Source organism: Sarcophilus harrisii, chromosome 6 (assembly GCF_902635505.1).
Source record: "Sarcophilus harrisii chromosome 6, mSarHar1.11, whole genome shotgun sequence".
Lineage (NCBI taxonomy): Eukaryota > Metazoa > Chordata > Mammalia > Dasyuromorphia > Dasyuridae > Sarcophilus > Sarcophilus harrisii.
The window spans coordinates 239774904-239845501 of NC_045431.1; the positions used below are offsets into that span (position 1 = coordinate 239774904).

Below are 70598 nucleotides of genomic sequence, written 5' to 3' on the forward strand. Positions count from 1 at the left end.
AAGAACAACTCGAAGTATGCCACAAGAAATGATGACGTATGGACAGACACAGGAAATAAAGCCAAGTGAAGTAAACAGAACCAGGACAATGATATATACAATGATTGTGACAATTTCCAGGATGAAGAGCAACAACCACAAAGCAATCAAAATGCTATGAGATTATAATGACGAAGCTTGGTCCCAAAGAAGAGATGAGAATCTACCTTTCTCCCTTCTTTGGAGAAGGTGGAGGAGTAGGAGTGGAACACTCTTTGTAATGTAGGAAGACTTAACACGTTAAGTCGGGCAGTTTTTTTTTTCTATTTTATTCTTCTTTATAAAGCATGACTTCTCGGAGGGGATAAAGAATACTCTGGGGAACGTGGGTGATGTAAAGAATAAAAATATCAACTTTTTAAAGGGAAACGAAATGCAAACCAAAACAGAGACGTGACTTCACACCCACCAAACTGGCAAAGAAGGTAAGAGACAGCACTAAAAGACCATAAAAAGAAGAAAGGGCCCAAAATATGTAGAAGTTTTTTTTTGTGGTGGCAAAGAATCGGGAACTGAAGGGATGCCCCCATTGGGGAAGGGCTGAACAAGCCCCGACGGAGGGCTGTGGCAGTGCTAAAGAAATGACGAGGGAGACGCAGTCGGAAAAACCTGGGAAGACTTTTGGGGGCTGATGCAAACGCCCGGCTTGTGCCTCCAGTCAGGGATGCTCTTCTCGCCGCCCCTTGTTTCCGTCAAGGCGGCCCGCAAGTGCAGGACCCCCCACCCCCACCCCGGCCCCGCGGGTCATTCTCCCGGGCCGGCGGCCTTTCCCTGGGCTTTTGTATTTGTGCCTGACCCCTGGAAGCCCGGGCCGGTGCTCGCGCAAGCCCCTTCCCCGTTCTAGATGAGACACGGGGAGCCCCAGGCTGTAAAACGGCCCCGCGCCGCGTGCGCTTCCCGCGGGGGGTGCCCAGCCCGCCTTGCGAAGCCCGCCTGGCCGGGGACCTGCCCGGCACAGGGCGCACGACGGCCGGGGACTGGGGGGCATCAGTCTGTGCGTGAGTAAACGTGGGGCACCTCCCATGTGCCGGGCCCCGCCCTGGGATACAAGGCCGGACGTCCGGGGGGCAAATGGGGGGGGAGGGAGGAGCGGGAAGAAGCCATCTCTGATTATCCCCATTCTGCAGATGGGGAAGTGGAGGCGAACGGAGGAAGTGGCTTATCCACCGGGAGCGCAGGACTCCGGGGCCCAGTCATTTCGGAGCGTGGGCCTTTCCTTGGCATTCCAAGAGCAAAGGAGCCGGTCTCAGGGCATCCGGGGCGCCAGGGGGCGCTGTGGGGCTCGTTACTGGGGGGCGTTCGCCAGGACAGCAGGGGGCGCTGTGGGGGCCCCCACCCCGGGGCACCAGGGGGCGCTGTAGGAGCTCCTTACTGAGGGGTTGTGGGTCTCCCCTACTCCCGGGCCTCGGGGGCGCTGTGGCCCCCAGTTTCCCAGGCTAGCAGAGCCTAGCTAGTCTCAAGGAAGCGCCTGCCGTCAGCGCCAGAGGGCGCTGCAGGACTGTCCTCCCATCCGACGCGCGCTCCCTGGAAGGGGGGGGACGCCCTACGGGGGGGCGGCGCCGTGGAGCCTCCGCCCGCCATTTAAAGGGCAGCCGTCAAGGCGGAGGGATCCCTTGCTTCCGCACCCCCACCCTCCCGTATTGGGAGAACTTCCCCGGGATCCCTCCGCCGCGAGGTCGGCGTGCAGGGATAGTGGGGGCCGGCTCTCGTTTTTTAAAACATAACTTTTCTCCTTCCGCCGCGGGCGCCGGGCCGGGCTTCGGGACTCCTTTCCGTGCCCCTCCGCCGCCGCCGCCGCCGCCGCCGCCCCGGGTGGGTCCGGGCCGGGGCTATGAGGTGAGCGGCCGCGCACGGCGAGGCGAGGCGCCAGCCCCGGGACGCGGAGCGCCGCCCGGTCCATGCCTCTCCGGCCCTGCGGCCGCTCCGGAGGCGGAGGTGAGCGCGGAGGCCCGGGCCCGAGGGCCGAGGCCGGGGGCCGAGCCACGGCCGCGGCCCCGAGGGTGGGGGGTGGTGAAAGGCGGGGGGGGGGCTACGCGCGCACGACGTCGAGGCCCCGGGAGCGCGCCCGCCGGCCCTCACGGCCAGGTCCGGGGGCGCGCGCGCTGCCCCCCACGTCCGGGGCCGAGGAGGCGTGAGCCGGGGACGCGCACGCGCTCAAGAGGAGGACGGCCCGCCGGGGGCGCGCGGGGGGGGAGGGAAGGTGCCGGGAGCGCGCGGGGCGGGCGGAGGGAGGGGGCGGGAGCCGGGCCCGCAGCTGGGACTCCTTTCTCTGCCGGCGGCGGCGGAGGGAGCGGGCGGTGCTGCGGCGACGCCGCCGCCATCTTGGATTTTACTCTCCATTTTTTCTCTGGAATTATTTTTTGGTGATTAATTTTCTTTGGGGGCGGAAAGGGCCGCGGGCAGCGCGTGCCCCGCACGGAGCCGCGGGGCAGCCGGGCCTCCGACCCCGGCCCCGTCCTCCTCCTGAGGGGGAGCGGGCGGCGCTCGGGCGGTGAGTAACGCCGGGGAGGGAGCCGGGCTAGGAGCCGGGGTGGGGGGGGCGGTGAGGGGCAAACATCTGGGCCCGGCAGCAGGGGGAGCACATCTGGGCGGGGGCCTAACATCTGGGTAGGAGGACACCGAGCGCCCCGCGGGGGGGCGGAGGAGGCGGGGACGAATGGGTGCCCCCACAGCCTCCGACCGGCCGACGGGAGGGGGGGGGTAGCCGGTGCCGGGGGAGGCAGGGCCGGGCCGGGCCGTGTCGTGGGGGCCGGCCGCCGGAAGGGAGCGGTGGGAGCCGGAGCACGGGGCGTGCGGGGGAGGCGCCCGCGCCGGGTCTCCCTGGATTGGGGGGCCGGGCCCTCCTCTGCTCCAATGGGCAGCGCCGGGTGGCCTCGCCCAATCGGCAGCCGCCGTGGTGCCGAAGCCCCACCCCCTGGTCGGTTTCCGTGGCCGCCGCCCCCTTGGCTTAGCCGGCCGCTTCGAGCTCTGCGCCTGCGCGAGGCCTCCACCTGCCTTTCCCTCCTCCCCCTCCCTCCGTGGCCTTCCTGGTCCTGGGAAGCCGGGGGGAGGGGAAAGGGAGGGGAGGGGAGGGGAGGGGAGGGGCGGAGGGCTCCGGGAGGCTGCCGGGCCGGGGCTCTGGGTTCAGGTGCTGACTTTCCCACTGGCCAAGTCCCTATGTACGGGAGGGGGCGGGGAGGCCCGACCCCACCTCTCCAAGGCCTTCCAGTTCCAAGCCTGGGGTCCTTTGTTTGGAAACAAAGTGCTGTTCCATCCCCCGACGTCCCCGGAATTTCGGAGCCGGGGCGCCCAGTGCTCCGGGGGCGGGGGAGGGTCCGTGACGGCCCCGCCCCCACCCCCGGGGCCGGCCACCAGGCTGTCCGGGCTGTTTCCAGCCTCGGCCCGGCTCGCCCCCTGGGACAGCTGGGCCGGGACGGGCTGACCCGCGCACCCCTCCCCCACTCAGCTTCTCGCGCTGCCGGAGGGCGCAGCGGTTCGCAGGGACTCGGCTTGGGAGGGGGGGGGGGGCCGGGGTTAAAGGTCTGTCCCGATCCAGGTGCTCGCGGGCTAAGTGCTCAGCGCACCGGGAAGCGCTTTCCGCCCCGGCGGGCCCCGGTTACTCCCCGGGAGCCGCGGGGAAGCTCCTTGGGCTGTGTGACAGCCCCGTTTCTCCCCCCCGGGTGCCGGCGCCTCCAGTTATTGAGTTGTTTCACCCAGAGACCCTAGTGTGACTGTCAGGGGCCTTGGGCTGTGTTCGCACCGTCCCGGCTTCACCAGAAGCTTTTCACTTTGTCCTTAGACTGCAGGGGAGGGATGAGGATGTGATTTTTTTTCCTATTAGCAACTACTATATTACCCTTCTAAGAAAAAAATGGAAGCGTTTCAGATTCATCCTGTTAAAATAAAATATTTGATTCCTCCAGGAGCCAGTTTGGCTTAACCTTTGAGGGAAGTGGCTGGGGGGGGGGGGGGGCATGTTGAGAAATGCCTGATAAATAAACTCTGAACATCGAGCTTATGAAATTGCTTAACCTTGGCCAGCCTGGGAGAAAGGAGTGACCGCTGCCCTGGGGGAAGAGGCCGAATGAGGAGATCCCTAATTTGCCAGCTAGCTCTGGTTGAGGATTGTGGGCGCTTTGATTTTACTCCCAGCAAAGCAAATGTGTGATGAGGGATTTGGTTTTTTTAAAGTCCAATTGTATCGTTTCAGCGGGGAATCTTCAGCTGTAAAAAAGGTTACAGAATACAGGGAGCCATGGTCTGCGGGAGGAGACCGAGCCCTCCTCTTACTCCCCTCTCTGCTCTTGCTGATTGAATCCACCTGGCTACTATCCTCTCAGATCTAATTTGAGTTCTCACCACCTACTTACCTATTTATGTTCGATCATTCTCTTTCATCCAGCAAACTAGCTGCGTCTTAAATTGCGTCCTCCTACAGCCTGTAAGTGGGTATCTTGGGGGTTGGGGTCTGTATGTGGGAGGAGAGGCTGGGTAGAGGGGGACGTTCACAGGTAGGTGGAAGGTTCTGATGTGCCTGAGGAAAGGGGCTGCTCTGAACTTTTGTGGGAGTGGGGAGGAGGCAGGCTTGTGTGTCTGGCTGGAGTTGTGCGGTGTGCAAAGTGCAGAGGCAGCTGGGTTTGCTTCAGGGTAAAAGTTAGAGATCATTAGAGCTAGAGAGGAACCTGCTTCCTCAGCTTGTTGGCAGCCCGGGAGGACTGGAAGCAAAGCCCAGCTCTGGTTGGGGACGATCCGGATGGGATAAAATGGTCTCAGGTTCGGAGATGGGATGACCAGGGATATGGGGGCTGGGAAGGGGACACAGGATGCCTTTCATTCTCTTTGTGGACGTGGAAAGCGGTCTGGGCGTCTCTTGGACGTGTTTCTGTGGCCAGGAAGAGCTCGTGTTGGGAAGGGGCCAGGTTTTGTGTCCCTGGTGTGTGTTGTGCCAGCTGTGTTTCCTGATGTGGTGGCTGGCAGGAGGAGTCCTTCAGAAGGAAGATTATTTTTATAGAAAGAGTCCGGGTGGCATTTTGTTGGCCAGCAGAGCTCGGAGAGGGTGGAAGGCTCCTTCCCCCCCCCCCACCCCCCCATGGAGGTGGTGGGAAGAGAAGGTGTAGAAAGGCAGCTCTGAGTGGGAATCTTTCACTTTGCAGTCAGAGCTTTATCTGAACCTGTGAGTTGGACGTGTCTTTATGTAAAAACTGATTTTAATTAGTCAGAAAGTGACAGCCCCCATTTAATTAAAAACCAGCCACTATGAATTTGAGATCTGACGTATTTAGGGAATGCTGGAAGCTGCAGTTTGGTAAATTAATCTCTGCCAACTTTAAAGCCCGGACTTTCTCTTAAGAAACCTGACTGATGTAAGGAATCCTAGCACAGGATCTCATGACTTTCGTCCCATTGAAAGTAATGACCAGAAGTTTACAGGGACCCTGGGATTATCTTGGTTAAGATGAACTTGCCATTGGGGAGAAATTGGATAAGTCTTTCTTTAAAAAACAAAACAAAACCACAAAACACTCCTTCACATAGAAACCAGGTGTTCTGCTAGGGATTGAATGCCCTTGTTTGGTCTCCTTGGCCCCCATGACATCTCCTGCAGGTGCATTTGACCCTGTTGCCCACCTGAGCCCACACCTGGCTGAGATCCCCTTCCCTTTCTCTTTCACTGGCTCCTGTCCCAAGACTCTCGGAATTGCATGGGTATAACAGATCTGGACCTGGATATAACAGCCCTGAGCCCCCTCTGGGCCAGTCCTTTGCTTGCAGAGCTCCAGGGAGGGACCCCAACACCTCCTAGTGTAGCCCCTTCAAGGCCCTGAAGTTCCACCCTCATGGAATCGGCCCAGGGTCTTGTCTAAAGTTTCTAGTTTCTCTTTTTCCTGGCTGCACTTTAGTTTGAGGGTCTTGTTGCCTCCACACAGAGCCCTGGGCACTGTCCCTTCCCTCTGTCATTGACCCTCGCCCTTGCTCTTTGGCTGCTTGTGATCTGGACTCCGGGAATCATCCCCAAAGCCGGCTCTTCCCCTTCCTCCCCCGAGCCAGGCCTCCTTCCTTGTGCCAGGAACGTCACGGGCTTGCTGTGTGGCCAGTGCCCCGAGCCCTGAGCCTATACGGAGGCCAGGCCCGCTGGAGGCCTTGCTTAATAAACCTTTGTTAGTTTTTGTTTGAGAATCTTTGTGTATCATAGATGAACTGACAGAGCACAGAGTGACCCTGTGACTCTTAAATGGGCCGGGTAGGGGGGGGGGGGTGTTTTCCCTTCCCCTCTTGCTGCATTGATTCCAATGCCCCAGTTCACTGTGTTCTTCCCCTCCCTTTTTGTGCCCTAGGCCCACTCTGGCTCTCTGGGGGTCAGCTCAACCTTATCTGCCTCAGTTCCCATCGCTGTTAGATGGGAATAATGGCAGCCCCTTCTTAAAGGGTTGCTGTGAGGCTCAATGAGCTCATGTTCTTAATGCAAGGGCTGCAGTTGGCACATGAGAAAAGCTTGCTCCTCCTCTGGGCCCAAGTCTTTTTTCTGCCCTTTGCTGTTTTGTTTTGATTTTTATGCTTCACCCATTTGGGGTCCTGCCAGCTCCTGAATGGAGAGTCACTCACAAGCCTTTATTAGGCAGCACGTGGTACCAGTACTCTGGTTCGGCTCCCTTGGCCGCTGGGACTCACTGAGGTGGTGTCCGGCAGGTCGTGGCCAGGAACCCTCGCAGAGTCCGGCCAGCACGGTGGAGCCCAGGGGCCTTTCCGAAAGCCTTGTCAGAGAGGTCCCCATCACTTCTACATAAAATGTATCCATCAGTGACGTGTGAGAAAATATCATCCTGACGGGTTGTTGGGAATGGGCTCCTTCACCCAGAGCACCAACAATAAACTGCAGCCCCCAAAGCCCAATACCCTATGGCAAGAGTGGAAGGCTCCGGCCCCCCTCCTCCGGAGGAAGTCACTGCCCACAGGAGGGGCTTCTTCCCTCTGCTTCTCTGAGGTTGTAATGGCCAGAATGTCCATCTCATATGTACCCGTAGGACCTGGTTTTCTCAGGTTGCTGTATTTAGAAGAATTGTGGGGCTTTTGAGGAGGAGAATGAGGTTAGGGGTTGCTGAGAGATTGCTTCTTGATGACAGAACACAAAATCTGCCGTTCAGATTCATGGGGCCCGGCCCTTAGTGTTCAGGCAGAGCCCGCTTAGGGGCTGTGGGCCTCAGAAGGCTGCAGGTGTGGGAAGCCAAAGGTCCTCCCCGTCCCCATCAAATGGAACTCCTGACCGAATGGGTCCTCAACGGAAAGGAGAAACAAGCAGTGAGAGAGGCCCCTGCTCGGCCGGGACGGAGCTTCATTGGGCCACCACTTCCCTCGGGTTCCGGGCTTGGGCCAAAGGACAGAATTTGAGGGAAGCAGGAAAAGTACTTTGTAAAATGATGTGTCCCTTAGGCGGAGGTCGTGGGGTTCCTTCTGGAAGCCAGTTCCAGTCACCGCTTTGTTTGCTCTGCCCTTGTTCGTCAGAGGAGAGGCGATGCTTATTGGCTAAACACAGGACCTAGTAGCAGTTACTAATTTGAATCAACAAGCATTTATTAAGTGCCTGCTGTGTGTCAGCTGCTGTGCTGGAGTCAGGAGAGACAAATAGAAAAAGGAGAAAGTCTGTTCTGAAGAGCTTCCTGTGTGGTCGGAGCTACACTGACAAAGTAGATACAGGAAAGTTTGGAAAGGTGCCTGGCCTGCTTGGGAGGGGTCAGAGATAAGCGGGGGGGGGGGGGGGGGGCAGTTCCAGGAGGCGGGAGCTGGGAATCCGAGGGACGCCCATCAGTTGGCAAATGGCCAGAGAAACTTGTGCCGCCCAAGAAATGACCGGCAGGATGATTTCAGAACAGCCCGGAAGGATGGTGTGAGCTGACGCAAAGTGAAGGGGGCAGAACGAGGGGAAGGTTGTGTATGCCTTTGGTGAAGAATTGTGAATGACGGCCACGCAGTGGTCCAAGAGGTCTCAGTGGACCCGTGGTCAAGTCTGATGTCCGCCTCCAGAGGAAGAACGGGAGTGTGTGAACACAGCTGTGTGAACACACAGCTCTCATCCACTGCCCTTTTATTCACCTCTTCTTGTACCTCAGTGCATGGTGTGACCTAGGTCTGATTGCTCACCTCTGAAGGAGCGGGGAGAGGAGGAAGGGATAGGATTAGAGCTCAAAACTTGAAACATTTAAAAAATGGAGGAGGAAAAATAAACAAGAAAAAGAAGCACCTTCCAGTGGGTACATATGTATGCAGAGGTTTGGTGCAGGAGAGCCTCCGGTGGCAGCTCTTTGTGGGCGTGCTTCCTGTCTCTTGTGAGGGGCCAGAGTCCAATGGCAGCTCTTTGTGGGTGCGTGTTCTGTCCTTTATAGTGCTGAATACCTGGTCAGATGGGCTAAGGGAGGCCTGTGCCCTGTGAAGGGCCAGAGTCTGATGGTGGCTCTTTGTGGGCGTGCCTCACAGCGCTGAGCACCTTGTGTGCAGACTCTGGCCTCCCTGCAGCCAGCGGCCTTCCCTTGTCGGAGGATGTTTCCTTTGCTCCTTTCCTCCAGGACAGACCTGGGAGGCCGGGGCCTAGAACCCGGGCCGGCTGGACTCTTCCTTCCCCTGCCCCGTTGTACTTTGAGGCCGGAGGGATGTTCTGGTTACGGTGCATTCAGCAGTCGGTGTGAATTAGAAAGGGACGGCAGAGGCTGTGAGAAGATGGGGAGAGAGGGAACCCCACAACGAGGAAAGGCTCATGATCTGGCCTCTGACACCAGCTGGGTCTACCCGGTCGACCTCGGCTTCTTCATCTGTGAAATGGCCAACCACTCCAGTGTCTTTGCCAAAAAAATCCCAAATGGGGCCATGGAGAGTCACCCTGGTGAAAATGACTCAACAGCACAATTTGAACCAGGGTCCTCCGGGGAGGGCCAGTCGCTGGGAGCAGGAAATGTTGGCTTCTGACCCCCATGAAAGGGGCGACTGAGGCTGGCGGGTCATTGTGGCCCGGAGTTGAAACTGTTACAGGGTCGGCGCATTAATCCAGCCCTGGTGTGGTATAGGGAGGAAGCGGGGACCCCAGCCTGTCCCCCAAGGAAGGCCAAAGCTTCTGAACCATGTGCCGGCACGCCGTGGGATCGGGCCTCCCAGAAGGCACCTTGGTGTGGAGCAGAGTGCCCGGGAGCTTGGGCAGGAGGTTGGGCGAGAGTCTTGGCTCCGGATAACTGAGCACATCAATAAAATGGGACTAACATTTGCATTGTCTGCTTCCCAGGTTTGGTGTGAAGGTCACAGGAGAGAAGACCTGAAATAATTTATAAGGCTCAGGTGTTTGAGAAACAACCGTTAGTGATTCCGACAGCATCCCCTTCTGCTCTTTTTATTGCCCCCATTTAGAAAGATGAGGAAGCCGAGTCTGTTCTTTAATATTTAAATTAAAAACAGTTTTTGAAAGGCACTAGTTGAAAGAAAAAATTCAAATAACTCAAATTCAAGGGCCCAAATTTACGTCATTTTCAAGATAGTTCCAATTGGCATTTTTATTAATTTGGTATGTGATTCAGTGGAAATCTTCAGGGAGAATTTGTATTATAGTTTGATCTTCAAGAGTAATCTGCCCGGTGTCTCACTGCCAGTTTTTCCACTTTGTGGGTGCCAAGTTTCTGGCCATTCTCTGACCTGTTTTTGTCCCTTGGAATTTCGTTTTTCAAAGATTATGAAAATCACACGCATTTAAATGAGCAAAAGAGTGGGAACTAGTGGCCAAAATGGGCTTGGAAATCATCTGGATTTCATTTCTTTGGCTTGATTTTTTTCCACGTTTCTTAATATAGGCTTAATATATTCTTAATATAGGCTCATCCTTCAAGCTTTTTATCCAGAAGCACTTTTGTTTGTTTAGTTTATTGAGTTAGTTTGCAAAAGATGGTGGGATAGGAAATGGGTGGCCTGTCCTAACTTTCCTGGGACAGATTGTATTTAAAATGGGGTCGGGACTGTTTTGAAAGTTGTTTTTCCCCCGGTTTGTCTGGGCAGACAAGGAATTCTGTGCTCCTGGCAGCCAAGGGGCTGTGGGCACCCATTGGCCATTTCCTCTTATACGTCCCTTCTTTCTCCTCCTGCCATCAGAGAAAACTTTGAGCCCAAAGGGGAGATAGGAAGGGTAGGGGATGATGGGGAACCCTGAGCTATGGGTAGGGAGTGGGATGCTGCCAGGGCCTCTGCCTCTAGTCTTGGCGGCCTAGTTGGGTGTGGGACAAGGCCAGGGCTTGGGGAGAGGGGTTGGAGGCCTTGCCAGGAGGAGGTTGGCAGTGCCCTAGGCGATTGTTGCTCGAATACACCGCTGGGCCCAGAGCCTGGCACCTTCATGGGGCCTTAACCAAGGCTTGTTGGCCCAGGTTTGCTCAGTAAGGCCATAATACCTTAGAAAAAAAGTGGTTCCTCCAGGGCCATCGCCGGCCTACTTTTTGTAGGGAAGCCACCAAAGGAGGCCCTTCAGCCTCACCCACGGCGTCTGGCCACGGGGGTCTCCTCCGCAGAGCCATGGGCCAGTGTGTGGAGCCAGCGCCAGCCAAGCTCAGGGAGTTGGGTTTTTCTACGGGCGGCAGTCCTGGAGAGCCCTGTGAAGGAGCCCAGGACTTTTGGGTTGGAGCCCAGGACCTTTAGGTCACAGGTCGGGGTCATGACTTGGCTGTGGAACTTCTTGGTCCAGAAGTGTTCCGTAGAATTCTAGGGTTGAAGCCCAGCCAGGCTTCAGGCCGGTGCCAGGCCCGAGGGGCAGAAGGCAGGCTTCTGTAGTGGTGGGCTGTCGGCCCTCCCCATTGCAGGGGGTGTAGAACCCGGCAGAGCGCCCTAGAAATCCTTGTCCCAAATTATTCCCCCCTCCTGTGCCCCCGGGGGCCTGCTCTGGAGCCAGAAGCTTGGCCCATATCTGGGGTCTTCTCCTTCCCTGGCTTCCTCTTGGTGATCCTGCCCCCTTTCCCTCAGTGACCCTGTTTTCTCTACTTCTTTCTGGATCCTGCTCTCCGGGGGGGCTTGGACCCTTTTGGCCCTCCCACACACGCAGTTTTCCCCTCGGGTTTTCCGTTACCTTTGTAACCACCTTTGTCTCTGAGGTTCATGCGGGTCCCAACAGCGGGGGTCCTGATCTTCAGGACACTCCCTTTCTCTCCTCAGCTTCTGCCTTCATACTAGGGGGCTCTCTCTGAGACAGCCCAGCCTCCCACCACCCGCTCCCTCACTTGTACCCTCTGCCTTGTGGCCCCCAAACCCTCTTCTTTGTCCCCCTCTCCCCCAACTCTCTCCCGGGCCGTCTCCCTTCGAGTGGCTGCATTCTCCCCATCTTCACTCCTTGGAGAATCCCATCAGTTCTGCCCCCCCCAAATGTGTATCATTCTGAACCCGGAATTTGTCACCCTCTGCCAAGAGTGGGGGGCACCTGTGGGGAGAAGCCTTGAGGGGTGTGAGAACTGCGGATCAGCATAATGACCCAGAGGGTGAAGCGGTGAGTTAGTGGGGGATGGCCCGATCCGGCCGGGCATCTGTTTTTGAGGTGCATTGTGGGGGCAGGGGGTGGGAAGTGCGTTTATTGGCACCGGAGAGCGGTCTTCCACTTGGGGATTGTTTTATTTGGGGGGCGAGGTGGGGTGGGGGAGGAGAGAGCAAGCTTGGCATTGTGCCAAGTTAATGGGGTGGGTTTTTCTTGATACAACGTGAATTTCCTGATGGGGAGAGCTGTCTGTCCCTGCCTCCCGACCCTGCGGGTAGTTTATCCCCTTGGAACAAAAAGACCGCCGCTGTGTGGGCGAGTGCCATCTCTGCAGGGAAGTTGGGGCTTGAGGACTTTCGGAGCCGGCTCAGTCTTTCTCTTTTGAGAGTAATTGTGCTGTTTTACCACCGTCAAGAGGAAGCAGGTAGAGCCAAGATGGCAGAGCAGAAGCGGCAACGCAGCCGAGCTCCCCTGCCTGACACCCTGCCTTGTACAATGAAAGTGATGTCTCAGGTTGAATTCTGTGCTTCCGTGGCCAAGGCAAGGTGAGGACAGGGATGTTTTACAGCCCAGGACACCTTGGGAGGCTGGAAGGAGAGGTCTGTGACATTCGGGTCGGGCCGACCCGCAGGTTCTGGCTGCAGCAGCTTCTGAGACTCGGCCCACTTCTGACTGGGGGTCAGGACTCCTGGTCACAGGTCAGGGACCACACCTTGGAAGCCCCAAAACTTACTATCCCCAAAACCATCCGAGAACAGCCTTGTAGGAAAAGGCCGAAGCTTAGGGCAGTGCCTCCCAGCCCTCAGGGCAGCAGGGGCCAAGTTTATAGAGTTCAAAGTTAAGAAATAGACTGGAAAGATGAGCAAGCAACGACATCTACCCAAAAAACAAAACAGAGCAAAACCCTGACATTTAAAAAAAAACACCTTACTATAGAGACTGGGAAGATCCAAGACAAATTCGAAAGATAACACCATTGTGAAAACAGTGAAAAGGAAAGCCTCAAAGAAAAATGCATGTTGAATACAAGCCCAGTAAGAATTCCTGAAAGTGCTAAAGAGTTAAGAGTGATAAAGAAAAAATTCAGAAAAGAAATGAGTGATACAAGAAAATTGTGAAAAATAAATTAACAGCTTAGTAGAAGAGGCGCACAGAAAATTCATGAAAGAAAAAAACTCCTTAAAAAGCAGAATTAGCTGAGTGGAAAAAGAGGTACACAAACTCACTGAAGAATAGAAATCTTTAAAAGTTAGAATTAGTCTAGTGGAAGTTATTGATTCCACAAGTGTCAAGAAATAAAATCAAAATGAAAAAATAGAAAAATTGAAATGATTCAGTAAAATAACAACCTGAAAAATAGATTGAAGACAGATAATTTAAGAATTACTGCAATCCATGGGTGAGAAAAGAGCCTAGACATCATATATGAAGAAATTATAAAGGAAAATTGCCATGATTATGTTAGAATCAGAGAGAGCATAAAATAGAAAGGGAAAGAATCTGCCTCCTCTCTGAGTCTCCTTAAAAAGATCCCAAAATGAAACTCCCGAGAATATTTAGCCAAATTCTAGAGCTCCTCGCTCAAGGAGGGACCTTCAAACTGTCAGAAAGAAATCATTCAAATATTATGGAGCCACAGGAAGGATCACATAAGATTTAGCAGCTTCTATATTAAAATAGTGAGTGTAGGGCAGGGGTCCTCAAACTATGGCCCGAGGGCCAGATGAGGCAGCTGAGGACGATTATCCCTCTCCCCCAGGGCTATGAAGTTTATTTAAAGGCCCACAAAACAAAGTTTTTGTTGTTACTATACTCTGGCCCTCTGACAGTCTGAGGACAGTGAACTGGCCCCCTAGTTAAAAAGTTTGAGGATTCCTGGTGTAGGGTTTGGAATGTGGTATTTCAGAAGGCAAAAGAACTAGGTTTATAACCAAGAATAACCTGGTACCCAGCAAAACTGGTTTAATCCTTCAGGGGGACAAATACTCTTTTAAAGAAATAGAATGGTTTGAAGCATTCCTGCCGAAAAGACTAGCCGAATTGAATTTTTGACATTCAGATGGACTAGAGAAGTATAAAGAAGTAAATATGAAAAAAATTGCAAAGGGATTAATAAGATTAAATTGTTCATATTTCTATATGGGAGGTGATAAATGTAACTCAAGAACTTGGATGTTATTAGGACAGTTAAAAGGAGTTACATAGAGAAAGGACATGGAAGTGACCTGATTATGTTGAGATGCATTGGAAGAAGGATAAGGGGGAGGGGGGGGAGGTAGAACGGGGAAAATTGTCTTATATAAAAGAGGTCGAGGAAAAATTTTTACATTAGAGGGGAGAACAAATGAGATAGTGGGTAATGCTTATATCACTTTCTTTGGGATTGGTTCAGAGGGAAGAATACATAGATAATTAGTTGGATATGGGAATCTGTCTTATTCAGCAGAGAGAAGGAAAAGAAGTAAAAGAAAGGGAGAGGGTGGTCATAAGCAAAGTTTTTGAGAAAAGAATGAGTCAAAAGAGAGATAAATGGGAAGAAGCAGGAAGGAGGACAATATAGAGTAATATCTATGAATGGGAATGGGATAGAAACCACAAGGAACACAATTGAAACAGAAAGACCCATACAGAGTTAAAATAAGGGATTGGAATTTGTTATGCATCAGCTGAGATTTAAAAAAAAAAAAAAGGTCGGGGTAGCAATCATGACCTCAGGAAAAGCAGAAGCCAAGATGGACCTAATTAAAAGAGATAATTAGAGAAACTAACTTTACCAGAAGCTACAATAGACGATAATATTACTGTGAAGCATATGTGCACCAAATGGCAGCACATCCAAATTTTGACACACCAAAAAAATTTGCAACCAATATTAGGAGGAAAGGAAGAGACTGGCAGGAATTTTTTTATTTTTTTTTTTTTTTACAGCAGGTTTCTCTGATAATGCTTTATTTCTCAAATATATAGGGAATTAAGTCAATTTATAAAAAGAGATACTTCCTGATTGATAAATTGGCCAAAAGATATGAACAGATGGTTTTGGGGGAAAGAAAGTCATGAAAAAATGCTCTAATTCACCATTGATTAGAGAAATGCAAATTAAAATAATTTTGAGGTGCTACCTCGCAGGTGGACTAATATGACAAAAGGAAAATGACAAATGCTAGGAAAGATGTGGAAAAATAGGAAAACTAATGCATTGTCAATAGAGTCACGAACTGGTCCAAACCATTCTGGAGAACAATTTAGAGCTACCCAAATAGCTATAAAACTATGCCTTTCCTTTGAGGCAGTAATATCGCTGCTACTGGGTCTGTATTCCATAGAGATAAAAGGAAAAAAAAAAAACCCATAGGTATAAAAATATTTCTAGCAGCTCTTTTTGGAGTGACAAAGAATTGTCATTTAAGGAAATGTCTCTGAGTTGGGATTTGCGCAGCAAGTTGTGGTATATGATTGTTTTGGAATATTATTGTATTCTAAGAAATGAGGAGGAGGAGGAGGAGGACTTCAGAAAGTCCTGGGAAGACTTGTAGGAACTAATGCAAAGTGTAGTGAGCAGAGAATAGGAGAATATTGTATACAGCATTTTAACAGTGATCCACTGTGAAAGACTTGGCTACTCTGATCAAGACAGATCCAAAGAACTCCTAATGTCCCACTCCAGAGAGAGACTGATGAACTGATGGCAAAGTGAAGCATACTTTTTTCGCTTTATTTCTTTTTTCTTTTTCTATTTAATATGACTAATATGTTTTGCATGATTTCACATGGATAATTGATATCAAATTGCTTGCCTTCTTAAAAGGCAGGGGGAGGGATCTATTTTTTTTTTAAGTACTTCTTAATTCTTTTTTTTTTTTTTCTTTAATAGCCTTTTATTTACAGGATATATGCATGGGTAACTTTACAGCATTAACAATTGCCAAACCTCTTGTTCCAATTTTTCACCTCTTACCCCCCCACCCCCTCCCCCAGATGGCAGGATGACCAGTAGATGTTAAATATATTAAAATATAAATTAGATACACAATAAGTATACATGACCAAAACGTTATTTTGCTGTACAAAAAGAATCAGACTCTGAAATATTGTACAATTAGCTTGTGAAGGAAATCAAAAATGCAGGTGTGCATAAATATAGGGATTGGGAATTCAATGTAATGGTTTTTAGTCATCTCCCAGAGTTCTTTTTCTGGGCATAGCTGGTTCAGTTCATTCCTGCTCCATTGGAAATGATTTGGTTGATCTTGTTGCTGAGGATGGCCTGGTCCATCAGAACTGGTCATCATATAGTATTGTTGTTGAAGTATATAATGATCTCCTGGTCCTGCTCATTTCACTCAGCATCAGTTCGTGTAAGTCTCCCCAGGCCTTTCTGAAATCATCCTGTTGGTCATTTCTTACAGAACAGTAATATTCAGGGGGAGGGATCTAAAGGAAGGGAGAGAATTTGGAATTGAATTTTTTTTTTTGAATGAAGGTTAAACGTATATTTTTAAATTTATTTTGCTGAGGCAGCTAGGAAGAAATATAATATTTTTTAATTAAAAAAATGTAAAGAGGATCCTGATGTCTTGTAGTAAAGAGAAGAAAAGCTGCCCTATAGAAATGTATAGTTTTGGAATCTAGTACAGTTAAAGAGAGCCAGCAAGTAATGAGCATCATTAAGTATAATGATTACTTAAGACTTTGAGAGTATTTGAAGGAAATGATTGGTTTAGTTTTCATACACTCTGGTATTTGTGTCGTAGTGGTTCTCGTCTGCCTTGGGTCGTAAGTCAGGAGGCAGGGCCCCCGCGGGTTTGGCTCTTAAGGACTGGACTTGGGTGACCTTGTCCTCGGGACGATCGTTGGGGTGTCTGGACCATGGGCTGATGTCACTTTGTTCCTCTGTAGAAGAAATAAAATGGATCTTGAGAGAAACTTTGAAGGCCTTGGTCACTTCATCTGTTTTCTTGTCGTCATCCAGGAGTCCCTTCTTGGATCATTGTTTCTTATAAAACGTGGAGACCAACTCCAAGTAAATGCTCGTACTCCTTCCCTCTTGGCCACTTTCTCGTTCCTTCTCTTGCATGAAGTGCTCCACTATCCCCGGATACAGCAAAGGAACTAATTGAGAAAGGGTAGTAGGGACAGTTGGGGCTTGGCTCCCTCGTCTCTGACAACGTTCTTGCCCCTCCCCAGGTGGGGAGGAAACCAGCAGACCAAGGCCGTGGGACCAACATTGGGCTGGGTGGATTTGCGGGAGTCCAGATAACGGAGCTTTCTCACCTGCCTCCAGGAGACCCAGAGCTTGGAAACGTGAACATTTGGAAGAGCAGATTGTGATCCGCCAGCTGGCCCATAATCTTATCCCTGGCTCTTGGTTAGCCCAAAGGAACCTCCCGTTGGTGACTTCAGCACCGAACAAGCTTCCTTCGCATTGTCGGCCTTGAGATCGAATGTGGGCACAAGAAATAGGAAGGACTGGACACTGGTTGGATCTCATTGAACCTCTTTTTCCTCAGATTTGATTTCCTGTTAGTTATTTTAAAATGAAAGCCCCATCAGGGGTTTTCAGTGTCACAAAGAGCATGAAGAAAGTGGTTTGTGTTTTGGTTGTGTTTCTCTATCATTGTTTATCCGTGGATCTTGTTGCACTTTTCCTGTCTCTTGGTAATCTCTGTTTTTGTGGTATTGATGAAAACTCCAAGCTTTAGAAACCTATCTTGGAGGTCATTTTCTCTGCCTGTAGGCTATAGCTCAAAGGAGAAGGAATTTTAAAAGACTAAATAATTGTCACCGTCTTATGGGGACTCTGGCCTTGACTAAAGTTGGGCTACAGTGTTTGAAATCGTGGCTTTTCTTTTCTGGGTAAAAATTGCCCAAAGTTTAGAAATCAGTCTTTCCCTGAAGAAAAGCAGGAGGAGAATGGGATATGTGAGGGAAGGTGATAAAAGAGGAGGACATCTTGGGGGAGGGAGTGGCCATTACTAAAACACTTTTGAGGAGGGAGAAGGGGGAAAGGAGAGAATAAATAGGAACAAATACAAATAGTAATAATAAAAAAAATTCAAAACAAGTTTCTCAGATAAGGCCTCATTTCTCAACAAAGGGAGAATTGAGTCAAATTTATAAAATGTAGGAGCCGTGCCCCAATTGATAAATGATCAAAAAATCTGATCTGTGCCCAAAGGGCACACATATCCTTTGACCTAATAACACCACTACTTGGCATGAATACCAAAAATGATTCGAGAGTGGGAAGAGAGAAAGGAAAATGACCTATATATACAAATATATTCACAGCAGCTCTCTTCTCAAGGCAAAAAAAAAAAGTAGAAATTGAGGGGATGCCCATCAATTGGGGAATGGCTTAATAAACTAGGGTGTGTTCGTAATGGAATATCATTGTTCTATGGGAAATGATGAGCAGGATGCTCTCGGGAAGAAAAAATAACCCGGAAAATCCTCCATGAACTCAAGCAAAGCGAAATGTCCTATACGAACTAATAGCCATGTTGTGCGATGACCAGCTGTGAATGACTCGGCTATTCCCAGTAGTACAATCATCCACTGCTACTCTGAAGGATTTAGGATGAAAAAATCCTATCCATCCCCAGAGAAGGACATGATGGTGTCTGAATACAAACTGAAGCAGTCTCTCTTTTTTCTCACTGAATTTTTCTTGAGGGTGGGAGATTTATGTTTTCCCCCCCCTACAACTTCACTTTTATGGAAATGTTTTGCTTCACAAGTTGTTTCTTAACTGTGGATGGAAATAAGGAAGTGAACTTGGGACTCAAAAATCTTAGAAACAAATATAAACATTTGGTGGTTGTTGTTTTAATGTAATTGAGGGAAATATTAAATAAATAATTTTTTTTTTTAATTGTCCAAAGCCCCCTGCCTTGCTGCAGGATGTCACTTTTTTCCCATGGCCATTTGTGATTATTTCACTGCCACTGAATAACATCCCAGGAGAAGCCGTTGGCATTCAGAAGGGTCTTCCCTGTCCCCACCCTGGGAGTGCTATCAACAAAGTAGATCTGTCTGGTAATAGCTCGAAGGGATTGGTAGAGGAATACTCCACAAAGTGGATATATCTGTCTGAAGGAAGCACTTACTTGTCTATGAGTAGAATTTACTCTGAGGGCGCTTTAGGGAGGTCTCATAGATTACTTGAAGTCCCTTCTTTAAACTGTTTTTAGCTCCCACCTCTAATTCGAAACATCCCCAGAAGTCTCTTATTGATGTATTGTTTGATTTATGTTGGACAATAGAAATACAAAGCTCCCGTTCCTGTCCTCCCTTATTGGTTCCTCAGCCTTAATCTTCACCCTCCTCAGATCCTCTAAAGCTTGTCTTGTATTTGGCTTGTTTGCACGTTGGGTCCCTCATTAGACTGGGAGCTTCTCGAGGGTAGGGACCTGGAGCATAGAAGAGTCTTAGAGGGCCCCATGGGGCTTTGGGAGCCGATGAAGATCCCTGATCTCGAGCTCTGACTCCGGAGCCTCCCCATCAGTGCTGGGAGATGGAGAGCGGCCCAAGTTCAAAAGAGTTCCCCAAATAAATACAAATCCAACGAAGCCTAGATGATCCCATTTTACAGTGAAGTCAGTGTGAGTTAAGGGTCTTTACCTGTGGGCTACGGATCCTTATGGGCTAAAGTTCCTTATTTGTGGGCTAGGGGTCAAACCTCTCACAGAGGAGGAGGTCACTTGGGAAGGGGGGACCCCAAGATTGTGACTGCCCTGTCCTCCAGCACTGCCTCCCCACACACCTTGCAGGACTCCTTTGCAAAATCTTAAAAACCTTATGCAAAGGCTTTGCTATGAACTCCTTGGGTCCTGGACTTTCCATCCAAACGTTGCAGCTTCTCACTTCCCATCTTTTCTGAGCCTTTGCTAATGGAACCCTCTCCAGCCTCTCTGTAGCTCGCTTTCTAGATCATATGGAAACGCTGCTTTCTGAAGTCACCCAGAATCCATTGTGGGGGGTCATCCAGGGCCTGGACCTTAAAAAACAACTTAAGTTGTTTCCTTGTTGGAAACTGGGGCAGGAAAGGACACGTGGCCGAGGTACAGGCCCCACTTCCCTGACCTGTCCCTTCGCTTTGGGGTCAGAGGGACAGTGTGTCTGTAAAGTAGCCTCAGAGCCCAGCTCCCCTGCCTCAGTCTGTGGCCAGGAGCCAGGGCTCTCCTTGCACCTCAGGGCTACAGTTCTTCACCGATTCGATGCTCTCGGAGGTCGCTAAAATGATTCTGGCTATGGAAGGATGATGATCCTGACCACGGTCCCTGGGTGACTGGCTGGCTGGGCCCGTCAGAGATGATGCACCCTCTTTCTGTTTGAAGAGAAACTGAGTCTTGAGGAACTGGCCCCAGGGAGAAGGTTCTGCTTTCCAGGGTCGGGAATCGGGGGTTGGCCACCACCTGATCTCAGCCGTCTTTGGGGAAAAAGCAGTAGGAGACACCCTCCATGTGATGGTGGCGACATGTCCCATTTATGGTAGGGGGTTTTGTGGTCAGCGAAGTCATGGGTGCTGATGCTCAGAAACCAGCCATCTTCTCTGTTCCTCTGAGCTCTCAACTCTAAAAAGCCTGATAGCAATTGGGAAAAGCTTTGTAGTTCTTCTGGAAAGTTGTTTTTTTTTTTTTTTTTTCCCCTTTTTCCCTGAGGCAGTTGGGGTTAAGTAGCTTGCCCAGGGTCACACAGCCAGGAAGTGTTGTGTCTGAGTTCAGATTTGAACTCAGGTCCTCCTGACTTCAAGAGGCTCTATCCACTACGCCATCTAGCTGCCCCATGAATAGCTTTCTTAATGGGAATCACTACTTAGCCTAAGACTCTCCCTGGGCAGACATTCGTTCTATGGTCAGGAGCTATTGTCACATAGACCCACTGGTAAAATTCTCCCAAGGAAGGGAAATTCCAGGAAAGAATGGGAACTTCAGGGTAAGCAGAGAACTGGCCTCCAGGTAAGGAAACTCTGGGTTCAAATCCGGGGCCCTTCACTTTTAGGTGACTTGCCAAAATTATGAATTTCAGTAAATACATACACCCATGCAAGCATGTTTACATAATACAAGATTACAAGTTAAAGAGAAAGAAGCAGACCTGCCTCAGATGTTATTTCCCAGTCTGGGAGTTCCCCTGGTTTAGTCCTAGTGTCTTCTCTTCCCCGGTTATTTACTCCTTATTCCGTGTGTAACTTGTTGGCACATATCTGTGGATTTGGTATTTCCCCCAATTGACTGGCAGCTCCTTGAGGGCAGGAACTAGCTCTTGCCTAAGTGTTTCCAGACTTAGCTCAGTGCCAGGCCCATGGGTGCTTAATAAATGTTTATTGGCCGACTCCAGCAAAAAGAGTAGGCTTCCCTCTCAGGCTTCTGGAATCTTAATTGGCCACCGCGGCGCTCCGAAGCCTTTCTGTGTTGTTTTCCTTTCCATGATTGTGGTTGTGGCAGAAACTGCTTCCCTGGTTCAGCCCATACCACACTGCCTAAATCTCCCCGGTAACGAGTAACCTCGCCTGCCAGGGCTCATTCAGATCTTCCCAGGTTCCTTTGAACTCATAGTTGTTTTTTCTGGAATCACATTCTCCCAAACAGCGGACACCAACTCTTAACGTTTGTCCTTATGGGACCTTCCTTTCTGTCCTTGAACTCTCTAGGGGCCTGTGTGTGTGTGTGTGTGTATGTACACACACACACACACACACACACACACACACACATATATATTTATGCCCAGGCCTAGCAGTCGTATCCCTGAGTCAAAGGATATCTGTGGTTTAGTGACTTTTTAGTATAATTTCTAATCTTCAAAACAGTTGGATTACTTTACAGTTCCATCAAGAAGATATTAGTGTCCCTATTTTCCCATAGTTCCCCCCTCAGTATGTCATTTTTAAAAATTTGATAAGTATGAATTGTAACATTAGACTTTTTATCACTTTTATTAGTGTTTTGGAATATTTTTTCATGTGATTTGTTGATATTTCTGCATATCATTTAGCTATTTTTGGCTTTTATTGAACATTTGTAGAAATACAGGTATCAACCTTTAATCAACAGTAATGTTTTCCCTGCCTATTGCTGGCTGCATTGGCTTTTTCATGTAAAAACCATTTTATGTTTTGTAATCATGTTTTGTTCATTTTGTCATCAGTCACCTCTGTTCTGTTCAAGACTTTTCCTCCCCATACTTGTATGGGGCCTCCTTGCCTTTTCCTCTGTTTTAGGGGCCCTTTCATTTTTGATTCATCCTCATTTTGGAGTTTTTCTTGGCACATGATGTAAGAGGTTGTTCTAACTGCTTTCCAATTTTCCCAGAAATGTTCTATGAAGGGGTCTTTGAGTTTATCTGCTCTGTTGACTTGCTTCTGGGATCTGTGTGTGCACATTTGGTACAACTTGCTCTCAAAGGGATAGACTCCTTAAAAAGTGATGAAATCGAATGTGTCAGCACTGTGACTTATAAATAATGGCCCGAGACTTCTTGTGCATCAAGCCCATAAACTAATGCATCACTGTCATTAGCGGATAGATTATGCTATTTATTCCCTATCTGGTTGTTTTTGTTGTGAGACCTTTAGGGATCGGAAAACGCTCCCTTGGTGTCTCCCCGGTTCGGTTGATGGCCTCCTCCTGTACCCAGTACCCCAAGATTAGAATTCAGGGTTTTGCAGTTGCTTCCAGCTTGTTTTTCCATTGTTGCCCTCCAGAGCTCCCCCTGGAGGCCAGCTTTGTCCTGGGCTCTTCAAGGATGACTTAGGGCCTGTAGGAGGACGTGGGGCTGCTCTCGGTCCCTGGTCGCTGACACTTTCCCTCATGCCTCCCATCTTTAACAAAGAACAGATTGGGGGCATTAACAGGAGATGGTCGTCGGGCTGTTGCTGCTCAGCACGATCTCAGTTTGTGGCTCTGGATGCCGTGGTCCCTCACGCTATTGCTTGTGACACTCGTTCTGGAAGAAGAGGTAACTTGGAAGTCGTGGGTTATTGTGGAGGCGGATGAGTTGTCATCTATTCAGTAAGGAAAATTTAGATTTATGGCTCCTATTGAATCTTCCAAGTCTTTCTGAAATACGTTATGTTCTTACGGTTTCAAGTTAAACCTTTGTTTCTGGTTTCCATATTAACTCAAATAAGAGACTTCGCATTATGTTTGGCAAGAAAGTGTAATAAAAGGAAAATCTCTGTAGATGCTGTGACTTCCAAGCTACCCTCTTGTGCTCTTCCCTATTGGAAGGCAGCTAGTGTGGCTCTGGGTCTTAGTGATGGTTTAGAAATACCTGGAGGCCGGGCCAAGTGGGAGGTTTCCATTGAGAAGGAGCAGATATATTGGGCGAGCCGGGGCCGGCCTGGCTGGGCCTGTGGCTGCCACAGACTCCGTGGGACCTGGACAGCCCAGGGGAGGAGGAGGGGGAGGGATTTCCCGGGGCAGCTGCAGGACACGGTCCAGGATGGAGAAGACCGACTTCTCAGGGGGGAGGGGGGGCGGGGGAGGGAGGTCTGAAGCCCAGTGTTCTGGCTGTCATTCGGCCCTTGAGAGCCCCCACCCCCACCCCCTGAGGAGCCTCCCTTCCCTGGGCCTCAGCTGCCCCTTCCATAGAGCAGGAAGGTGAGGCTTCAAGTTGCCGGGATGGCTCGCCCCCTGTTAGACTCCCAGCCTCCCTCTGAGGTGACACGCCTCTTTTCAAGCATCAGGCAGGGGACAAAGAGCCGGCTCATCAGCCTTCTCCCTTGGAGTCCTTGACCTGTTGCTCCTCTTCCTCCCTGGGTTTGGGGCTCTATGTCTGCTGCCACGCCACTGAAAGAGGTCTCTCCGTGGTCACCAGTCTCCTCATATCTAAACCCAGTCTCTGTCTGTGTCTCTCTGTCCATCGTTCTCTCTCTTTTCTTTCTCTTTTGGTCTATTTCTGTGTCTCCCTTCCTCCCTCCCTCTACTTTTCCTTTTCCCTCTCCCTCCTACTTTTCCCATCTGTCTCCCCCGATTCCTTCCCATGAATTCAGCTATCTCTCCGTAGGTACCCCCAGATCTCTATGTGTGACCCTTGTCTCTGTCCTGCTGGCCAGAACTCTCGGCCTGGGGGTCCCGTGAGCCTTTCAGATTGCACGTGCTCAGAGGGAAGTACGATGTTCTCCCTCACCCCCCATCCTTGCAGCTCTCCCCAGTCCCCGCTCAGCACCGCCTCCCACCGGGCATCCTCATTCTTGTCGGTCCCAGCGCCTCAGGACCTCTGGCGCCAGCCTGTGTCCTAACCGTTGGTCTGAACTACCAGAATGACTTCTTGTTTGGTCTCCTAGTGTCCGCAGAGATGCCAGGTCAGACTCCTGCGGCCTCCCTGTGCGTCCCAGGGGCCCCTCCCTTGCTTTGCATGGGGGCCTTTCCACCTGCAATCTCTCATTAAGGTTCGGTTTCTTCTGCCTTTAAGGGGCCGTTGCTTGTTACCCTGGTTTTTGATGTTGTTCTCCCGCCATCAAGTGTCTGTACCCTCCTTCTCTCTCTTTCTGACCAGTAGCATGTAAGCTTCTTGAAGGCTAGCCTATGGCACCCCCCCTCTTCCTCCCCCCCCCAGCTCCAGACAGTCTGGTGTTCACACGTCGGTCCTTAACAACAGGCGCGTGCTGGTTGTCACAGAGTGCGAGTGTGCGCCTGTTCTGTCTGGAACGTCACCTTCAAATGACGAAACCCAGAGCGAAGGCGTCTCCTTTCCCATCTCGTCTCCTGGCAACCTAGCTTCTAACCGTTAATCAGCATCCCGATGATAGATGGCAGGGTCCGTGGAGCTATCGGCCTACGATTATAGATGCTTTGCCCACTTTGATTCGAGCAGAAACGAGGTGGGCCTTGGGAGGTGGCCGGGTGCTTACAGCTGCCTGCTGGTCAGGTGATGGGGTGATGGGCTTGGAGGCCCATGGAGCCGAGTTCAGAACTTCTCTGGGATGGATAAGGCACCTTCTCCAGCCTGGGTTTCCCATAAATTGGGGGGAATGCTTTCAAGGGTGGTGGGGAGAATCAGCTGAAGATAATGCGCGTAAAGGGCTGTGAGAACATTGGAGTGATGCGGAATTGTTTATTAACAGATAACTTAGCTGAGTGGATGGCGACTGTTGGGGTCTGTACCTCCGAGGTCACTATGACAAGGAATTAGGTCACGTAGGTATTGCTTACTAACTGTGGAGCCTCCAGGCGTTCCTTCCACTCCTGGAGGGCGGTGGAGCTTTTAGGGTACATTTCCCATGCAGGATCATTGGGGTATTCGAGAAGCACCAGACTAGCGCACCAGTAGTAGTAGAGACCACCCCCCTGTCGCCGTGAGTGCACATGGGAGTCGTTCTTGGTGGCTGTTTAATGGCATGCTTGCATTTCCCTCCCATTTATTGTTTTTTCCCATGTTTTGTTTCCATTAGGAGAGAAACTTGAAATTATTCTCTAAGCTATTTGAAGAGAGTGACTAAATGCCACTGGGTCGGGCTGTCTGTGGGTATGAAGTGGTTGGGAGACTCCAAGAACATGGTCGTGAATGGCAGGAGAAATGGAGGCAAGTTGTCTAACGAACACCAGCCGAGTCAATCCAAATTTCAGCACGCGGGAAAGGACGCCCTGAAAGCTGGCAGAAATGCAGTTGAGAGGAGGTCAAGCAGATGTAGGTATACAATTAACCTCTCGGGTGTTTGGGCGGTTACGGGGGAGGGGGAGATTCCCTAGGGATAAAAACGGTTTTTTTGTTGTTGTCTTTGACAATTTTCATTCTGGGTGAGTTAAAAGAGCCACGTATTCCTACTCTGAAAGTGCCATTGTTCAGCTCCTGTTGTGATGAGTGACCAACAGCGGGCTGGGTGCCCGCTGCTGCTTAGTCACCCGTCAGCCTCACATCTGTGTGTTCGGAAGGGATTGTTAACATCTGTTTCTGATAGCCGGTTCTTGGAGGTTTTTATAAGTAGTGATGAGGAACAGAATCCGGTTCCCCTCTGAAATAGGACTGAGGGCACACAAGAAACGAAGGGGCAGGGGTCAAGAGTTGACTTGCTGGTCAGAGAAGCGATGTTACCTGTCCCACACTTTGCCTTGGTATATAGTAACTCAGTAATGCATAATAAAACAATGACTGGATTTGCTATGTGCCTCTCAGAAAGGAACCTTTTTTTTAATTATTATTTTTTATTAAAGTTTTGAATATCCAGTTCTATCCCTCTCTTCCCTCATTTTTTTCCTCCAAGAACTTGTGGACGTGGTACATTATTCTTGGTATCCATTTCAAGGGTAAGGGGCAAAATGGCGGCGCCCTTAGTGATGGTCTTAGAGCCAGGAAGGCCTGAGCTTCTGTCCTGGCACTGCCCGTCCCTGGGCAGCTCACTTCCTTTCTCAGGACCCTCTCCTAGGCTGTTGTAGAGCCAACCTGCTCCGGTGCCCTGGGCCTCCCCGAGAGCCTCTCCACCAGCACTGCTTCAGCAAGACCCAGTCTGTCACTCGGGATAAACACCGGAGTAGTGTGGAGGCTATTCCAAGGCTTCCTTGTTCCTGGGGGAGTGGGCAAGACTGTGGGCGGCTGCACTTCCTTGTTTTGGGCCGAGATCAGTTTCTTCTGGCTGGAGCTCCAAACGGATTCCATGTTGACCCTCTGGAACACAGGCTGGCCCAGGGGTGTCGCTGAGGGCCCCCGGGAATAACTTGTGTGCTTCTTGCCTTTCCCAGGTAGCGGTGCTTCAGGGTTCGAGGGCCAGAGTCGCTATGTTCCTTCTTCGGGGATGTCTGCCAAGGAGCTATGTGAAAATGACGACCTAGCCACCAGCCTGGTGCTTGACCCCTACCTAGGCTTTCAGACCCACAAGATGAACACGAGGTAATCTTGTCTTTACGCCCAAAGCAAACAAAGAAACCTCATTTTCAGAAACCAGAATGTGACCCTGGAGCTGTCTGAGCAGTCACAAGGGGCGGGAAGGCAGGGAAGTCTCCCCCGGGGGACTGGGCTCTGGATGTCACTCCCCGTGTCCAACTGCACAGAAGGTTGGCTTGCGGCTCCTCCTACCGGTGGGAGCCTGCTGGACGTTCACTGGGGGAAGCGGTCTGGAGGCTTGGCTCTTGTTGCCCTTGGCCTTTTAATTAGAATTCCCCTGAAGAGGTCTCTGGGGATATGGGAGAGCTCTGTCTGCCTGCCTTCAGGCCAATGGTGGCAAGATGGCCCAGTACTTGATCCACCTGACCTGTAGCTTAGTCCATCACTGGTGTTCAGTGTCCCTTGCATCTGTGTCAGGTGAATGTTTCTAAAGATGTGACACAGTGGACAAAACAATCCCAACAGCCTCTGGGCAGAAAAGGCCCTTCACTCCCTGAAGGAGATCTAAGGAGACTGATCAGCACATGCTCGGCTCACTTCTCTTTTCTGGGGTTTTTCTCTCTCCCATGGTTCTTCCCTTTTGCTCTGATTTTTCTCTCCCAACATGATTCATAAAGCAATGTGTGTTAAAAACAAATAAACTTAATAGAAAAAAGGGAAAAAAAGATGCAGCCCAGCAGCAGATCAAGGGGCAAAGGTGAGTGTGCCGGGTGTGAGCTGGAGGGGCTTCCGTCTTTGTTCCTGGGTGCTGGGAGGAGCATGAAGCCTTAGGGGACGGTGCTCCTCACAAGTAGGGAAGCCACGGGGGGAAGGAGGGGGAGGGAAGAGGGAGAGGCGGGGAAGATGATGAAATGATGTTGGATTAGTTGAATTAGGGAAGATGGATTCTGTTTGTCCAGCAGGCAAAGGGGAGAGAGAGGTCAGGGCTGGAGAGATAGGATAATGATGGCGGAAGTCCGGAAATGGATGTGCTGCAGCTTCTCAAGGACATTACAGTGTCTGGAAAAGTTGTCCAGAAGGGAAACGTGGTCAGTAGTAGCCAACGGCCCAGGCATCTGGAGCTGGGGAGGGAGGGCTCAGAGAAGGCGGAGGTAGTCCCAGGAGCAGGAGGAGGCCCGTGCTGCCGGCCACGAACAAATGGCAGGTGCAGAAAAGCCCTTGGAGAAGGTTGTTGGTGAAAGGAAGGGAGGCAAGGCAGTGCTATAAAGCACCGGGTCCGGAGGTCCCTCTGCACATCCTGTAGAACTATGGTCTCACTGATGGACCTGCCTCGAGACCCCTTGGAGTCTGCTGAACTGAGTGGTGAAGAGAACAAGCAAGGAGAAATAAAAGGGTCCAAGTGGCCTCTGAGGGTCTTAGGGAGCAGAGGAGGGGACGTCAGAGTGGCTGCACAGTCTCCAAGAGACCGAATCCCAGATCACAAGTAACTTGGCTTAGCCCTGGCCATCCATGGGCCGTGTGGCCCCTTTACCCTGCTTGCCTCAGTTTCCTCATCAGTAAAATGCGCTGGAGAAGGATCCGGTCTCTTTGCCAGGAGAACCCACACAGGACGTGGCTGAAATGCTGGGGCTACAGCAACTCTCCGGAGTGGCCAGGTCTGCTCACCGGAGGAAGGCGCTTGGCTCCGACTGGCAGCTTCTGGCCACAGCTGGGGTCCTGGCCAGAAGTGGAGTCTCCAACACCATCGAAGCGCTGTGATGTTGGGCAGGCTGCAGGCCGGGTGGCCTGTGTGTGGCCGGAGCGTGCAGGAAGCACAAAAGCCCATGTTCCTGCTCGGGGACCGCATCTGGCTTGTGGAGCCCCTGGCCAGGCCAGCAGCCAGACCTGCCCCATTGACTTTGGGTCTTTGGGGCTCATGGAGTCGCCTCCCATCCACAGCCACTTGGTGAGTCAGCAGATGTGGAGCCTGCAGCAGACTCGAGTGACTCGTGGTTGGCAGCCCGGGGTCCTGGGAGAGACGGCTCTCAGGGCCAGAGATGGCTGGCGGTGCTTTCTGCCACAGCATCCTGGGAGGAGGACGGGGCAGTTAGCAAAGGTCCGAAAAATCACCTCTGAGACAGAATACAGGCGATAGATGGAAAGCTGGAAGGAGCCCAGAAGTCCCTGCTGCACTGGAGGGGCCACAGGGGGTAGGAGGAGGGGCAGCTCTTCCCATGGAGCCCCATTAAGGATGCTGTGAGAACAAGACCTGGAGTCACTGTCCATCTGAAGTCTGTGGCAGGAGGGCCTTGAGAGAGGAAGAGAGGAGACGTCCCTCAGGGCCATGGGCCCTTTCCAGAAGGTTCTGGAACACATGTTCGATTGGCATTTAGACACCCCAGACCTGCAGCCCAAGAACTCAGAGCCCTTGGGAAGGGCTGGGGTGGGCACTGACCTTGGAGGCAAGATTTGAACCCAGGCCCTGCTCCCTCCAGTACTTGCTGTTTGACCTTGGATATCATGAGAAACCTCATCCCCCTTTGTCATCTGAAGATGAGGGCCTTAGACTGGGACCCCTGCAGGACTGGGGCAGGGCTGGGGTCAGCCACGGCCTCATTCTGCCCATGGCTCATGTCCTGGGGCTGCTTCTGTCTGCACCATTTCTAGGATGGAGGGTGGGGGGAGCTAGGACCGTCCCTGGGGGTCCTGTGTCTTCCCTTGGATTCTGCTTGGGCACCGAGTGGTCAGATCCTGGCGGCGGGCCCTGGTCCTGGTTTGGAGTGAGGTCAGGGAAGGGGCTCAGAAGGTGCCCAGTCCAAGCGCCATCTTGGGCCCCTGCCCGGCCCTGGGCTCCCCAGGCTTCCTGCTCAGCCCTCACAGATTCTCACGCCCGTTTGTTTTTGCATCTGCAGCGCCTTTCCTTGGAGGAGTTCCAGGCACTTCACTAAATCGGACAGCTGCCCTCACACGCACCCGGTGAGGTAGGTGACCAGTGCCTGCCCCCAGGGTGCCCAGCTCTAGTCGTCCTGGTGAGGGTGCCCCCTTGGAAACATGCCGCGGCCTTGGCCAGGGACCAGAGATGGAGAGCCCCACAGGAGCAGCTACAGGAGCTGCCAGGCGGCCTTCCTGGACATAGCCTTTCTGGGCATAGCCTTCCCAGACATGATCCCTCTGAACATGGCCTTCCTGGGCACGGCCTTTCTGGGCGTTTTCCGCCCTCTCTTCTCTCCTAACTCCTGTGGTCACTTCTTTCCTTCAGTCACTCCTGGAAGTGCAGGGAGGGTTCAGTACCAGTATGGGCAAGAGAGCCGGGGGGGGGTTGATCGAAGAGGAAATGAGAGGCAGGCATGGGGAGGAAGGGGTGTGTGCGTGCTTGCACGCGTATGTGCCTGTGCCCACATTGAGATGCCTTGTGGATGGTTGGCAGCTTTTTAGTTGCTGCTGCCCGTAGCAGACACACAGTCAGGACTGGAAAGCACGGGCCGTCTGCTAAGTTTGTGACCTGAGAATGTCTTGCCCTGTGGGGAAGAAAGGAGGACTCAGTGGTGTGAGACCATTGTCCAAAGCCCGCCCCCGCTTCCAGTTACTGCTGCTTGAAGAGCTTGCTCTGTATTTATAGGGAAACAAATCCAGGGTTGCATGTCTGTGTGTGCTCCTGGCCACATTTCCAAAGCTGCTCGGTGACCGAGCTCAATGTCAGGTCTCCGTCAGAAAATTCAGGCACAAGATCATCATAATGTCGAGAGCACTGGGAGGAAGATGTTCCCCTGCCCCGGGGAATGACTTTAGAAGGAGAGATGGAGTTTTCTCATTGCATTTTAAATTTTGCTTTAAAATATTTGGAACAAAGAATTTTTCTGCCTGTGGCCTCAATTTAGTAGGCCCAGGGCACAATGGGGATGGGGGAGAGACCCTCTTCCACGACCACCAGTAATAGGAATCGAGAAACACAGGTTTCTCACCCGGTCTCTCCGACAGCCACTGCTGATGGTTGGGATTGAGACCAAGACGTTTTTAGAGAAGAGAATTTACATCTGAACTTGTTCCTTGGTCCGGCCCCCTTCCAAGCTCTGCCTGTGTTTTCTTGTGGGAAAGCTGCTGCTATTATTGGCTGCTCAGCATAAGGGACTGAGGGTCTGCCTGGGCTGTGGCTCCAGTAAAGATGTCCGGCCTGCCCACTTTGGGGCTTCTGGAAGGTGCCTGTGCTCACAGAGGATGCTAGGTGGGTCCTGCTTGTTTCCCAGCATCCTCTAGCTGGCTCACCTGGTTTGGTGTCTGTGAATCCCCATCCTGCTTTCACTCAGGGTAATCCTTCAGCCTCGCCTGACGGCCTTGTCGGCTGTGAGGAGGAGCTGTTTTAGTGGTCTGACCCTCAGTCTCAGCCTTGGCCATGGCGTGAGACAGAGTTTGTAGGAGACTGATGTAGTCTGTCTCAGTAGTGTCCAACCCGGGTCGGGAGCATCAGTGAGACGCAGGATGCCCCCAGCCCCCTAGCTCCCTGACTTGGCAGGGCCAGCCCACCCAAGGACCTTCAAGAACTGCACATGATTCATCCTTGTACTGGTCAGGCCACGTTAGCCAGAAAGGGAAATGGATTGTGAGGTTGTCTGAGTTTTGTAGCTGGGCCCTCCAGCTCGGGTCACTGAATAAAACCATGAGCTTGATGATGGTCCTGTGGAGACCCTCAGGTCAGGGGCCGTGGTGACCTAGGCTTTGAGTCCCATGGCTTCACTTCCCGAGGGACCCTTCTCTTATGTCCCGACACTCACAGCTGCATCTGGCTTGCTTGAAGAACAAACCTTTGCCTTTCACAGCCCTCTGTGCTTCAGTTTCTGCAGTGCTCTGTACTGTGGCTCTTTAGCCCTTGACACTGCTGTATGAGACATAGCAATATGTGTGACACTCTTGAAGCCGTAGCCTGGGAGAGGTGGCACTTGGCTAGTCACAGGAAAATAGTAAGATAAAGTCAGGGTGGTCCTCCGTTTTTTTCTTAGCTCCACATCGTGTGGCTCCTTGTCCCCATGGCCTTACTGTACTAGTAAGAGACAGTCACATCCTGTCTGCTCTTCTGATTGTGACTACCTTGTCATTCTAGAAACAAAAATAACAGCTAACTCATATTACATTTTAAGGATTGTGCAGCACACAGTCATATACATATATACATTCAAAAATTCATGAGGGCCTAATTTGTAAAGTGACTCCATTTTTAAAATTATCAGACAAATACTTTAAAATGGTAAAATAATTTTACTTTCTTTACAATTATCAGTGTAATTTTATATGCAAAATCTTTATTCCAATTTTGAGATCTTGTTATTAAAATATACTCAAAGCCTAAATTTTCCATTAGAATCATTTGGAAGCAAATCATACAAATATATAACCTAAAAACCAGACTAATCCTGTTGTTTTCTCAAGATTTGCTATTCTATTTAGTTAGAAAACTTTTATATTATGAATTCCTTCTTAGGAGGATTCCATCCTTATATTATCATTTGACCACAGATTTTACAATTGTGAGATTTCTCATACTTTTGTATCCTTTTATAGTGACTCAGATGTTACAGTATCTGTCTATTAATTAATAAGTTAATATTGTACTTTAGGAACTTCTATTGCACACTCACTCTGATTATAGAAACTGACTATGAAAAGAAAAGGAGGGACATAGCTATACAGTGTCAAGAGTCATTCCCTCAAGACCACATGACATGTGACTGAACCTGACATGACATTCCAGGGGGAAAAGCCTCCCTTAGTTCTATTTAATTCCAGGCAAGAGTCATATCTGACAACCAGCCATTTGGTAAAGGTCCACGTTATTCACAGGGTATAAAAAGTCAGGCTTGGGATTAACCAGGTGAGGAAATTTCCTGTTCAGAGAGTAAATAGCACCATAGAGAAACTGACCTTTGCACCACATCAAGGTCAACCCCCAACTTTTCCCAGAGACGGACATCCATCTGTAGTTACATTTTTAAACCATCCTAAACAATAGTTTCATAATGTTTATAATTGATAGCTTAAAATTTTCAAATGAAATTTACTTTTTATTATAGTAAACTAATAAATTCCCCCCCTCTTTGACAAAGAGTGGGAAAGAGGATCCTTTTTTTAAACTCTGTTCTAAATTCTCAAGATTTAGTACTTCACATTTTATAATATGTAAAGAGCTCATAGAAGCTTAGGATCCTGCCTAAATGCAAACTCTCAAGTAATCTCACAGATAAACATTTCTTAATGGGTCTGTGTAATTTTTTTCCCCAAACAGAAAATTATTATATATACCCTGTTTAATATTTTTGTTCATCCGTTTTAGTCTTATCCAACTCTGTACTGCATTTAGAGTTTTCTTGACAAAGATACTGGAGCAATTTATCATTTCCTTCTCGAGCTCATCTTACAAAGAAGGAAACTGAGGCAATCAGGGTTAAGTGACTTGTCCAGGGCTACATATTAGAGACTGAATTTGAACTCGGGTCCTCTTAATTCCAGACCTGACATTTTATTCACGGAGCTTTCAATTTTTTAAAAATTACATTCTTTAACAGCTCACATTGTAATCTGTCTTTAGATTTTTAAAACAAGGTTATTTTTCTTTCTTTCTTTTTCTTTTTCTCTCTCTCTTTTTTTTTTTTTTTTTTTTTTTTTTTTTTTGGCTGAGGCAATTGGAGTTGAGTGATTTGCCCAGGGTCACATAGCCACGAAGTATTGAGTGTCTGAAATCAAATTTGAACTCAGGTCCTCCTGACTCCAGAGCTGGTGCTGTATCTTCTTTTTTTTTTTTTTTTTTTTCCCTTTAGAATGATCGTTTTTATTTTTTTTTTTTATTATAGCTTTTTATTTACAAGATACATGCATGGGTAATTTTTCGGCATTGACAGTTGCAAGACCTTTTGTTCCAACTTTTCCCCTCCTTCCCCCTACCTTTTCCCCCAGATGGCAGGTTGACCAATACATGTTAAATATGTTAAAATATAAGTTAAATACAATATAAGTATACATGTCCAAACAGTTATTTTGCTGTACAAGAAGAATCGGACTCTGAAATAGTGTACAATTAGCCTGTGAAGGAAATCGAAAATGCAGGCGGACAAAAATAGTGGGACTGGGAATTCTATGTAGTAATTCACACTCATATCCCAGAGTTCTTTCGCTGGGTGTCGCTGGTTCAGTTCATTATTGCTCTATTGGAACTGATTTGGTTCATCTCATTGTTGAAGAGAGTCCATCAGAATTGATCATCATATAGTATTGTTGTTGAAATATATAATGATCTTCTGGTCCTGCTCATTTTCCTCAGCATCAGTTCCTGTCAGTCTCTCCAGGCCTTTCTGAAGTCATCCTGCTGGTCATTTCTTACAGAACAATAATATTTATATACCACAATTTACTCAGCCATTCCCCAATTGATGAGCATCCACTCAGTTTCCAGTTTCTGGCCACTACAAAGAGGGTTGCCACAAACATTCTTGGTGCTCTATCTTCTAACAGCATTTCTAATACAATGATTTCTCAAATTTCACGTGTAAATTTAGAAACATAGAAAATCATATTTTAAAATATGAAACAAGCCTTATTACTGGTCAGATGACATCAGTTCACCCTAATGCATTTCCAAATTGTCTTACATAAATCCCAATACAGAATAATTTATCATGGGGGCAACTACTTTAATGAAAAGAAATGGAATTGCTTCATATTGAACCATTCCATCTGATAGCGAGTCATCACAGTATAAAATCAAAGGCAATAACAAAAAGTTAACACTTCTCTAGTGCTGACCATATGCCAGTCATTGTGTTGTGGGCTTCACAATCACTGTATCACTTATATATACAACAACCCTGGGAGGAAGGGGCCATTATTTTCCTCTTTACAGATCAGGAAACTGGATAAATAGATAAGAAAACTTGCATTTAAGATAAGAGATAAGAAAACACAGCCAATAAATTTTTGAAACTGGAGAGGAACTCCAATTTCCCTGCATTTTCCTAGCAATTTTTTTTCTTTTTTGGCATCAAAATCTATTTACAGGACAAATCTCAATCAGATCAAATCTGGATTAACAATCACAAATTCAGAAATCTAGGAAAACATTTTTTTAGTAATTACCATAATTTGGAATCTTTGATTTGTTTATAGTAGCAGAAATTCCTACAAACCAAGAAAAAGTTTTCCTTTCTTTGATTTTTTGATCTTTCCTCTGAAGTTCCTGTGTGGCTGACGGTGAAATGACTGAAAAAGTGTCTTGCAGGTTTAATCGCCCACTTGAAAGTTGAAGCAAGATTTGGTCCTGCTTCCCAGGACAGAGTCCAAAAAGCTAGAACCGCTTCAAGTATGACACTTCTCAGTCGTCCCTAGCACATGAGGCTCTTTAGATGCAGTTTTTCTGCCGTCCTTCTGGCTGGCTGTGTTTTCCCTTTAGAAATTTTCAAATCAGCTACAAACACAAGACAGAGATTTCCCCCCATTTTACAAAGAAACGAAAACAGATAACTCGGTGACACGGACAAGCCTCCCTAGCTTCCCCTGAATGTCTCTTTTCTTTTTCTTTTTTTTTTTTTTTTAATTATAACTTTTTATTTACAAAATAGATGCATGGGTAATTTTTTAGCATTGACCCTTGCAAAACCTTCTGTTCCAACTTTTCCCCTCCTTCCTCCATCCCCTCCCCTAGATGGCAGGCAGTCCCATACATGTTAAATATGTTAAAGTATATGTTAAACACAATAAATATATTCATATCTATAATTATTTTGTTGCACAATAAAAATTGGATTTAGAAATAAGGTAAAATTAACCTGAGAAGGAAAACAAAAATGCAGGTGGACAACAACAAAGAGTAGAAATGCTCTGTTGTGGTCCACACTCATTTCCCAGGGTTCTTTTTCATTGCACAAAAATTGGCTTTAACCCTTCTGGGGGGGAGACAGTCATTTTTCCTCCCCATCTGAGGGCAATGTGGGAGCCACCATCCTTTTCCTGCTCATTTGTCATCGTCTTTGGAGGGGGGACATGCTCTGTGAGCCCGCCCTGGGGAGTGCCTGCCTGTGAAAAGGCAGAATGCGGCCCCTGAGCCTGCCTGGGGCAGTGCCTGCCTGGGCTGTAGAAGGACATGGCCTTGAGCCTGCCCCAGGGAGTGCCCACCCATGGAAGGGTAGAACATGGCCCCCGAGCCTGCCCTGGGGAGTGCCCGCTGGGGCTGTGGAAGGGCAGAACATGGTCCGGAGTACTTTGCTTTTAGTCACATCAGGCCTGCTCTTTTTCAGAATCATAGAATTAATGTCCTGTAATCCAGGAGCCCCCCTCCCCACCCACATCTTCCTAGAACTTTGGCTGCAGAAGCAGGGGAAAGGGCCACAACCAAAGACTCATCCCCCAGCCCTTGGCCCCCTTGGGCCTGAAGCTTACAGGCCGAAACTGCCATCTTGGCCAGAGGCCAACTGCCAGCCACCTGTTTGGCCACTAGAGGGCGGGCCCCTTCTTCCTCTGCCTTGGCCCTTGAGCAGATTGCCAGGACTCCTGTGGGACTCCTCCCCCCTTGGCCGGCTTCTCTCCCCCAGGGGTGCTCTTCTCAGGGGGCCAGTTTTCCGTGGCTCTGCAGGCCGCACCACAGCCCTTATGCTTTACTGTGGGCCGGGCTTCCTGGGGCAGGTCCCCCCTCAGCCCCGCAGTGCCCCGGCTGGACGGGAGAGCACTCCTCTCTCTGGGTGGAGAGGCTTCTTTCCTGGTCCATGGATTGCTGTTATCTTGGGCATAGGAAAACAAGGACATTTCTGAAATTGAAGGTTATGTCCGTGCCCCGTTGCTCGCCTTCTCAAGGGTTGGGGACGGAGAAAATTTGAAACTCACAGATTTTGAAAATAAAATTGGATGAAATAAAGAAAATGTAGAAAAATGGAAAATGCCATGACACGAAACCAAGGCCAACAAATACCCAAAAAGAGCCTCTTGGCTCCTCCCTCAGGGAAGGGTCCCTGGAGGTCCTGGGGCTGGGCTGCGTCGCTGCCCCAGGTGGTGCGTGACTCGAGCGCTTTCGAGTCGGCCCGGTGTGAGGTCTCCGCGTTTCCTTTCAGATTTCGTCCTATTAAAGGAAGGCAAGAAGAGCTGAAGGAGGTGATTGAGCGCTTTAAGAAAGACGAGCACTTGGAGAAGGCCTTCAAATGCCTGACCTCGGGCGAATGGGCACGGCACTATTTTCTGAACAAGAATAAGGCACAGGAGCGGTTGTTCAAAGAACACGTAGGTGTCTGGGGGGGGTGGGGGGCGGTGAGCGAGCCTTGCAGATTCTTCCCGGGGTTACTTTGTGGTGGGATGCGGGACCGGGCAGCGAAGACATGAAATGTGGTGGAGAGAGGCTCCTGAGGGGCTCTCCCGAAGAGATCTCCCCAGGATGGGCCCCGGGGCTGGCAGTCGGGGTCACGGCCTGATGACCTCCCAGAAAGCTAGTGCCGTGGTGCTTTGGGGCCGACTTACACCCAGGCCTTTCTACCACCATTTCAGGTATTTATTTATTTGCGAATGTTTGCGACTGACAGTGGATTTGAAATCCTGCCGTGCAATCGATATTCTTCAGAACAGAATGGAGCCAAAATCGTTGCGACAAAAGAGTGGTAACTATGAGACTCCCACGAGAGGAAGTTTGGGATGGGGGTGGGGGCGGCCCATGGGGGTGTCTTTGCCAGGACAGATGGGCAGGCATCTGTGAGCCCTGGCGTGGTTGTGGGATGGGGGTGGTCCACAAGGGGCATGGTCAGGGTAGGGGAAGGGCGCTGGCCCAGAGCGGCCCGTCTGCTGCCCAAGTCGCCATCGCTTCCTTTTCATGTGTTTTCCATAGGAAACGGAACGACAAGATCGAGTTGCTGGTGGGGTGTATCGCTGAACTCTCGGAAATAGAGGAGAACATGCTTCTTCGACATGGAGAGAACGACTTCAGCGTCATGTACTCCACCAGGAAAAACTGTGCTCAGCTCTGGCTCGGTCCCGCCGCCTTTATAAACCATGGTAAGATGGATGGGGGCGGGGCAGAGCCCTCTGCTGTCTGGGAAGGCGGCCCCAAGCTAGATGCCGGGCAGGCCAGCTCAGCCCCCCCCCCCCCCCCCCCCAAGCGTTAGGGACCGAAGGCCAGCTCACTGGGGGGGGGGCTCCCAGGGGCTCCCATCACCCCTGCGTCCCTGTCTAGAAACCTCCCCACTCCCCTGGGTGACCACAGCCCTCACCGCCCCTTGGCGCCCGCTTCAGCGCGGCTCTGAAAGCTTATTTCAGGCTTCTGTAATTGTTCGTGTTTCAGATCTTGTCAGCACTTAATTGACTTTATCTTTTGGACATTTTTCAGATTGCAGACCTAACTGTAAGGTAGGTATCGCCTGGCAAAGCGTCCCGTCCCCGCGCTCTGGGCCCGCTTCAGACAGAGCCGCGCGCTGATGGCTTCTTGTTACGTTGCAGTTTGTCTCGACGGGTCGTGACACCGCCTGTGTGAAGGCCTTGAGAGACATCGAGCCCGGGGAGGAAATCTCCTGTTATTATGGAGACGGGTTTTTCGGAGAAAACAACGAGTACTGCGAGTGTTACACTTGTGAAAGGTGCGTCCTGGGTCTGGGAAGGCCCCGGGGACCGGCCCCCCCACTTCTGTCTCTGCCCCCGGCCCTCCCGCCATCCTGGTCTCCCCACCTTGGAGGTGGGGAAGACTAACCATGGACTCAGAACCTCTGGCCACTTGTGGCCACATGACGTGCCGCCTTCAGTCTGGACAGAGCTTCCTCCGGCTCCAGGCGGTCACACTGTGGCCTTTCGTCAGAATCATCATAAAATGGGCAGGGAAGGAGGGGAGACCCTTAGGCCGAGAACAGTGGTCAGAACCTCCGCTTGCCTCTGTCTCTAGCAAGTGTAGGGTGAGGGGCTGGGGGAAGAGCATGCGGGCCACAGACCCCACAGGGGGCATTGGCAGGAACCGGCGCCCGGGCCTGTGCATTTGGGCCCAACTAGATCCCACCCCAGACCCTGAGAACACAAACCTCGGGATGAGGTCGCTGACCCAGGAGGCCTGTCAGAAGTGTCCCCCACCCCCAGCCTAGGGCATAAAAAACCAAGCTCTCCCCTGGCCATTTCAGGCCCTCGCCATCTGGCTCTTGCTCTGTCTCCAGCCCCCACTTTGTGTACACTTAAGCTTCCTCATTTTTAAGATGGGGTAACACATTACTCTGAGGACCCTCCCTGGCCGCCACACCCCATTCCTAGCGGGATGGGGGCCCCTGGGTCCCTGGCTCTTCTCCCTTGTGTCCTATGGCCCTCAGAGCTGGGGAGTGTCCGAGGTGGGGCCCCTCCGGGTGGGAGCCCACCGTTGCTATACACGCTCTTCTCTCTTGCAGACGGGGAACTGGTGCTTTTAAGTCGAGAGTGGGGCTTCCCACCCCCACTCCCGTCATCAACAGTAAATACGGGCTGAGAGAGACCGACAAGCGCTTAAACCGGCTGAAGAAGCTGGGTGATGGCAGCAAGAACTCGGACAGCCAGTCGGTCAGCTCCAACACGGACGCAGACACCACTCAGGAAAAAGCCGACGCGGGTGAGTCAGGGTGGCCGCCGTGCACCGGGGAAGGGCCCCTCCCAGGCCTGGGGGCACCCCTGGCACCCCTGTGTGTCCAGGACCACAGCAGCCTTCGAAGCCCCTGTCGGGGGTGGGGGGCCGCAGGAGGAGGCTGAGCCTGAGGCAAGGCTGCACCCCTAGAGAAAGGCCCCCAAGCTTGTCAGCTGCAGCTCCCAAACACAGTGAAGGCTTGTGCCAGGGTGAGGAAATGGGGGCCACCTCTGTGCATTGCCATAGGCCTGGCCCTCAGCATCCCCGGAAGAATTGGGGTTTGACCTGATGGGGACATGGCTTAAACACGGGGCACTGAGGGGTCTCAGCGTGCTGCAGTAATGGGAAGCTGAATCTGGGTTCCGGTCAGCTGACTGTTCTGTTCTTCCCCAAATCGTTAGGCCTGGAGTGGGCCGAGCACCCTGGCAGAGACAGCCCTGGGCTTCCCGAGGGCCTTAGGCCACCCTGACCAGAGTTTGGTGTATTCTTTATGGTTTTGAAATACTTTGTATTGATATTTTCTGGTATTTTACATGATCAGAATTTTTCCCAGTGTACTTTCTTTCCTTCCCAAAGTTTCATCCCATCCATCAAATAACAAAAAAAAGGGGGGAGGGGGAGAAAACCAGCAAAGCTTGAGTAATGTTGCAAAAGTTGGGAAGACACGCCAGACGGCCCTGTCTGAGGGGACCCCGCAGCTCTGCAGGGTGGGCTGGGCACATTGCCTATGGCGCCACGCTGAGCGCTTTGTGGGGGCTGGGCTCATTGTTGGTCCGGCTCGGCGCCCTCGTGTGAGTGACCCATGCTCGGTGAAGTTCTTGAGGCTGCCCTCGGCATTTTTGGCTCATGGACTTTCTTCTGTTTCAGAGGATGAGGGCCCTGGAAATCCTGGGCTGTGCCCGGGTGCCTGGCCTTGATGGTGGGCTGTGGGCACAGGCATTTGCCATTCAGTGGATGGCTCCCTCTTGTGCTTGGTGCAGTCTCAGTTTCACACAGTCGCCTTGAACGTTCCATCTTTTCTTGGTTTAAGAATCCACCCCCTTCCCCTTCCTGGCTTTGAAGGGAGGGGTCCATTGACTTCTCCTCCACTTTTGGGTGGTGAGGAACCGCTAGGGGGCGCCACTGTGCAGAGCTGACCACCATGCTGGGATGTGGAGGGCGTTGGAATCAGGTCCGGTCCCTGGCGAGGGTCCTTATGCCCCAGAGAGTGAGGAGGGGGCCTGTCCTTATGGATAGTGTCTGTGGTCAGAAGGCCGAGTGTTCCTCCTGAAGTCTGCATGAGGAGCTGAGGATGGGCTCTGCCCTGCTTCCTGCCAGACCACTCTCCTGTTTGCCCGGCAGATTTTGGCTCGTGACTGGCGCCGTCCAGTTTAAAGAACCAGCTTCTTGGTCCCCTTGTTTTCCGGGTCTCCTGGGCAGCTGCGTTCTGTTTATCTGTTTTCTAGACAACGCTGGATGGTCTGAATGTCAGTGGGATTCTTTCATGATTTCTTTTATATTTCGTTTCTTTTTGTTATAATTTGTGGAAGTGAAAGAGGGGGACAAGAGAGAGAGACAAGAGATAGAAAGGCAGAGAGAGAGACAGAGACAGAGACAGAGACAGAGATTTCGATGCTTCTGTAACGGCCAACAGGGGCATAGATTGTCCCCTACAGGTTAGAGCTGGGGGAAATGAGAAGCAGAGGTTTCTTTTCGGCCTGGCTGCCAGTCTCCCTCTCCTGAGTCCGCCTCTAGATCGCACCGACTTTCTCTTCTCGAGAAACTCCTCTTGTTTGCTGGGCCGATGCCTTCAGAAGTTGCCAGCAGGTCCCGACCTTACGTTGCTTCCCTTCTGCCACTGTCAGGCTTGGCTCCCCCTGCCCCTCTCCCCCTCTCCCTCACAGATACAGGGAAATGGGAAGCAGCATGAATCAGGCAGACTGCCATGGGGATGGCCTGGGCCCTGAACCCAAGAGCCTGGAGAAGAGAACTGCCTCCAGCCGGTGTCCTGGGCCCACCCTGGAGGTGTATCCTGGACCTGCTCCTTCAGGGGCTACGCTCACAGAAGGGAAAGCTGTGTCCCCCAAAGTCCTGGGCTCTGTCTGATGTTCAGCAGCAGGAGCTGGGGTGATTTTATAGGGCAAATGATATCAGGATCTGGCCGGGTACTTCTTGGCTGTTGCTTCCTGAGGGCCCTGGGGCCCTCTGATGGGCAGTGAGGACTGCCCCTTGGGGGGGGGTCATCCCCCCTTGGAATGGGAGTTCCTTGAGGGCAGGGACTGTGTAGTCCCAACACTTTGTATCTGAGTTTAATCCGGGCTCTCATTAATTCATATGTTTTGTACCAAATTGTCCATGTGGTCTCTCCCCTAAGGAGAGTGGGCTGCCTGCTCAGGCCCCAATGCCGGGGCCAGAAGGGCAGTGACCTCTTTTCACCCTCCAGATGCCGAGGGCTTCTCTATATTTTTTAAAACTGTAGCTTTTGGGGTTCCGGATGCCCTCTGCCGAGGGCCCGCCCCGGGCCAGCCGGCACCTCTTCCTTTTCCTGGGAGCATTTGTTCCCTTTGTGGAGATCATTGACCCGTAGGATTCATGGGCACTGCTGCTATTGGAACCGAGAGGTCTGGATGGTGAGCTATAGCTCGCTTCCCCTCAGTTTGTTCTTTCTGTTGGAATAGCGGTAAAAGAACACGTGGGAGAGCATCCATTCTGGACTTGGTCTAGAGCAGACACATTTGTAGCATAAGCACCAAGCTCTTTTCAGTTGGGGAGGTTGTCTTCTGGGGTCATTGATAGAAAAGGGAGTCGGGGAACCTGTCTGTCATCTGGGGCCCTGGTGACTCAGAGGAGGTGCAGCCTTTGGGAGACCCTCAAATAATAATTGATGCTCCCTAAATGAAAATATGTGGAAACGAATTCGGGGAAAGACGTGCCATCCGCCCCCTCACACCATCCCGCCCCCGTCCTTGCTCAGCCTCCAGGTCCCTCCACCTTTAGTCTGGGGGATCCTGGGCTGGCCAGGCCACTCTCTCATTCTCTGTCGGTTTTTTCTTGCAGCTGCTAACAGGAAACCGTCCGTCGGCGTAAAGAAGAGCAGCAAGAACCGATCGCTCACGCGCCCGTCGTCGTCGGTGTCGCGGATCCCGGCGGCCTCCAACTCTACCTCATCGAAACTCACTCCTCTCCACAATCCCAGGGTACCAAAGAAACTGAAAAGGCCTGTCATCAAGCCTTTGCTCTCCAAGATAAAGCTCAGAAACCAGTGCCGGCGGCCAGAGCAGAAGAGCTCCTCCAGAAAGCTAGAGGTGGGGAACCTGGTCCTCAAGGAGCCCAAGGTGGTTCTCTACAAAAACTTGCCCATTAAAAAGGACAGAGCGTCGGAGGGAGCGGGGGGTGCCGCCGCGGCCGGCGGCTGCCTCACCCGCCACGCGGCCCGGGAACACCGGCAGGGGCCCCTGAACGGGGCTCCCGAGCAGGACGGGGAGTCCCCCTGCACCTACATCACTCGGAGGTCAGTGAGGACGAGAACCGGGTGGAAGGAGACCTCTGAGCCCGCCCTCGAGCCGAGCCTGCCGGGCAGCCCTCCCGGCACCTGGACGGGCCCAGGCCCCGGCACAGACACGGACGCCACGGAACCACCCACCGCCCACGCGGTGCATGACCAGCAAAAAGCCTACGAGTCCACTGCGTCCCCAAAGGGGGAGGGCAGGTCTCCAAAGGAGGACGCCAGCACGGCCAAAAAGAAATCACGGCCAGGGAAGCTTCTGAAACCATTTCCCAAAGTGGAGGAGCCCGCGCCGGCCCTGGACGCCCCCGAGAGCGACGAAGCAGTGCCCGCCCTCGTCGGCTCACACCCGACCAGAGGCCAGGGACAAAACAGAGGGGCCGCGGGCGCCAGGCTCACCTCCCCCGCCGGCGGGTTTCCGTGGGGCGCCCGCCATTCAAAACGAACCTTTAGAACGCCAAAGCAAAAAAGGGCGCATCCACAGTCATGCGCAGCATCCCGAAAACACTCGGATCCCCAAATTGACTCTGCGGCGCCGCCACGACAGCACATAAAGCGCCAGAGGGGCCCCGGGCGCCCGGGGCCCCTCAAAATCACATCAAGCTCGCAAGGACCCAGAAAGGACAGCACCCAAAGGCCAAGCTCCCGGCTTCACACTGGCACGGCCCGGCAGCGCCCCCAAGCTAAATCCCAGCTGAAAGGGAAGGCCCCGGGGCCCCTACCCGAGCTCTGGAAAACCCTCTGCCCAGGAGGCCTCCCCCTTATCGGCGTGGATGGCGGCCTCGGCATACCGGGGGCGGAAGTTCCTCGGAGGGGAGGGAGGAAGGGCGAGAATGGCCTGATGCGACTCGAGGGGCCCCTTTCCCCTCCCCTTAGCGGCTGCGGCTGATAAATAACCCCCGGAATTCGACATCCTCCCGGGAAACCAATCCTGCCACCCCGGCCCCCCCCCCCGCACCCTGGTCCCCCCCCCTGGAGCGGCCGATCCTTTGTTCTTTTTAAAACCTTCTTATTGTCAATTCTGAGGTCAAGGGGATGCCCTGTTGTAAAAATAAATCTAAAATCCCAATTGTACAGAATCCCCTTCGAGGACAGGGAAATGCTGCTAACACTATTTTAACCTGGAAACATCCGCTCTTTGGGAGCTGACTAAACCGTAATTTAAAAATCACCACACATAAGGTTCTAAAATGTTATTACCCAAAATGACCTTGCTCTTTGTTTACTCTGCTTTTCCCCCGGATTTTCCTTCCCTTCCTTCCCGATGGACTTTATGCCTTGGTCCTAGTAGCAAACTGTTGGTTGGAAGTCACATGGATTTCTTTCTTTCTTTCTTGATTTTTTTTAGTCCGATGACAGAGGCGTCGACGGCTTGCTCCCTTTTTAGTACATTATATGTACCGGGTGGCAACGTGCAGGACGGAAGTTTGGATATGGTGTATTTATTGCTTGTTATGTAAATTAAACACCTTGTATTTAACACTTTTCAATACTTTTAGATAAAATTGTTCTTTGCAAGAATGATTGGTGCTTATTTTTTCAAAACTTTGCTGTGAAACAATGTGGTGACCCCAGGCGACATTTACCCACGACCCACAGCTCCTCATTCGGTTCTTCATCGTTTTCTGTTGCACTTGTAAAATGCTACAAGGAATATAAAGAAATCTATTCACTTTAACTTATAATAGTTTATGAAATAAAAACCTGAGTCACAGCTTTTGTTCTGTGGTGCCCTATACAAATGTTTGTCTTGAAGATTCAATGTAAAGGACTGAAAACGCTGTACATGTTGTAAATATTTGTGTGTTGTGAGAAACTTTTGTCATGAGACATTAAAAGAACTTACCAGGAAGGTTTCCATACGTTCATGCCGATGCCATAGGCCACCGAGGGGGCCCAGCCGCCCCGGTGGCTCCCACCTCCCACCCCATCGCTGCCAGCCAAGAGCGCGGCGCCGGGCCCTTGGGGCCCATGACGAACCAAGCGGCTCCGATTCCGACTCGGGCCAACATCGGACCACGTGGGGTTCCTGCCGACTCCTCTGTAAGTCCTTGAGCTCGGAGCCTGGAGGCCAGCAAATGGCTGGGGTGACGGGCGGCGGTCGCGGGTCCCGCGGCGCCCTCGGGTCCGGTCGGTGTCTGGTCCCGGGAGGCGGCTCCCCGCTCTCTCCTTCCCCGTCAGGCCCGCGGGCCGGCCCCTACCCCACTCCCTAGGGAAGCCTCGGCCTCATCTCCCGTGGGAGGCCGTGCATTCTCTGGGCTGCTCCCAAGCTTGGCAGTCTGTCCGCAAGGGGCCCCAACTCCTCCGGACGCCCTCTGGTCCTTACAACAGCATACGTGAGAGAATCAGGCTGCCCGAGGCGGCCGAGATTATCCCAGAGGGGGAAGCCGTAGGCCCCAAGGCTGAAAATCATGGCCTGTCCTTTAAATCAAGAGTTCTTCACGTTGGGAACGGGGGCGTCGGGAAGGGAAGCAGAGGAATATCCTGGCTGGTTCTTTGCCTACTTGGGGCCACCCTTCCATGGGTTCTAGCTTTCATTGTAAAGTAATAAAAGATCTTTAATTACATTTCTCATTTTTCTGGCTTTTTAAGTTGAGATTTATTTTTTCCCTTATTTATTTTGTGTCAGTCTCTCGAGATTTCTGTCCCCTGGGTCTCAGGCCATCGACTCCCCGATGGAAGACTCAGTGCCGTAGCTTGCTGCCTCTCAGGGGTTAGTGCGCACAAGCATTCGGAAGCCATTGGAGATGCCGTCTCGAGGGGCTGCTCTTCCCTCACTAAGGCTGGAAGTTCAGAGCTGCTGGGAAAAACCGCAGGTCGGGGTTGAGTGGCGGGCCGGGGGCTCCATTGGGACCTAGCGCACCAGGACGAAACTTGGCTTGAGCTCATGCAATGATGGGGAAAGATTCAGATGCTGGCAAGCTTAGGAGATAATCATAGCAATCTCTGTAAAGATCCCATTTTAAATCATTTTTCAAATGACTGTTGAAATTGTTTGAGCTGTAATACTTTTGAGATACTCTGTATTCCTTGTACTGAAAGAATGAATGCCAAAAGGCCTTTTTCAGCATTTGAGGTAAGTTCTTTACAATTCATTGGAAAAAAAAAAAAAAAAGCAAAAACAAAAAAAACACTTTTTTACAAAAAGAAATTTTGTACATGGACTTGCAGTATTGAGGTTAATCATTTTAATAAATTCAAAACTGAAAACATTCTGGCCAGTGTTTAGTGTATATAATAGAAAAAGGTGAAGACGCTGAAAGGTGGAGATTTGGAGCGAGATCCCGAGGTCTGGGTCGGCCCGGCCTTCATCCAGGGCACTTGTATGTCTTTGGAGTGAGGGGGGCTGCCTTCCCCCACCTTTCCCTTCTGTTCTGTTGTCAGTATTCCAGGATTTGCCAAGAGGGGGCTTTCTGGGTAAAGGGGATGGCGGGTATGGGGTGGACACTGGCCTGGGAGGCTGGAAGACCCCTGCGGTTTCTCCTAAGAGTGTTTTGCAGGGCCGGGCAGCAGGTAAGCAGGCTCCCTCCCGGGGGACTCGAGGTCCCACCATCCATTGTCCATGGAGGCTGAAGGACTGGGCTTGGCAGGCAGACTTGGGTATGTGCGCTTCCTTGTCCTGTCCCTTGATGCCCATCATCCTGAGATAACCTTGTGGGTTTGGGACGTGTGTAAGGGGAACCTTGGCCGGAGGGAGGGGGTCCATCCGCCATCCCCTCACTCCCTCTGCTAAAGCTGTGGTGATTGTTGGGTTTTTCCAACCAGGAGCCACCGTTTCCTGAAAATTGCCAAGGCCATGGCCGATGGGCTGCCGATGCTGGCCAGCTGGTCTGCCTGCTTCCCTGCCCGCCTCCCAGCACCCCTTTGTCCATCCAGTCTTACCTGGCTAAGCCAGGGAATTCGTGCCATTTTCCCATCAGGTGCTGGGAGCGGCCCCCAGCTTCTTACACTGGTTCATGACCTTATATGATGATTTATTAGTAAATGTTTGGTTCATATTCTACGTATCTGGGGTCACGGAAAAATTTCTCAGGCAAAAAGGGAAGTTTAAGGAGCCCTGGGCCAAACCACAGTAGGCTGCTGTGCCGAAGGCAGCATCAGGCCGGAGGCAGCTAAAGGGTCCTGCCAGATGGAGCCCTGGGTCCTGCCATGTCTCGGCTTTCCGATCCCACCCTTGGCGTGGCTGGGCTGCCCCAGGCTGAGCCACCACTTCTCTGCAGCCCCGGCTGACCCAGACACTGTGCTGCTCACGTGGGACTGGCTGCTGGGAGCTTGGCTTGGCAACCTTGGAGCTGCCAGGCCACACGGGGTGACCTCCCTCCCCGGGCTCTGCCTTCTGTTTGTACCGGGAGCATGTGGGCCCTTCCCTTGTGGGGCGGCCGTGTGTGTCTCAGACTGTCCGGGTGGGCCAGTCCCATCCTTTCATCAGCTGCCTTCTCAGGCCTTCATCCCCGCAGCCCCGGAGTTAGCCCCTTCCACCTTGTTGGATCGTCTGTGGGTGCGTTCCTGAAAAGCCAAGCACCTATTTAATAGCAAAATTCCATTTTTTCACAGGATTTAGGGTTGCGAGAGGCTTCAGGTTACCCAACCAACTCCATTTAAAGAAATAAAATTCGTTTTTTGACATTTTATAAGCCTTTTATTTTCTCCCTCCTTCCCCTCACCCTCGGCCCAAGGCAGCATCAGTCTGATAAAGATGGTACATGTACAATCACATTAAACCTTTCCACGTCAGTCCCGTCGGGAAAGAAGGAGAACAAAAGAGAAAGAACACGAGAAAGAAACAACAGAAAGTTAGATCGCCGCTTCCATCTGCCCTCAGTTCTTTCTCGGGCTGGGGATGTCATTTTTCCATCAGGAGCCTTTGGAATCGTTTTAGGTCATTGCCTTGCTGAGAAGAGCAGAGTATCCACGTTGATCATCGCAATAACTGCCGGGCGCTCCCGGGTCTCCCCTTTCTCTCGGCATCAGTTTGTGGCAGTCTCTCCGGGCTTCCCTTAAGCCTGCCTGCTGCTCTCGGCTTTCAGAACAGTCACGTTCCCCTCCACACCCCAGCCTGCCAGCCATGGCCGTGGGCACCCTCTCAGTCTCCAGCTCTCCGTCACCCCGCAGACAGCTGCTAGACGGTGAACCTGGGAGCCCTTTTCCCTTTTTCACACTCTCTGGGGTACAGACCCCCTGGGTATCGCTGTCAGGGAGCATGCGGTCTGCCCATTGTCTCCCCAGAATGCCCCCCCGTTTTACAGATAAGGGAGGGAACGGGGGAGCCAGAAGATGTGGAGCTTGGGGCGGGTGAAGCTGGTGCTTCCCCAGGATCCAGGCTCGGAGCTGGCAGAGACCTTCAAGGCCACTGAGTGCAGGAAGGGACTTCTGACGCACCCAGCACACACGCTCCCCTGTGGGAGCGCATTATCCACAGGCCATGGCTGCCAAGAAGATGGCTCCAGTTCATCCTGTGCTTGTCGATTCCCCGCATTCCCTTTGGGTCTATTTCCCTTGTTTCCCCCCTTAGGGAGCCACAGTCCCTCCTTCCCTCCGCAGGCTCCTCCCTCCTGCCCCCCAACATTCTGGCAGCAGGCAGTGACCTAGGACCTCATTCTCATGGATGTGAGAAGCCCCCTCTCCCCCCCCCCAAGCACATTACTACTCCCCTGAGGCTAGAAAGGGGTCCCTGAGCTGCTGAGTGAAGGGTCCGGGCAGGCCAGGAAGACCTGGCTCTTCCGCAAGCTCGCGTGGCCGTCCAGCCTTTGCCAGAGACTCCGGGGACTGGGGCTCGCTACCTCGGCCGCAGTGCTCCCTGTCTTATCCACCCTCAGGTCCCCACCCCTGCCCCCACCATCCCCCTGGGTCAGGTTCGCCTCCCTGACAGCCTCCGGCTGCTCCAGCCCTTGCAAGGCATTGCCAGAACTGACCGGAGCCCTGCGGAGGCCCGAGGGACCCAGCGTCCCCCGCTGCTGCCCAGCCCCTCCTCCCCGCCTCGCCATTCGTCCCGAGCGGTTCAGTTCTGGGGCAGCCCCGCATGGAGGCCTTTCCCGTCCTGACTCTCCCGGGCCCCCCGAGTTACCCTCTCGGTGTGGGTTTGGCGTTGTCGCCTGCAGGTTTGACGGCATCCTTCCTGGGCTCCCGTTCCAGTCATCGGTCGTTCCGAGCGCCCCGGGGCCAGCCCCGCATTCAAAGGGACGGGAACCCATTCGCGACTGCTCAGCGCGGCTCCTGACACACAGTGGGTGCTTTAAAACGGCCTCCCCGCGGGTCCCCGCGTCCAGTGGGTTCCTTAATCTAACTCCTCGCACTGTGGGCTTTCCGAGACGAGTCTAGGCTGGCTGGGGTGGAGGGAGATGGGGAAGGGGGGGGCGTAGAATTTTCTTGAAAAGATTTGTAGCTACATTGGATTTAATATATTTAACATGTATGGGACTGTCCGCCATCTGGGGGAGGGGATGGGGGAAGGAAGGGAAAAATTGGAACAGAAGGTTTTGCAAGGGTCAGTGCTGAAAAATTACCCAGGTATGTGCTCTGTCAGTAAAAAGCTATGATAATAATTTTTACAAAGAGACTGAGTCTCAAAAAAAAAAAAAAATGTAGAATTGCACATATTTAATATATTGCCTTGATTGCTGTGGGGGGAGGAGAAAAACTTGGAGCGCAGAGTTTGGCAAAGATAAAAGTTGAAAATGATGCTTGTATTTTGAAAAGAAAAGTTATTTTTTTTTTTAAAAAAGAAAAGAAAAAAAAAATGAGTCTGTGCTGGGAGCCACATGGGATCATTAACATTTCAAAAATGCGATTCACAATTTCCGAAATGTAATCTATTCCTGGAAAGAGACATTACAGAGGGTTACGTGACTTGCCCAGGGTCACCCAGCTAGGAAGTGTAGACATTCTAGAGTTTTAGCAGCACTCAGGAGAGTAACTCCTCCTCCTGGGACAGGTACACAAGACCCTTCACCTCCTTGAGAGCCTCCAGCTGCTCCCGGATCTTGCTAAAATATTTCCTCTTTTCCCCACTTTTTACAGTCTTGGAAAGGCCACAGGGCCCCATCGGCCAGATCTTTTCATGCCGGAGGATCCGTTTCATCCGGTTCTTCCTGGATCCTTCTCTTTTAATGTGCTCAAAGGCAAAAGAAACTCTTCTTGTTTTCCTTAGTGTGGTCACCGATCCCTGTCCACTCTGGCTTCTTCCCATGTTTCTTCACTCCCAAACTTTGCCTTCATTCTCTATATGTAATCTTTTTTTTTTCTTCTGAGGCAATTGGGGTTAAGTGACTTGCCCAGGGTCACCTTTGTCACCTGGGGGACCCACGGGCAGGCCCCTGGGCCCTACTGGCCCTCGAGCTGGGGAAGCTCTTCCTGCCTGGCCTCTTCCAGGAGAAGGGGTGGGTCCCTCCTGAGGCAGACGGGAGGTTGAGTGACTTTTACAGGATCATACAACTAGGCTGAATTTGAATCCAGCTCTTCCTGATTCCCAGTCCAGCACACTCTCTTCTGCACCTTCCTAAGTAGGAGATGGAGATGCTTTTGATCCATTCCCCAAATTTCCCAAAGTCCTGAGGTCGGAGGCCAGAGGTCGGGACCCGGGAGCCCCATGCCAGGCTGGGGGCCACTTCCTCTCCCGGCCCGGCTGCCCTTTGCTCAGCGGCTCCCGGCCAGGCTCTGTACCACAAAGGTCAACGGCCCCACCAGAGTCACTCCCAGCGGGGCTTCGGACCCCCCAGCCAACCCAGAGGGAAGAGGCTCAGGGCTGGGGCCTTTCCTTGTGGCTGCCCCGAGGGCCAGATCCTGGGCCGGGGACTGGAGACCCATCTCACCTCGGGGCAGTCGGCGCCCCCTGGCCTGGCCAGTGCCTGGGGGTCGGGCCTCCTGTGGGCGGTCCCTGAAGGGTGCAGGGGGGGAGGGAGGCCATGGGGGGATGGGAGGGAGGCCGCCAGGTAAGTCCTGGGCCGGGTTCCACAGGAGGGAAACAGGGACAGAGGGAGTGGCAGGAGGAGCCTGGGATTCTGTCTGCCCAAGGAACCGACCTCCCCCTCCCCCCCCCTGGTTCGGCGCCCTGAGGCGGAGGTCGGTAACCCAGCCTGGGCTACAGCTCAAATCCGCCGCTTGGCGCATGGGACAGACTTTACCTCATCAGCCAATAGGGGGAGGTCACCTCAGTGATCCGAACCCTGGTGCAGCTGCCCAGGGCCTTGTGTGCAGGCCGGATTGGGGGGGTGGGCTGGGTCCTGTGGCGTGCGTGTGCTGCAATGGGGGTAGTCTCCATGTGGGGGTCCCATGGGTCGATGCGGGGGGGGGGATGGGTGGTGGGGTGGCCCAATGTGTTGGTGGTGCCTGGGGGCGTTTGGGAGGGGGGCATGTAGGGGGTGGCACTTAGTGGGAGTGTGTGTGCCATGTGGGCGTTCATGTAGAAGTGGGGGAGTAAGTGGTGGTGTCTGCCCATTAAGGTGTGGCAATGGGTGTGGCGTGTGTGTGTGTGGGGTTGTCTGGTGGTGTGTGGGTGTTGCGGGCACATGTGTATGGTGTGTGCACATGGGTGTCTGTGTGTGTGTTGGGTGTGTGTGTGTGCAGTGGGTGTGTGTCGTGGGTGTGGGTTGTCTGTGTATGGTGTGTGTGCACATGTGTGTGCGCGTGTGCATGTGGGGGGTGTGGGTGTGCGCATGTGTGTGTGGGTGTGTGCGCACATGTGTATGGTGTGTGTGCACATGTGTGTGTGCGTGTGTGTGGGGTGTGTGTGTGCAATGGGTGTTGTGTATGCGCTTGTATGGATTGGGTGTGTGTGCACATGTGTGTGCGCGTGTGCATGTGGGGGGTGTGGGTGTGCGCATGTGGGTGTGGGTGTGTGCGCACATGTGTATGGTGTGTGTGCACATGTGTGTGTGTGGGGTGTGTGTGTGTGGGTTTTTGTGTGGTGGAATTGTGGGGTGTGTGGCGTGTGTGTGTGTGCTGTTGTGGCGTGTGTAATGGTGTGTGTGCGTGTGTGTGGGGTGTGTGTGGGGGTGTGTGTGTGCGCACATGTGTATGGTGTGTGCACGTGTGTGTGCGTGGGGGTGTGTGTGGAGGGTGTGGGTGTGCGCACGTGTGTGTGGGTGTGTGGGTGTGTGTGCGTGGGTGTGGGTGTGCGCGCGCATGTGTGTGTGGGTGCGTGGGTGTACGCATGTGTGTGCGCGTGTGTAGTGTGCGTGTGTGGGGGTGTGGGGGTGGGGGGTGTGTGCGCATGTGTGTGTATGGGGTGTGTGCGTGTGTGTGCATGTGGGGGGGGTGTGGGTGTGTGCGCACGTGTGTGTGGATGTGGCGATTTGGGGGTTTGTGGGGTGCGTGTGTGTGGGTGTGGCGTTTGTGTGCGAGTGGTCAGTGGATCGGGTAGGGTTCTGGGTATTGGGTTAGGGCGTTGGGGTGTTGGGGGGAGGGGGGGGGGGCTTTTAGAAGGGCTAGGGTGCGCGTGGTGCGTGTGGTTTGTGTTGGTGTGTTGGTGATGGGGTGTGCGTTGGGCAGGGTTCCTGTGGCCTGGTGTGGTTGTGTGTTCTTGGGTTGGTTATTGTGCGTTGGTGCGTGGGTTGCGCCTTTGGGCAGGGGTGGAGGGGCGGTGGGGCTGGGTATCGGTCAGGGCCTCGGCTCTCGCTGCTGGGACCGCTGGTGGCGGATTCGGAGGGGCGGGTGCGGTCCCGTGTAGCGGGCCGGTCTCGGGAGGCTCTCCCTCCCTCCCTCCTCCGGGACCCCTCGGGATCCTGCTGGGGGGCAGGGCGGAGCGGAAGGGGCCGGCCGGGGTGGGGCTGGGGGAGGTGGAGGGAGGCCGGGGCCTCCCCCCCCCAGATGCCTGCCGACGGAAGGAGGGAGAGAAGGGAACAGGACAGTCTGTGCTGGGGCGGCCCAGGCCCCCTCATTCAGAATCGGTTGGCGCGGGAGGGCGTGGGGAGGACGGGGGGCTTCCTTGCGGGGACAGGGGGTCTGGGGCCGGGAGGGGGGAGGAGCCGCGGGGGCGCAGGCTAGGGGCGGGGCCCCCTGGAGGGGGGAGGGAGGGAGGAGGGGAAGAGGGGAGGAGGGAGGAGGGGGGAAGGGAGGGAGAGGGGCCCAGCGCTTCGTGAGAGCTCGGGGGTAGGGGAACTGGTCAGGGGCCTCAGTTCCTGGTCTGGAGATGGCCCTCGGGAGGTGGGCCCGGCCGATGGGGATGCTGGTCCGCCCCCTCCCGCAGCTCCTGCTGCTGGGCCCGGGCCTCAGAGCCTCTCTCAGCTTCTCCCCACTCCTCTGCGGGCCAGCAGCCCTTGGCCACCGTTTTGGGGCTGAGGGGGATTGCTTTGGTCTTGCCTCCCCGCCCCCTCTGCATCTCTTGCAGGGCTGCCCGTAGTAGGAGCTTTACTGTGTCCGTCAGCGAGTCAACTCTCCCTCAGTCTGCTCCTTCCCTCCTCCATGTAACAGAAGGCTTCCAGTCCCTGTCCTGTATCATAAGTGTGTCATAAGTGTTGATGTTCATCTGACAGCTGATTTCCACCCACCCTCCTCCGTTTCCCCTCTATCCGATCCATCCCTACTCCTGGGGCCTGGGCTGCCCTCCCCTGGCTGTGTCGCTCCACAGATCAACTCTGATACGTAGGTGCTAATAAATAACTGAGACAGGCCGACCCACGGGCGGAAGGACTCCTCCGGAAGGGTCTTTGGCATCCTTGTTGCTCATTGTTTTAATATCAAAGCCTTTTACACACTCACACACTCACCCGGCCCTTCCTGGAAACAAACAGACGCAGTTGGGCACAAGCAGACTCCTCAGAGGGCACCACCCCTGACCCCCCCCTCTACGGACCCCCCAGGAAACTCTGGGCCAATCTGTCTTTCCTCTCCCAGACACTGGGGCCGGTCACCTGCCGTCTGGGCCTGGGCCAGACCTGGGAACCCTTCCTAGGCCAACTCGGGCAGGAAAGGGCTGGCCGAATGGGAAAGCGCGGTCCCCAGGAATCGCAACCGAGCAAAGTTCACAGCAGGGAATGTGAGTCGTGGTCACTCTGGCGTCCTGAGCCATAAAAGCCTTGGGGGGGAGGGAGGTCAGGGAGGACCGGGGAATAGGTTTCCAGTGGATAGCAGTGGTGGAAAGCGTGCGCTTTGCGTTCCATCCAAGAGGCACAGGAGCGGCTGAGGCTCATTTTTATGACACGGTCACCTTGGACTTTGTCCTTCCTCAGCCTCCCGAGGCTGGGGAAGCACCCACCCTCCCAAGCCGCCCTTCTGAGGCCCGGCCTTGACCCGGCCCTGGCGGAACTTTAACCTGCTGTGGCGGGGTGACCACGATGCTGAAGCGGGTCAGGCAAGCCCAGGGCGGGTCACTGGGTCGGGGCTCGGGTCTGTGGGTCCCTCCCCCCGAGCGACTTTACCAGGGCAGCCGGCCAGCGGCCCTTACTCCACCGCGGCTGCTCTCCCTGTCTCCTTGTTCTGGCTAAGGAGAGCCAGAGTCCCTGTGACAGGATGGCCGGAGTCTTCCCGTCGGACCCCACCGAGGTTGGAGTCAGTCCTGGGGACGAAGGAGGGGTTACCTCACACCCTTCCGATGGGCTGTGACTTTTTTTTTTAATTTTTAAAAAAATGGCCACTGGAGAAAGTCTGAGAAAACAGATACATTAATAGTTTCCATATTTCCTGGGCAAGTTAACTTGACTCTGCCTCAGTTTCCTCAATTGTAAATTGAGAATACCAGCAGCAACTACCTCTAAGGGTTCAAATGTGACAGTGCTGGTAAAGCAGCTAATACAACAGGCCTGGCACATAGTAGGGACTTAATAAACAGTTGACATTATTATTATTGCCGATGCTGCCACTGGAAAGTCATTTGGAACTTTAAACCTGCCCAGATACCCTTTGACTCAGGGATACCGCGGATAGGCCCGTACCCCAGAGAGAGCAAAGAAAGAGGGAAAGAATTCTTTTGTACCCCCCAAATTATGACAGCTTTTTTGGAGGGGAGGAGCAGTAGCGAGGACTGGAAATGAGGAGATTCCCATCGGCGAGGAAAGATGGATCTATTGACAGTACGTTGATGTCCTGGAATAGGACGCGGCATAAGAAATGAGGAAGGGGAACGTGCCAGAGAAACCTGAAAAGACTCATGGGAGCGGATGCACAGTGAAGGGAGCAGAACCGGACCGGGCCGCACAATTTATACGATCACAACATTACAAAGATAAACGACTGTGAAGGACTTAGTGCTGGTGGCTGCAGTGGCTAATCACGGCTCTCAAGGACTGAATCTGAAGTCAGCTCCTCATCTCCCCACGAGATGGGCTCGAGAAGACAGCTCTTGGTGGATGTGACCGATGCGGGAAGGGATTTTGCTTGGCTAAGGATATTTGTTTAGAAAAAAAAAAAAAGCTTTGACTTTTTTTCCCCACAATGAAGGAAAGAAGGATGGAAAAGAAGGAAAATAAAGGCTCATTATTTGACTTTTTTTTTTTTTTAATGGACAGCGATAAGCTGAAGGGGAAGACAGCCAGGAAGGCGACGGCCCTCCAAGGCATGCCAGATGCAGCGCAGTTGAAGGAACTGTGACCGACCGGGAGCTGAGGAGGAAACCTGAGAACCGCTTTCTAGGACGCAAAGGCTCATGGAGGAGCTGAGAGAGCAGACCATTTGGCGTCCCTCCAGGGAGGATTTGCAGAAGGTCAATAACTGAAGCTCAGTGTTTGAAAATCTTCCTGATGTCCAAGAGTGGGAGGGGTTGGGGCTGCTCCAAGCCCAGGCCGGCATTTGGCTTTAGGTTAAAACGGAAGAAAGTGCCCCAACCTTTGGGCCAGAGACTTTACTAGTAGGATTCAGACCAAATAGATAGAAAAACCCCAGAAGTATCCACAGGCCCAGCCTGGAAACCGAGCAGATGTGAAACATCTCCCTGCTCCCTCAGACCCCACCATGGCCCCCGGTTGGCCCCTTATTGCCACTCTTTGCCCCCTTTAATCCAGCCTCCACGAAGCTGCCCAAGGGATGTTCCCAAAGGGCAGATCTGCCTATCATCCTGTGGAAGAAACTTCCATGACTCCTATGGCCTTGAGGACCAAATGCAGACCTCTTTAGGATTTTAAGTCCTTCATAATTTGGCTCCAACTTCCCAAATTTATGGTCAATTAGTCTGTGCTTTTTGGTCCAGTGAAACTGGCCTCATTGTTGCCTTCATGACAGTTGCCTCCCATGCCCAGAACACTCTCCTTTTTTATTATTTTCTTGACAAAACACACACATGGTTAATTTTTCAACATTGTTCCTTCCAAAAACTTCTGTTCCAACGTCCCCCTCCCCCAGATGGCAGGTACCAATACATGTTAAATATGTTAAAGTATATGTTAAACACAATATATGTGTCCATATCTATACGGCTGTCTTGCTGCACAAGAAAAATCGGATTTAGAAAGAAGGTAAAAATAACCTGGAAAGGAAAACAAAAATGTAAGCCAACAATAACAGAAAGATCAGAACACTCCCCTTCTGCCTCGTAGGATTCCAGCTTCCTTTGGAGCTCCGCTCAGTTGCTGCCTCCTCCGGGAAGCCTGTCCTGATTCCCCCTGCTGCCAAGGGGAGCCCCGCCACCAAAGCTATCGAGAATGTGCTCAGTACAAATTTTGTAGGTCCTCATGTGTGTGCTTGGGATCAGAGGTTTGGAGCTGCAAGGGAGGGATGGAAGCTGCCATCTAATTCAATGCTCTCATGTTACCGATGAGGAAACTGAGGTTTGGAGGGATCAATACTTCCAAGATGTCGAAGGCAGAGACTAAAACCCTACCTTTCTGAATGCGAGGCCACCTCTAACCATTAGGCCACATTGCTTCTCCCGTGATGGGAGTGTAACAGCCACTTGCTGATTGGGTGATGGTGAGTGGTTAGGGGTTGGGCCAGAGGACCACAGAGGGTTCTACCTGACCCCGAAATTTGGGCTTCTGTGAACCCACAGCATAAAGAGTGGATGAGGACAAAGGGCCTACCTGGGGGTGGCAAGGACAGGCTTTGCCCCTCCACCAAATGCACTGTTAGGGCCTGACCTTGGCGGCCTTCCAAGCCTGTTCTGGTTTGATGAGTGACATACTACCCCTTGACCCCGACATAGTGATATCACTTTGGTCCATTTCAAGATGGGAGAGCGACCGCCAACCACGCAGCCTCTTTCCTACTTCCTCCAATCGGGGCCATCCTGCCCCTAGTCTCCACTGCCCTGCCAAGAACTCCTGGTTAATTGATAATGGAGGGATGGAGTGATGGGGAGAGGTTCTCCCCCAGAAATTTTGTGCGGGAGCCAGGAAGCCGGCCCAGGCACGGCTGTGGGGCGCTAGAGCAGGGAACAGCCGGACATTCCCTCTCTGATCCCCCTGGCGGTGATCTGCACTAAAAGTGGACCAGGGTCGCCAGGCTAGAACGGGCAACCCGGGCCCGTTCACGAGGTATTGACAAGTGGCCTCTGCTTAGCTGCCAGGCCTTGGCATAGCCTGTTGGTTAGTATTTCCGAGGCTGTGTGGCTCCCTCCTCTCCTTCTTCCTCCCCTCCCCTCCTTCTCCTCTTCCTCTCTTCTTTTTCTTCCTCCACCTTTTTCTTTTTAATCCTCTTCAGCCTCTATTTCCACCTTCTTTTCCTCTCTTCTTCCTCTCCTGTCTCCTTCCTTCTTTCTCTTCCTTCACCTTTTATTTCTTCCTTTTCTTCCTCTCCCTCTCTTCCTTCTTCTCTTCTTCATCTTCCTACTTTCTCCCTCTTTTTCCTCCCTGCCTCCTCTCTTCTTTCTCTTCCTCCTTTTATCTCTTCTTGCTCTTTCTTCTCCCCCTCCCTTCCCTCCTCATCTTCATCCTCCTGTATTTCCCCCACTCCTTTTCCTCTTCTCTTCCTCCCCTGCCTCCTTCCTTCTATCTCTTCCTCTTCCTCCTCCTCCCCATCCCTTTCCCCAACTCATGCTAGGTGGGGCAGGAAGGAGTGACTGGCAGTCAATCAGGGGCAAATGTGGGGAAGCTTAGGGAAAACCCACAGAGCACCTGACATACTCATTCTTCTGGAGTTGCCTCTGGTCACCTGTGTCACAGGTGAGGCCCCATGATTCACCCTCCCTTCTTCCTCCTTCACTCCCCTGTTCCCCCCTGGCCCATGCCAGAGGTTCTCCCCACTATGCCAGCCCTGTCCTGGCCAGGCAGGAGGATCCCAGGGACATGGTTCATTCCCTTCACTGTGGAAGATGAATCTAGAAATTGCAAAAATAGGCTAAGATGACAGGAAAAGATAATGATGACTGTAGGAGGGGATGTGGGAAAACTGGGACTCTGATGCATTTTTGGTAGAGTTGTGAACTGATCCAACCTTTCTGGAGAGCAATCTGGAACTATGCCCAGGGGACTCAAACTGTGTACACCCTTTGAACCAGCAGTGTCTCTACTGGGCCTGTATCCCAAGAGATCATAAAGGAGGGAAAGGGACCCACATGTGCAAAAGTGTTTGTGGCAGCCCTCTTTGTAGTGCCAAGAACTGGGAACTAAGGGGGAGCCCATTAGTTGGGGAACGGCTGAATAAGTTGTGGTATATGAGTGTTATGGAATATTATTGTTCGGTAAGAAATGACCACCAGGAGGATTTCAGAAAAGCCTGGAGAGACTGACAGGAGTTGATGCCAAGGGAAGTGAGCAGGACCAGGAGATCATTGTACACGGCAACAACAAGATTATACGATGATCAATTCTGAGGGAAGTAACCCTCTTCAGCAATGAGGTGATTCAGGCCACCTCCAATAACCTTGTGATGCAGAGAGCCGTCTTCACCCAGAGAGAACTGGGGGGACTGAGTGTGGACCACAACATAGTGTTCTCAGTCTTTTTGTTGTTTGCTTGCATTTTATTTTGCTTCTCTTTTCCTCTCATGTGGCATGATAATTGTATAAATATGTATACATGTATTGGGTTTAACATAGTTTTTTTATTATAGCTTTTAATTCACAAGTTATCTGCATGGGTAATTTTACAGGACTGACAATTGCCAAACCTTTTGTTCCAGTTTTCCCTTCCTTCCCCCCATCCCTTCCCACCAATGGCAGGTTGATCAATACATTTAACATAGATTTCTACCATGTTTAACATGTATTGGATTAGTTGCCATCTAGAGGAGGGCATGGGGGAAGGGAGAGAAATTGGAACAGAAGATTTTGCAAGAGCTAATGTTGCAGAATTGTCCACACATGTTTTGAAAAATAAAAAGCTTTAATTAAAAACAAACAAAAAACAAACCAAACAAACAATGAGATGATTGAGGCCAGTTCCAATGATCTTGTGATGGAGAGAGCCATCTGCACCCAGAGGACTGTGGGAACTGAGAGGGGACCATAACAGCCTTGTCACTTTTCGGTGTTCTTTGCTTGCATTTTTTTCTCTTTCTCATTTTTTTTCTTTTTGATCTGATTTTTGTTTTGAACAAGATTATTGTAGAAATATGTTTAGCGGAATTGCCCGTGTTTAACGTATATTCGACCACTTGCTGTCTTGGGGACAGAGTGGGGGGAAGGGAAGGAGAAAATCTGGACCAGCAGGCTTTGCAAGGGTCAATGTTGAAAACTCTGCATATGTTTTGAAAATAAAAAGCTTTAATAATAAAAACTTTAAAAAAAGAAATGGCAAAAGTGATCCTAATAACTGGAATTACTGTTTCCTGGGGAGGGGCAACTGCTACCAGGACCAGCAGCCTCGGACCGACCAGGAGATTCTCTTGTTGGGTGCCCCAGAGGCCAGACCCCTTTGCTCAGCTCAGCACGGCCCAGCCGGGCTCCGGCTGCACTCCCTGGCCTCTGTCCCTGGCCAGGAGAAAGGCCCCAGATACCCAGGCTCTGATGGGCAGGGAAAGGCCGCAGGCTGCCCTGTCCCCCAGGGGGGTGGCAGCACCCACAAGGAAGATCCCGGGGCAGGACCACACATGAGACCTGGGAAAGTTCAGCTAAGTGAGAAAACGGGGGCCCTGAGATGGGAAGAACAGGGGATGTCAGAGCTGGGGAAGGAGCTTTAGGACACGGGGTGGCAGAGCTGGGGGCCCTGAGAACAGGGGATGGCAGAGCTGGGGGTGCTCTGAGAACAGGGGATGTCAGAGTTGGTCCCCAGAAGGCACACGTCGCCAAGCCTCTGCTAGCCAGTGACCTGACAGGAGGCCGTGGGTCACTCCTTCCCTCCTCTTCCTTCCTTTCCCTTCCCAGGGAAGGAAGCTGGGGGGAAATGGGAGCCTGGAGAAGAGGCGATAGCCAGAGCCGAGGCCCAAGAGAAGGGTACGAGTTCTGGGCCTACCCTCGGACGTTGCCCAAGCTCCTAATTCTGACACTGGGGGTGAAGAACTGCAAGGCTGGAAGGAGGCTCGGACGTGTCCCCCACACGCAGCAGCCCCTGTGGATGCCCCAAATTTCAGTTAGAGGATGCTCAGCTGCCGTGGGCTGGGGCAGTCAGGATTTGAACACAGAGCCTCTCACGCTCCAGCAGGGGAGAAACCAACGAGCTCAGAGCCTGCCCCATCTCTTCACACCGCTCTCGGTGACCAGAAGGCTCTGAGCCTCAGTTTCCCGTCCTGTAAAACTGGCATGGTCTTTGTTGGAGTCGGTCAGTCTCTTCAGTCCCGTCCAGTCCTTCATGACCCCATTTGGGGTTTCCCTGACAGAGATCCTGGCGTGTTTTTCCTTCTCCAGCTCATTGTACAGATGAGAAAACTGAGGCAAGCAGGGTGAAGTGACTTACCCACGGTCACTCAGTTAGGAAGTGTCTTAGGCCAGATTTGAACCCGGTACTTCCTAACTCCAGGCTGGCGCTCTCCACACTGTGCCCTACCCCCTCCCCGGCCCCCGCTGACCTCCAAGGGCACTTCCAGCTCTAAATCTGTGGTCTCCGCTGCCACCTGGACATGGTTCCACTCTCAGCTTCTCCACTTGCTGAAGAGGTGGTGACTTCATTCAGATCAGCAGCTCTGTGCCATCCTGTGCCAGGCCCTGTGCCATCCTGTGAGGCAAAGATAAGAAGGGGAAATCCCCGCCCTCAAGGAGCTTGGCGTCCATTAGGGCAAACCAGCCAGAGGCATGGAGGAAAAAGAAACCCCAGCTAATTCTTTCGGTGGGGAGCACAAATGACGGGGGGAATCAAGAAAGGCTTCCTGGAAGAAGTGGTCCTGGAGTCCTCGGGGGAGCGTGTGGTGCTCTGGGCACAGGCAGGGCCGGGACCCGACAGGGCAGTCCGTGGGCCTCCGAGAACACCCCCATCCTTGCTTTCCCAGAGACGCTGGCCCGGGCCTGGCTGGGGGGCCAGCTTTGTGAAGGGGGGACAGAGTGTGTGAGTGTGTGTGTGTGTGTGTGTGTGTGTGTGGCCTTGTGTGCTCCAGTCCAGCTTTCTCAGCCTGGTTCCTCCTTTGTAAGATGAGGAAGTTGGGGGGAGATACTCTCAAGAGCCCCTGGGGTCCGCACTTCCCGGCTGCCTTCTATTAGGGGAGGAAGATGTCCCCGTTGGCAGAGACTCCCTCCCCTTGTCCTCAGGGTCCCGGCGCCTGCAGGCTGACATGGACCTTGCCCCGCTTCAAGGGGCTGGCAGACTCCAGTCCTAATGGGAGGAACAACCTCGGACATGGCCAGGATTTAATCTCACTAGGGACAAAAAGGCTCAATAGAGAAGCTTCTGACTAAGGACTCCAACAGTGAGATCTGTGCCCCATCCACAAGGGTGCTACTGGGCTCCCCATCCTGAGAGGGTTAGCCCAGGTTCTATACCCTAAAAGAGGTAGCCTGAGCCCCACACCGTTAGAGGGTTAGCCTGGGCTTCACATTCTGAGAGAGTTCACCTGGACTTCACACCCTGACAGGGTTAGGCTAGGTTCTATACCCTAAAAGGGATAGCCTGGGCTCCACACCGTTAGAGGGTTAGCCTGGGCTTCACATTCTGAGAGAGTTTACCTGGACTTCACACCCTGACAGGGTTAGGCTAGGTTCTATACCCTAAAAGGGATAGCCTGGGCTCCACATTCTGAGAGGGTTACCCTGGGCTCCACATTTTGAGAGTTCACCTGGACTTCACACCCTGACAGGGTTAGCCCAGGCTCTGCACTCTTTAGAGATAGGTTTGCCACTAAGTAGAGGGCTCACTTGCAGATCATTTAGCTCACTCCCCTCCTATCCCTATGGGAGCTCAAAATAGCTGCCTCCACCTCCCCAATGTGGCCTCCCCCTCTTTCTCTCCGGCCCAAAGGCAGTGGGGACTAGGACACATCTGGGGCCCTCAGGGCCAGCGTGAGCCTCACGGAGGGAGAACAAGGAGGGACTTTCAGGACTGAGTCAATTGACCCTTTGAGGCTGGGGGACTTCAAGGCAAAAACGATCCCCGGGGAGGACAGGGAAGAGCCAGGGGAGGAAATGTGACTCAGAGCGGCATGAGGGATGCCAAGGACAGGGATGACTCAGAAGCTTCTTGCCTATGACCTCGCACAGACACTTTCTCCACTACCCTCCACCGAGGGCATTAAACTGGTGAGCAAGCCGTGATTCCTCTGGGTCCGGGCACCGAGCACACGGTCATTGACTCCCCGGGGAGTCATCTCTGAATCAACTTCCTGGGTGCTGCCCAACCATCGATACCCCCGAGAAAAGAGGGAAACCGGTGCCAAGCTAAGGAAAAGGTGAAGAGGAGAAGGGCCCGCCCGTGACTGCGTCAGCACCAGGCTGATCTATTCAAACAAGCCTTTGACACCGAAAAATCAGAAAAGGAGAAAGGGCAAAGAATTTTGCCACTTTATAGTATTTTGTTTCTTCCAATTACATGTAAAAATCATCTTCAACATTTATTTTTTATTAGATTTTGATTTCTATTTTCTCTCTCTCCCTCTCTTCCTTTCTCTCTCCTCTCTCTCCCTCCCTCCCTCTCTCTCCTCTCTCTCTATCCTTCTTTCTCTCCTTCCATCTCTCTCTTTCTCTCTCTCTCTCCCTCCCTCCCTCTCTCTCCTTCTTTCTCTCTCTCTCCTCTTTCACTCCTCTCTCTCCCCCCTTTCTCTCTCTTCTCTCTCTCTCTCCTTCCATCTCTCTCTTTCTCTCTCTCTCTTTCTCTCTCTCCTTCTTTCTCTCCTTCCATCTCTCTCTCTCCTCTCTTTCACTCCTCTCTCTCTTCCCCCTTTCTCTCTCTTCTCTCTCTCTCCTTCCATATCTCTCTCTCTCTCTCTCTCTCTCTCTCTCTCTCTCTCCCCCCACCCAAGACAATAAACAATCTGATATAGGTTACACGTGTACAGTCATGCTAAATATATTTCCACGTTAGTCATGTTGTGAAAGAAGAATCAAAATAAAAGGGAAAAACAAGAACAAAAGTAAAAGCAGTCTGCTTCCATCTGCATTCAGCCTCTATAGTTCTTTCTCTGGATGAGGATGACATTTTCTATTATAAACCTTTGGAATTGTCTTGGGTCATTGTATTGCCGAGAAGAGCAAAGTCTCCCAAAGTTGACCATTACCCAGGATTGCTGTTATTGTGTACAAAGTTCTTCTAGTTTTGTTCATTTCACTCAGCATCAGTTCATGCAAGTCCAGCTTTTTCTGAACTCCACCTGCTCATCATTTCTTATAGAACAATAGTCTTCCATTACATTCATGTACCACAATTTGCTAATTCCCCAATAGCATCCCCTTGATTTCTATTTTTTTCGCCCCCAAAAGAGCTGCTATAAATATTTTTGTACATGTGGGTCTTGTCTCCTTTTACACTCTCTTTGGGATACAGACCTAGTAACTGTTTTGCTGGATCAAAGGGATGCGCAATTTGATGGTCTTTGTGAACCCTGACTTCAAAAATTTTTGATGTTGATAGCTCTGAAGGAGAAAGTGAGATCGGTATCTTTGCTCAGCTCTCCTCACTTCAATGCAATTCACTTGCATGTCATGAAAATCACCTCCCAAGTGTCATGGTCCTCTTCAAGATACGGACAAACAACAACAACTTTATCTTCTAGTTCTAAGATATCAAGGTAATTTTCCTTGATAATTTCTTGAAAGATCAAGTCCAGGCTCTTTTTGATCATGGCTTTTGGATAGTTTAATAATTCTTAAATTATCTCTCCTAGATCTATTTTCCAGGTTGGCTATTTTTCCAATGAGATATTTGACATTTTTTTCTATTTTTTCATTTGTCTGATGTCTCAGAGTCATTAGCTTCCATTTGCCCAATTCCAATTTTTAAGGTATGATTTTCTTCAATTAGCTTTTGTACCTTCTTTTGCACTTGGCTAATTCTAGTTTCAAAGGAGTTATTGTCTTTAATGGATTTTTTTTTTTTTTGCATTTAGTCAATTGTGTGTGTCTGTGTGTATGAGTGTGTGTATGTGTATGTGTGTATTTGCTGAGGCAATTGGGGTTAAATGACTTGCCCAGGGTCATACAAATAGGAGGTATTAAATGTCTGAGGGCACATTTGAACTCAGCTCCTCCTGACTTCAGGGTTGGTCCTCTATCCATTGCACCATCTAGCTGCCCCTGCCAATTATATTTTTTAAGGAATTGTTTTCTTCAATTTTTGTCCTTCCTCTTTCAAGCTCTTGACTCTTTTTTATATACTTCTCATTTCTTTTCCCAATTTTTCTTCCAGCTCTCCTTTTATTTTTTAGCTCTTTCAAGAAGACTCTTTGAGCTCGAGACCAATTCATAGCCTTCTGAGGTTTCTCAAAACAAAGAAGTTTTGTCTTCTGAGTTGGTATCTTGCTCTTCCCTGTCACCACTGGAGCTTTTTAGGTGGAGGTTATTTCTTGTTTCTGTCTCATTTTGTGGCTTGGCTTTGAGAGCTGAGCTCTGCTTAAGCTTAAGTCTTGTGCGAGGTCACTGGCTTTCAGTTCTAGGACTTTGGGTTTGATGACTTGTTTGCCACACTGAGACCTAGTTAGGCTGAAAGCTCCCCCCATTTCTTTATAGGTTCTGTCACCTCTGAGGTTTCCTTTAACATTGCTTCTGAGGGAACAGTGACAAGATTTATCTGACCTCCTCTCACCTGGGCTCTCGAGTGCCTTTCTCTCTTGCTTCCCACTCTCTTCCCAACTCTCAGATGTCTGGCTTCTGACCACCTCCTTTAACCAAAGCCACGGTCTCTTAAGTGACCAGTGATGTCTTACTTTTCTCAGTCCTCATCCTTTCTGGCCCAGCCACAACCCATGAGATGCTGCTCTTTCTCCTCCGTTTTCCTGACACTTCTCTCTCCTGATGTTCCTCACACCTGTCAGCTCCCTACTCTGCTCTTGGATGGGTCTTCACCCACATTTTGCCCTTGAGCCACGGGTGCTTTCCAAGGTGCTGGTCTTTCTCCGGTATTTTACTGGTATTCTCATTATTGTCCATGATAGTCCCAATGCTGATGATTCTCAGATCTAGATTCTCAGATCTCAGATCTCAGCCCAACCTCTCTCCTGACTTCTGGACTTGTGTCTCTAATTGAAATCTTCAACTGGGAATCCCATCAATATATTAAAATCAGCATGTTCAAAACTTACCCCTGAAAGCTCTCCTCTCCCTAAATTCTCTATTACTATCGAGGGAAGCACCATCCTTCCCATCACACAAATTTGAAACCCCAGTATTGCCCTCAACATCTCCATTTCTTCCCTCTCCCCTCATAGCCAATCTGTTGCCAATTTCCATCCTCACATGTGCCCATTTTCTCCTCTGAAGTGGTCCCCACCCTGCCACAGACTATTGCCATATCCCTGCTGGGGAGGGAGGGTCTGCCTGCCTCAGTTTCTCCCCCCTCCAGTCCATTCTCCATTTAGCCACCAAACTGATCTTCCTAAACATGTTTGGCCATGCTACTCTTCCCTCTGTATTCCCAATCTGTATATCCTCTGTGTCTAATGGTTCCCTGTTACAGATGGGATCAAATAGAAATTATTTCTTTCATTTCTGTCACCTTTGTTTCATAGTTCTCCATAAATATTGGAATAGTTTTGCTTCTGTTTTTTGCCTCTGAACAAGTTTCTTTTTTTCTTAAAACTTTTTATTTTCAAAACACATGCATATAATTTTCAGCGTTCACCCTTGCAAAATCTTGTGTTCCAGATTGTGTTCCTTCCCTCTCCCCACCCCTTCCCTAGATGGGAAGTAATCCAAAATATGTTAAACATGTGCCATTCTCTATACATATTTCCATAATTATCAGGCTGCACAAGAAAAATCAGATCAAAAAGGGGGGAAATAAGAAAGAAAAAAAAGCAAGCAAACGACAACAAAAAGGTCAAACTCCTAGGTTGTGATCCACATTCAGTCCCCACAGGCCTCTCTGGGTGCAGATGGCTCTTTCCATTGGACCCTTGGAACTGGCCTGAATCACTCACTATTGCAAGGAGCCATGTCTGAGCTAGTTTCCTTTAAACCCCAGCTAAAATCCCACCTTCTACAAGAGCTCTCCCTATTCCCCTCAAAACTAATGCCTTCCCACTGAAATTGTCCTTCAAAAATCCCATCTGTGACTTGTTTGTCTAAAACTGTTGGGAAGCTCTCTCCCCATAGGACTGGGAGCTCCCTGAGGATTTGGTTTTGCCTTTCTTTGAACCCCCAGATGTAAGCACAGTGCCTGGCATTCAGTCAGCACTTAATAAATGCCTATTAATATTAATAAATATAAATAAATAAAAATTATTTAAAATAAATTGATCAAAATCAGGAAGAGCAGTTGGACAAGATCAAGCACGTCACAGGAATTCTATACTGATGGTGAAACTTTGAAAGCAAAAAAAAAAAAAAAAAAAAAGGATTATTTTACAGGATATCTCAAAAAGGGGAATGTGCCAAAAGAAAGGGAAAGAACAACTCACACGTGGTATTATTGCCAAGAAAAGGAAATCTATCCAGGAAAAAAAACAAATGTCTATTGTTACCCTTCTAGTGAAATTGGACAGACTGTCTCTTGAATTAGTCTATTAATATTTAGATCAAATTAAAAAACAACACAGACTTAAAGCTGGGAGAGGCTTTTGATGCCAACTTTTCTTTTTACAAATGAGGAAATTTAAGCCTAGAAAGGTTGTTACTTGCCCACCATCATTTATTTGATAGTTAAGTAAAAGAGGCAAGATTTCTCAGAAAATTTTTTTTCCAATTACGTACAAGACCAATTTTTAACATTTGATAATTAGATGTGAAAATCATCTTTATGAGCTAATCATTAAATCCATGGGCAATAATGAGAATCCTAGTGAAACAGTGTTGAGGACAGCGGCTTGGAGAACATTTTAACATTGTTTTAAAAAGTATGAGTTCCAAATTCTCTATTTCTCCCCTCTCTCCTCATTGAAAAAGCAAGTAATTTGATATACATGTATACTGTGCAAAACATAGTTCCCTATTAGTCATGTTGGGAAAGAAAACAGAAACCCAAAAAATCCCAATAAAAAACCCCCCAACAACAAAGAAAAGTGAAGTTTGAAAAAGTCTGCTTTGATCTACATTCAGATTCCATCAAGTTTTTTCTCTGGAGGAGGATGGCGTTTTTGATCCAGAATCCTTTGGGATTGTCTTGGATCACCGTATTATTGAGAATAGCTGTGTTATTCACAGGTGATCATCACAGAATGCTGCTGTTACTGGGTATAATGACTTTCTCCTGGTCCTGCTCACTGTACTCTGTGTCAGTTCTTCTAAGTCTTCCCAGGCTTTTCTGAAATCATTCTGTTTTTTGGGAGAGACAGGATATGAACGCAGACCTTCTCTCCCCAGAGCCAGTGTTCCTTCCCTTGTACAATCCTTCCCCGGTCAATCAGAAATTTATTTTTATTATTTATTTACATTACTAGCAATCGGTAGGGTCTGAGATAGTGCCTTCTGGGCACTTCATGGAGGGTTTCTAGAAGAAGAGGGCTGAGTGTCCCCCAAGGTAAGACAGTAACCTGCCTGGATGTCCAAAGTAGCCAATGGGCTGAGACCTTCCCCACCCCATCCTTCGTATTGGAACAGATGAAGAACTTTTAATTCCTCCATTTTTCAGAGGAAACTGAGCCTTGCCCAGACTCAAAGCAAGCAAGTATCAAAACAGGGGCTAGACTCCAGCTCTTTCCTGATTTATTTAATATATATTTGTTGAAGTGGAACAATCCTCTGGGATCACTTCCTTTACTGAAGTGAACCTGAAGGAGCAGGTGGAGTTCCCAGAGAGCAAAGATTACCGGTTCCATCATGGTTCTGAGGGGTTGAGGTTCTAAATACTACAGCTTGTGAGCCCCCATCACCGTGCTTTTCATTATCAGTCAGCCAACTGAAGCTCATAAGCTTTTGCAAAATAGATTTACTGAAAAGTTATAATAAGAGCAGTTGGTACAAGATCATTTCTTCAAACAAGGTACAATCTCCCTTTGAACACACAAAGTCCCCAGGTAGAATCAGCTCAAAGTTCAAGTGCATGGGCGTGGAACCTCCAGACTCCCGGCTCTGAGAGATCTTTTCTTGCTTTATGGAGTCTCACAAAATTCTTAAGATGGAGCCCTTTGATGGGAAGCTCTGGAGTCTACAGGCAGCATTTCTCTGCCACAAAGGTTGTCTTCCATTGACTGTTTCCCCAAATCTATCTATAAGCCCTTCCTCTGAGTTATACTATACTATACCATACTATATACTGTCCTATACCACTCCAGTGGAGACTGCCACTGACTTTGGGATCTCTGAGTATGAGGCTGAATATGGTGGAACAATAAATAGAGCCCTGGATCTAGAGTCAGGAAGTCCTAAGTTAAAAATCCAGTTTCAGACATGTACTAGATGTGTGACCCTAAGCAAGTCACTTAACCCACCTGCCTCAGTTTCTTCAATTGTAGAATGAAGAATAAAAACTTAACCTCACGGGGTTGTTGTGAGGACCAAAGGAGGAAATACTGGAAAAGTACTGAGTGTCTGGCATATAGGAGGCACTATAAAAATGCTTAGTCCATTCTCTTTCCTGCTACTCTGACCAATCTTCTTATCTCACACAATCTCATGCCTGTGCATTCTTAGCAGGAATTCACCTAAAATCAGGAAAGAATAGTCACAAAAAGCTAGGGACCCAGATGGCCACGAGCACATGTTCAGTCACCCTTTTCCCCACTCAGAAATTCACAGAAATTCTTGCTTCATTCAGTGTCAGGAAAGAAAAGAGCCATTTCTGGGCAGTCCCTCTGCTGTGTGAACTCAGTTTTGGCTCAGCATCTTTTGAATTTTTTTTTTTATTCTGGCTTCACAGTCAATTAAAAGACTCTCTGTCATCCCACAGTAGCAGCCCTCAACACTGCCTGGGTTGTATTGGACCCAGGGCAGGGGGACGTCTGCATGCTTGGGGTGGCCCACCAGGAAGGGCCGATCTGCTCACGTCCTGCTGACAGTGGCCACCTTGGTCTGCTTCCACCCCCTTCCCCCACCCCAATTACAAACATTTCCAGTAGATTCATAGATTAAGACCTGGAAGGAATGGTAGAGATTCCAACCCCTTTGATTTACAGACCAAGAAACTGAGGCCCGGAAGTAACTGGTTTATGGTCATCCAGATAGCAATGGCCCACCAGGATTGGGATTTGGGCTTTTCATTGTTTCCTGACTCCAGATCAATGGTGTCCCCAATGGCCTTGTCCTGGTTCACCCTAAGTGGGAGGCAGGAGGGATGGCGAGGAGGCTCCCGAGCTAGAACCCTCAGGACCATGCTTTTCCTCTGGGCTTCCTTCCCTTCCTCCTGCGGCTCACCTGAAAGCCAGCTGTCCCCTCCCCACCCCAGCTCCTCACTTCATGGAGGGATTCTCAGAAAGGAGGAATTAGCAGGGGGTGGGATGGGGGTGGACAGTGGGCAGGAAAACTGCCTGGGGCAAAAGATCAGCAGGCGATTAGCTCTGGCGGAAAGGGCACCTGCACTCCTAAAGACCAGGGGCAGTTTGCCTGTTAATGAAAAGTGGGACTGAGCAGACTGGGCTCAGAACCTGTTGAACCAGATTCTGTTCAGGAAGGGGCCAGCTTCTGGGTCAGCTTCATTTTAACCCTTATAGGCCCAAATCGTCCGCTGTGTATTTTAGATTTGGGGAGAGCAGATTTCAAAAGTTTAAAGGAAGGATCTCATAAACTTTAGAAAAAGGAAGCCAAGCCAGTTCCAATGGTCTTGTGATGGAGAACCATCTGTACCCAGAGAGAGAACTGTTGGGGACTGAGTGTGGATCACAACATAATATTTTCATTGTTTTGGTTGTTGTTTCCTTGTTTTCTTGCATAATTTTTTTTTCTGTTTTGATCTGATTTTTCTTGTGCAGTATGGTAATTATGGAAATATGTATAGAAGAACTGCACATTTGCGCATGTTTAATATATATTGGATTACTTGCTATCTAGGGAAAGGAGTACAGGAAAGGGAAGGAGAAAAAAATTTGGGAACATGAGGTTTTGCAAAGGTGAATGTCGAAAACTATGCATATGCTTTGAAAATAAAAAAGCTTTTTTAAAAAAGGAAAAAAAAAAGAAAGAAAAAGGAAGTCAGAACAAGAAGAATGGATAATTCGAGAATGGAAGGCTGAAGGCACAGAGAACAATGTCCCCAGTGAAGGGGCAGCACAGAATTTGTTGACTTGTTGGGGTTTTTTGCTTCATTGTTGCTTGGAAATTGTTTTAGTTGCATGCTCAATCTCCCAGTTCACTCATTTATTCTTTTTCTCTTTTATTAAAAAAGTATGTAGAATTAATTTCTTTACTTACAATTTCTTTAACTGAATCCTTTAAAAATGGGCATATAGTTTTATTACCATTTTCTTTGATGAACTTTTCTATTGTTTCTCCAATTGGTGTTTTGACTCACTAGTTCTTTAGAATTGTATCATCTAATTTGTATTTACTTTTAGTTCTTTCCTTATTACCATTTATTGAATATAATTTTCTCTCATTGTGATCAGTAAATGATGTGTTTAGTATTTCTGCTTTTATGTATTTTTATGAAGTCAATTGTCAATTGACAAAACATTGTCAATAAATTATGTACAATTGAGAAATATACAAATTTGTTTACTATAACTTAATCTGAATTCACAATTGCTACCTCTGCTTCTTGAGTTTAGGTGAAGAGGCTTTACTCCAGTCTTTCATTTGTATTCCATGTGAATCTTTATGTTTCTTGCAGGCCTATAGTGTTGGATTTTGTTTTCTAATTCAATATGCTATACTCTTCTCTTTTATGGGTGAATTAATCCCATTCATGTTCACAGTTACGATTGTGCACCTCCTTTCATTTTGTCCTCTCGCACTTATTCTTTGCTTTCATCATCTCTTTACAAATTAGGGGAAGGATAATAAAAGAGAGGACGTTTCCCCACATTTGCTTTCTATAAATAAA

At 50.7% G+C, this 70598-nt stretch overlaps 1 protein-coding gene across 1 annotated transcript; it reads left to right on the top strand.

The window, feature by feature from the left end:
* The first annotated feature begins 2294 nt into the window (after nt 1–2294).
* KMT5B (lysine methyltransferase 5B) lies at nt 2295–42863 on the top strand. Its single transcript, XM_031943613.1, is given in 12 exon segments — nt 2295–2530; nt 24897–25132; nt 26182–26329; nt 29155–29223; nt 36325–36490; nt 36752–36861; nt 37086–37252; nt 37584–37603; nt 37694–37830; nt 38617–38813; nt 41862–42780; nt 42782–42863. Coding segments are annotated over 11 exon segments (2175 nt in total). The 5' UTR covers nt 2295–2530; nt 24897–24972.
* Nucleotides 42864–70598: the final 27735 nt, after the last annotated feature.